We start from the raw sequence: 72,089 nt of genomic DNA, 5'->3' as shown, positions 1-72,089 counted from the left end.
GACTTATACCCAATAATATCTATATTTATACATATGTTTTAGCTGACAATTTTCATTATTTTTTATTTTGTAGGCATTAAGAAATAAAAATGCAAACAAACGTAATGAAAAGAAGGCTCAAAGTCTATTGTGTGTACTGAAAAGTCCAAGTATCCCAAATATAGACATGATACTCTTACAGGTTAGCCATCTTGGATTAGTTCTCCTCGTTTCTACTGTGTATTGTGTGTACGATTTATTTATTTATTTTTGAGTTTAATGGATTTTTCCTCTTTTGGAATCAGCCAAAGAAAACAAGAATTACAAAGCTGAGATCTTTGAGATTAACACTTGCACTATGAGTTTCTCTCATGAAATCAAACATATATATATAAATATATATATATACATTCACATACATATATTTGTAAGTTTATTTATGGAAAGTATATGTAGAATTGAATTAGTATCAACAGAGAAATTTTACTAATTATGTATGTTGCTTGCAATACTTGCATGTTTCTTTTCTACACATGTGTATATATATGTGCCTATATAAATATATATATATATATATATCTCATTCTAATTTAATCTGGTTTCTTGCTTTTTCTATCTCTAATTTAATATCTAAGTATATGATGCAGAGACATGAAATCTTGGTACATGGGGAATTGATGTACCTAATGACTTGGCCCTTGACCATAAAAGACTCTGAAGCTCTTAAGAAGGTAAAAATCTAGGCTTATCATATTCATCACTTTTGTATCTTGTTCTTTTATTTATATATATATATAAAAAAATGAAATAGAAAAGAAACTTTTATTTTATATCAAAATTTCAACCGTTTTTGTTGTATCCAACATTAGAGAAGAATTCTGACTGTGTATGTTCATTCTCTTTTTTCAACATATAATAAGTTTATACATGCATGCTTTTTAATTGATGAACAAAGATCACTTAATAATTTTTGTGTATATCTCATAAGAGACATCAATAACTCTATAGTAGTTGAGGCTATTCAAAGTAATGGACATCTTGCTCGGGGTTTAAGAACTAATTTATGTGAGAGTCATGCTTCCTACTGTCGGCTTTGCTTGTAAGTTTACGTTATTGTAGCTAAAATGAATATTGATTATTCTCTTCCCTAAAAATCAAAATGAACATTAGTTTTACCAAAGATATTCTCTTCCCTAAAGCTTTTTAAATAATATAAAAGCTACTTATTTGGTAAACTAATAAACAAGATCTTGTTAAACAATTTATTCTATCAAGAATAGTCATTATGTTTTGTTTATTAGTGTTGTACTTTTCAGGTGGAGTAAGTGTCCCTCTGAATTTATATATTAGCTCTCTATTAGCTTAACCTTTTTTTTTTTTTTTGTATTCTTTCAATGTGCTTGTAGTTTGTGCTTCATATAATTATTAAGTTTTTAGACTATATTTACTGGTTATTTATTTTTCTTAGTCTCTTTGTGTGCTACTTGTAACCAGTACCCACCACCGCGTGCATCATTGGTTCTCCTCTGCTTTGCAGCTGGATTATATTGTCGAGGGAGAGAATAAAATCTAGCTGCAAAATTACATATTTATAATGTTACATATTTTAACTTTTCAGCGTTTTAAGATTTGTTTTTTAAGTCATATATATATAATGTTATATATCTTTTTTTTTTTATTTATTTGATATTTAGTAAAGTATTGTAGATAGTTTTTCTTGATCTTTCTAATAACAAAATGTCACTTTTAGTTTACATAAGATGCTTTAGCTGAACCATTGATTTAAAGAATTTGAGAAGCTTTAGTCTAACTTTTTTATGGTGTTATATATCATTGTGAGTGAAGCAAGTTTTGTCTTATCAAAAATAGAGGTATAGTTCTTCTCTTATCACTTTACTCCTTTTTATATAAATAAACTTTAATTACTTTTACTTTTATTAGTGCCTAAGTGTGGTCCACATTGAAGCAAGTTTTGCTAATGCCATATGGTGGATAGAAACATCCTCATTCTTATTATGTTGGTGATCTACCAAAAGTAAAGAACTATTTTGGATATGTAAAGGTTTGTTATTGTTAATGAGACTAAATTTTTATTTGAGTGAATTTCCTCTATATTTTCTCCTACAACCTGTTTTGTTTGTGGGTTTGTTAGGGTGTTGGGATATAGAATCACTATTGTGTTGGTAGTAGATAACCTATTTTCACAACTTACTTATATATACTTCAAAGCATCTGTTATCGTGACCAAGGTCATTTTCTACTTCTCTGGCATAGTGACCTCACATTAATAATATTTATTCTTTTCACACTGTATTAATTTAGGCGTGTCAAATATAATAATTGCAATTCTTATGTGAGTTATAATATCAATTAGATTCTATATGTTGATTATATTTGTGGTGCCAAGCCCTTGATTTCCTAAAAACAATGGAACACAGTGGCCAATAAAAAACTAGAGGATCAATAACCTTGAATCTCTAACAAATAAGTTATCACAGTGGCCAATCCTTAATAGTTGTTTGCTTATGGTAGTTTGATTTTGTAATGGATTTTATTTCAAATTTGGAAAATATACTACTGATTACTGTGTCATTTTGTAAACTTGCCATTACAGATGGTATATAGACATGTTGATAATGCTCAAATGTATGGGATGATCATATTCCTCTTTTGTAGACTGCTCAATTCTGTCCACTGTATTCTTTAAGAGCAAAGGAAGTCTCAATCTGAAAGTTACAAAACTGAGACTCGGAATTCATGCAACAAGACTGTAAGGCGTATTTGTGTTGAATGGAGGGCGTTTGTTAAACAAAAAACTAGTAAAGAACATATGGTAAGATTTGAAATAAGTGATTGAATATTTAAGTAGAGATCAAAATATTTTTTTCTAATGTTGGTTTCTTTTATGTTTTATTTACCAGATTTAACAAGTGAAGTGCAAAAGAAAATCTGATTTGGAAGGCTTTGGTGTGCTGACAATTGGAAGATCATGAATTCCTACCTTTACTTTTGAATATACAATTGTTTAAGACTATTTTGTTAACTATTGTGAGAATGTTTTGTTTATGTTAATTAGGCAGTGTTGAATATCTTAAAACTTTTGGATTGTTTTTTAGATAATATTGAATGTATTTTGACACAATTATTTAGTTATATGTGTTATAAATCATATAATTGGTACTCAAAAATATATTTGTACAATGTTAAGGAGTATATTAAATGAAGCGGGTTTGAATTAAAGCAATAAAAAATAATTATAATGTACAAGTTTATATAACAATAATTCAAGCTTATCCAAATATTAGAATAATACAAAAAATGTGTTATTGTATCTTTTACAATAACACTGGTTTATAAGCATAAAATTATGTTATGCAAACTATTTTCTATAATGCAGAAAGTGTGTTATTATAAAGTGTATCATAACACTGCTTTATAAGTACAAAAAAGTGTTATATAATCTATTTATAAATAGCATAATGAAATACTTATCTAACTATTAAAATAACACAACAAAAGTGTTATCGTAGGCTATACCATAACACATGTCAATAACTATGGAAAAGTGTTATGCAAAGTGCTCCAACCTATGATAACACCGCTTTCCTTAACACATCAAAAAGTGTTATGGTATATATTTGATAATACTTTTTCGGTCTTATTGAAAGTATTTTTTCTTGTAGTGTTATTACAATAATATTACACCAAACATTTCATGCTCATAATTAAATAAGACAAACGAACCTAAAGCCCAATACATGCCATAGCCGAAATCCTAAACCACCATAACAAAACCATGAACCACAAATCCCACATAGCTAATCATCATAAACCAAACTCATACCCTAGCATGCTTCCTAATGACAAATATACAACATAACCATCATAGATATCATGCTCAAAATTTACACAATATACTCAAATCAATAAGCTTGTTTATCAAAATTCAAAAGAAACAAATTAAAACCCTAAAACATGCACTATGTTGAAACACACATCAAAACACATTCTTGTTTCCATTATTCAATTAAAACCCAACATGCTTCTATTGAAAATATCATACCAACACATATATTCATCGTAGCAACATTATAATATATATATATATACTAGAGCATATACACATGTGTTTCCCTAAATATTAGCATGATGACATGCCACATTAAAAAGACATGTGAACAGCACGTGACTGATCATTAGCAAAGGGCTGGTTGACCTACGACTAGGTTTTCACAAGAAACTATGTTGCTCGATAGACGCAAGGAGTATGCTAAGTAGTAGGAAAAGAAGATGGAAGACAACATGCGACTAGAGCTGCTCGTTTGACCGAGACAAACGCTCAAATGCAATTATAAGTTAGATATTTCAGGGATATTTGTTAATTTAAATGTAAACAGTATTATTTAAATTATTATTTATGCTTGCAACACAAATTAAGGACAGCCAATGGCTCATATGTACATCCATGAGCCTATAAATAAGACTCACGTGATTTATTTATTTGATACGCTATAATTTGTACTCATAGAGAACTAAGGCGTTTATATGCACGGTCTTTGTATCCATCTTAGGAGCTTGTGAGACTCAGTGAACCCTAGTTCGCTGATCTCAGGTTTTGGAGTCTTTGCATTAATAAAAACACTAAGTGGACATAGGTCATTACCAATCATCGGGGCCGAACCACTATAAAATTTTGGTGTCGTTTGTTTTATTTTGGTTCAACTCATACTTTTCACATCGTTTTTGTGACTCCATGTCATTGGCCAAATTGAGGGTCAACATTCTGGTGCTTTCATTGAGAGCTGAACTCAAGGATATAAAAAATGGCTAAGAACACTGGAGGACGGGTCAAGCTGGACAGACTGCAAAAAATCTACAAAATCCACCTCCTCCACCTGAGGTGACAGAGGAGGAGATGGATGCCGGAACCCTGCGAACAGCCTTGGGAATGTTGCAGGATGAGTTAGCCACCTTAAAATCTAACCAAGAGAACATGGCTAAGACAATGGTGATGCAACATATGGAGCTCGACCGGCAGCGGCAAGAATTAAACAAAAGACAGGTGGACATGGATCGTCGACAAAGAGACATGACAGTGGCCTTAGAAACGGCCATTCAGTTGGCTCGAGGACTGCCACCTACACAAAACCCCCAGCAAGACTTACCGCTGAATTCTCATCCTCCTTAAAACCCACGATCAGAGCATCACCAATATCCTCCGACCCGACAAAACCCGAGAAATCCACAGCAGCCAGAACAACACCAAGTTTCCCAGTAGGAAAGACAGCCTAAGAATCCTAGTAGAAATAACGAGCAGCATCAACCCTCTCATGTTGGTTGAGGTAGCATACATCAACATAGATAGAATAGGGACAAACAGCATCCCAGAAGCCCTAAACCTCTTGCAACAGACGAGCAAGTCTTACCTGGCAGGGGACAAATTCCCTCAGGAAACAGGAGGCAGTCAGACTTAGGCTCTGCGGTCCGTGATCCCCCATGATAGAACAATGTCTCGGGACCAAACAGCCAGCGCAGGCCTCCTCCTGTTTACCACGATGAGTTATGGAGAAGAGAGGGGAACAGTGCATATAGCAGGTCGCGTGTACCCATAGGTCACAGTTCAGAGACGGCCGTAATTATAATGTAGGGGACTCCGCTTATCATAGAAGAAATGTTGGTCGGCACAAGAGCAAAGGTTTGGACAACAAAACCCTCCTCCAATGGACAATCGACCAGCAAGCCAAAATGCAGGGGGCAGTCCAGGCAACCTAACATCTTTGACCGACTAGGAGCAAGCGAGCAAAGACAGAGAGACGAAGATTTAAGGGATATACTCAATTACCGAAGAGAAAGACACGATGAGCATGTCCCACCTGCTGCGGTTGCTCTTGCCCCTGCTATACCAGTTGTTGGTCAGGCTTAAATAGACGCTCTGGACCAAATAGTACAACAACTAGTCTGGAATAAAACTTCTCATATATATTACGATCGGAGAAAGGGTACCCCATTCATCAATAGAATCGCCATGGCCGAAATCCAAAGCAAGTTCAAAATGTCAATGCTGCCCAGCTATACTGGAAAAGAAGACTTGGTATCACATGTGAACAAATTTGAAATACAGATGGATATCCAGAAGGTGTTCGAAGATGCTCGATGCAGGATCTTTTATGCTACTTTGTCTGATGCTGCTCAAGAGTGGTTCTTTAAATTTCCACCGACCAGCATAGTTTCATAGGAAATGTTCATAAAGGAATTTTACGAACAATTTTATGCTGGTCGGATACATCCAACAAAGGCCAACCAACTGGTCGATATAAGGAAAAAATAAGGAGAACCCCTTAAAGAGTACATCCAAAGGTTCATGCGAGCAGCTGCTCGAGCCAAATCAGTTGGAGATGAGGGAAAGATGATGGCCATTACCGCAGGGGTGTAGCATCAATCTCCACTCTAGAGCAACCTAAGAAAAAATGGAGTCAAAAGTACTCAAGAATTCTTAGTTCGAGCAGACATATACATAAAGTTGGAGGAGGCTATCGCCAATGAAGGAAAGTCTCAAAAGGTCGACCAGGGAAAAAAGGAAGAGTCGACCAAGGCTCTTAATAGGTCTAGCAAACCCAACAATAATAATCGCAAAAATAATAACAAAGAACGGTGGAAAAAAGGCAAACACTAAGCGGAATAGGCACGAGCCGAGGTTTACCAACTACACAACCCTGGTCGATAGCCGAGCAGAATTGTATCAGGCCACCCATAACACTGTCCCTTTTAGGCGACTAGCCCCAATCAAGAAGGACATTTTCAAACGAGACACAACAAAGTTTTCTCGCTTCCACAACGATTACGGCCATGATACAAATGAATGTAACCAGCTAAAAGACGAGATTGAGTTCCTTATACGACAAGGACAGGGGGGGGGGGGGAATCCCCAGCAAGGGGCTAACGGAGGCAACGAGCAGGAACACGCGCTCGTCTCCTCTGCAACCAGCCCCGGTCGCTGGTACTTTGCTCACTATCTGTGGGGGACCACACTTAGCTAGTGACAGTTGTAAGGCAAGAGAAAGATATGCCCAAACCCTACATCACAAGCAGGACATTGAAATGCTAAACGTTGAGGAGCGAACTCCCAAAAAAACTCGAACAGAGGAAGAGAGTATAACCTTCTCTGAGCTGGACGCACAGCATGTCCAATTCCCCCATTTAGATCCCTTGGTCGTGGATGTTCAAATTGCCGACAAGATGGTAAAACGAGGGTTGGTAGATACTAAAATCTCAGTAAACATTCTCTATAAATTGTCGTTAAAAAGAATGAAACTATCAATACAAGATTTAGAACCATGAAACTAAACCATCTATGGTTTTTCTGGTGAAGGACTCACACCAACAGGGTCGATCAGACTCTCAGTCACCGCAGGATCAGCACCTACGAACAGGACATTATTCACTACTTTTATAGTAGTTGATTGTCTGTGTGCATATAATGTCATGATTGGAAGACCTATCCTGGTAGAGCTACGAGCAGTAACTTTAATATGGCATCTAGCTATGAAGTTTCCAAGAGATGCAGAAGTCGGGTGCATGTTGGGAAACTAACAAGAAGTTATGGAATTCTATAACTCCTCGATTACCAAAGCAAGAAAGGGTGGATCAATGAGCAGATTAATTTCTTCGAGCAGTTCTAGTGGAGCAGAAAAAAGGTTCTAGTAATAAATAAGTCCCATGCCCAATTAGGTGAACGAGTCACCAAATAGGGTGCTGCCCAAAGTGAGAATGAAGACATAGATCCTCGCTTTGAGAATTTTGAAGAAGATATAGGACCCGTGGAGGGTATCGAGGAGATCCAGTTAGAAGAAAAGAACCGACTAGAGTTGTGAAAGTCGGTAAAAACTTAGAAGCAACAATCAAAGAAAAGTTGGTAGAGATTTTGAAGAAAAACCAGGAAGTCTTTGTCTGGTTGCATAGAGACATGGTGGGGATTGACCCAGGAGTTATCATCCATGTTCTTAACATAGACAAAAACCACCCACCGGTTCAACAAAAAAGAAGGTTGCTCGACAAAGACAGATCTAAAGCCTTAAAAGAAGAGGTTGAGAAGCTAAAGGAAAATTGATTCATCAAGGTAGCATTTTATCTGTCCCAGGTCTCTAATCCCGTAATGGTCCCTAAACCAAATGGTAAATGGAGGACTTGCATGGATTTCACAGACCTTAATAAAGTCTGCCCGAAAGATTGTTTCCCACCTCCAAGGATCGACCAGATGGTCGATGCTACATCACGGCATGAAATTCTATCATTCATGGATGCGTACTCCAACTATAACCAAATTAGTATGCATCTACCTGATGAGAAACATACCAGCTTCCAAACAGATACGGGGCTTTACTGTTACAAGGTAATTCCTTTCGGTTTGAAAAACGCTGGTGCGACTTACCAACGACTAGTAAATCACATGTTCAAAGACTGGATCAATAATAACATGGAGTTTTATGTTGATGACATGTTGTTCAAGTCAAAAAAATTTGGTGAGCATGTCAAGGACCTTCAGGAATGCTTCAACATCTTGACAAAATATCATATGAAGCTTAATCCTCTCAAGTGTTCCTTCGGAGTCGGATCAATAAAAAATTTGGGATTCATAGTAAACTCGCAAGGAATTGAAGCCAATCCCAAAAAAATATGAGCGTTGATTGAGATGCAATCACCAGCTAAAATTCAAGATGCATAAAGCCTAACAGGAAGAATTGCTGCTCTGAGCAAATTTATATCCAAATATACGGACAAGTGTGTCCTGTTTTTTAATCTACTTAGAAGAAACAAAAAATTCAAATGGACAGAAGAGTGTGAACAGGCTTTCCAAGCACTTAAGGACCACATGTCGTGACCATTCATTCTGTCTAAGCCGGTCGAAGGAGAAACTTTGTACATCTACCTAGCCATAATAGAGTATGTTGCCAGTGTTGTTTTAATCAGGGAAGAAAATGTAATGACCCAACTACTCTAGACTTTTGGACCATTAACAAAACTATACATACAAATCCTTAATAAATCTTACATTGCGAAAATACCATAATTTTATTAGAGAACTTGTAAAAATAAGAGTTACTTACAAAAATATCAAGAAGGATATGGGATCCCATTTTCTTAAAAACAAAAAATAATTTAAAATAAAGGAGTTACATAGAAAGTGCGGAAAAATTACACATAAACCCATAAATAAAAGACTACATCCTCGAAATTGAACTCTCGACTCCTTGAATCCATTCACCATCGATACACAATCTCCAAGCATCCACGAACCTTACCGCCACTAATAGCTATTTTCCTGCACATATAAACAAAAAGGAATGAGCCTAATGCCCAGCAAGGAAAATCTAACACATACTTCATATACATAAGTTTGATAAGAAACATAAAGACATAACATAACACTTTATCATACACATACTTTAATGGCCATTATTACTTGGGGTCCCATAGACTAAACAAGTCATATGCCCATGAGATTAATGGGGTCCTACTAGCTAAGTAGGTCATATGCCCATAATCTATTTGGGGTCTTGTTAGTCATATGGGTCATATGCCCAAGCCTACAACATACATATCATAACACATATCATAACATAAGAAACATAAGATAACATATAAGACATATAACATATGCATTTCTATCCTATTTTCCTTACCAAAGTTACCGGGATAAGAGGACAGCGTTGGGACTTTTGGAACACTCCTAAAACCATGTATAACAGGGTGAGTAGATTGAAGAAAAAGTAATGAAAAGAATGGAAGGAATGGAATGACTAAACCTTTGAGAAACATACTTACCAAAAACTTATGAGCAAGTTCTTAGATTTCCTAACCAAAATAAGAATGAGGTTAGAAGACTATGAGAAAAAATAACATAAAACCAATGAACTAGAGTGTGCAAATACCTTGAAGACTTGTAGACCAATCTAAACCTCGAACCGAAATACTATAGAACCTTACTTCCCAAAGTGTTTGATAAGCTTATGATTTCCCCAACCCAGGTGTTTACACTCTCATACTCACTTAGCACTTGCAGCCTCTGAACTTAGAGTAAAAGGTGAATAATGGCTGGGTACTAGGTCCTATTTATAGAGTTTAGGAATGAAAGGATCTTAATTTTACTTGAATAAAAATAATAGCTTTTTAGGTGAAAATAACTTGAATAATCGTTCAGCAGAGGCTGAAGACTCGTTCAAAAAGGTGTTGGACTTATCAAGAGGTTGAATGGCTGAAAGGAAAAAGAATTCAAAAACTTTTGAAATATATTGAAGGAGGTGATATATCGCCCCCTGTAGACGATATATCGCCTGGGCCAGTATGCCCGAGGCTGTCGTGCATCGTCTCGTGTTTTCCGTATCTACGTGCTGCAATATATCGCCCCCTATAGGTGCGATATATCGGCACACGCTGATTAATTAAACACGAAATTACACATTTTTAGCTAAGTTTGAATGGAGTAAACAACCTTGACTAAGCCCTCAACGTCTTCAAAGCTGCTGACTGACCTTATAGCATTCAAACTTTTACCCTTATTAAATTAAATCCTCAAAATACTTAATCCTTAATCATCCATACATAACATGTGCTTAAAATCCTATTGGTCCTTATCTAAACCTTATAGTATAATAAATATTATCCTTAATATCAGTCATATAATCAAACCTTAGGTTAAAATTAATATTCTTAAACTATAGGTTAAACTTAGAAAATCTATAAGTACTACTATGAGTGTCCAAATAATTCCCGGTCTGAACCAAAAATCCACAGTTACAAAGATAATGCTATAAATACTATAATACTACTATCTAACTAGCTAAGTAAAGTTCTTGGACTCTACAGAAAACAACATCCAAAAGGCAGTATACTATATAAGTAAAAGGCTAGTGGGAGCAGAATTACGTTATCTAGCTATAGAGAAATTGGCTTACTGCTTGATACTGGTGTTGAGAAAGTTGCGACCCTACTTCCAAGCCCACCCCATAATAGTTTTTACTAATCAGCCACTACGGCAAGTCTTGCAAAAACCAGAAGTCGCTGGTCGACTATTAAAATGGGCAGTTGAGTTAGGGCAGTTCGAAATTTATTATTCACCGTGAGCAACAATAAAGGGACAAGCCTTAGCATACTTTTTAGCCGAATTCATTGGACTCCCAACCGTCGAGCAGATTGTAGAGCCTGAAGCCCAAGATAAAACTCCGACCTGGAAACTGTTCGTAGACGGGTCCTTAAATGAGCATAACTCAGGGGCAGGATTAATTCTTATAACTCCTTAGGGACATTGGTTTCACTGTGCAATAATATTAATTTTAATGCCTCCAATAATGAATCCGAATATAAAGCATCTCTCACAGGTTTGAGACTAGCCAGAGATGTGAACGTGAAGTCACCGGAAATATACAGTGACTCCCAACTAGTTGTTAATCAAATCATCGGAGAATATCAAGCCAGGGGTCTGAGAATGATCGCGTATCTAAACAAGGCAAAGGACTTGCTAGCGCAGTTTGAAAAGTATACTTAAAAGCATGTACCTCACGACCAAAACTCCAATGTTGATGCCTTAGCCAAATTAGCAAGCGCCAAGGACACCGAAATGATGAGTATGGTGCCGGTCAAACACTTATCAGCTCCTAGCATTCAAGTAGAAGAAACCTCCCTAGTAATACAAGTAGCTGACACTTGGATGGTCCCCATCATTCAACATCTCGAACATGGATTGTTACCAACAGACAGAAATAAGTCGAGAATACTACAAAGGCAATCGGCTCGATTTATCCTGGTTGATGGAATTCTGTATCAATGAGGGTACTATATGCCCTTATTGAGATGTATTTCCAAGGAAATGATGCGAGAAGTACATGAAGGGTTATGTGGAGATCATGCTGGGGGGCAAAGCTTAGCAAAGAAAATTCTACGACAAGGGTATTTTTGGCCTACTATGACCGAGGATTCCATGGAGTTTGTTAAAAAATGTGATAAATGTCAAAGATTCTCCAAAATACCTCAAGCATCCCCAAATGAGCTTAAACAAATGCAAAGCCCATGGCCATTTTTTAGTTTGGGGAATAAACCTAATTGGATATTTCCCTACAAGAAAAGGAAATGTCAAATGTGCAGTAGTCGTTGTTGACTACTTTACTAAGTGGGTGAAAGTTGAACCGCTCGCGACAATCACGACCAAGAAAGTGTTTGATTTCGTTGTCAAAAACATTGTATGCCGATACGGATTTCCAAAAAAGATCATATCAGATAAGGGCACGCAATTTGACAACAATCTATTCACTGATTTCTGCGAACGACATGGTATAACAAAAATCTTTTTATCAGTAGCCCATCCACAAGCGAACAGACAAGTTGAAGCTGTACATAAAACGCTAAAAGACACTGAAGAAAAGATTCGAGGAGGCAAAAGGATCATGGCTAGAAGAACTACCCGAGGTACTCTGGTCGTATAGAACAACACATCGAACATCGATAGGCCATACACCATTTTCTTTGGCATATAGGTATGAAGCCATGTTACCAGTCGAGTTAGATCCACCCTCTCATACAAGGCTAACTTGTGACCAGAGGACAAACAATCAATTACTGATGGAATCTTTAGACTTAACAGATGAAAGGCACGAGCAGGCCCAATTACAAGTTACAGCTTACCAGTAAAAGGTCGCTCGATATTTTAACTCTAAAGTACGCGAAAGAAAGTTTGACGTATGAGATTTGGTACTTCGAAGAGTTTTTCTCAATACTCGCAACCAGGCTGCAGGAGTACTCGGACCAAACTGGGAAGGTCCATATCAAATTGAAGAAATTCTTCAACCAAGCACATACAAACCTGCTCGCTTAAACAGAGATCTCATTCCTCGCTATTGGAATGGAGAACACATGTGCAAGTATTATCAATGAACATTTCTTTTTAAAGATTTGGCTTGTATTTAGTTTTACTATTTACAAGATTTTGAACAAGGGCTGGCCAGTTAGATGGCTGGTCGCTTAAAAGTGTAAGAACAAATTTTGATCACTCGAACAGACACGAATTTTTTTCCATTTTTAACGAGAAATAAAAGGAATTGTGTGGAGCCAGTTATTCTTGCCAATTATTGTATTTACTACAAGTATTTTCTCTTTACGTGTGTTGTTTTGCTATATTATCATTGTTGTTTATAAGTATGCAAGTATTAATGTTCGAACAAGTATTAGTCAATGGAAAGTGACTGAGCACCTTAAACTCCTTGATCACTTAGGGGCATATAAGATACTAAGCGAGCAGAGCATATTATAAACATATGTAAACACACGAGAAAAATAAGGGAAAGCATACTACGACACTTAGAGTATTTTTCAAAAAAATTAATAGACTCTGTGAAATAATAAAGTGTTATACTAGGTTCATTCATACGAGCAAATGTTATAATAACAAATGTATTATCAAAACGAAATATCTTTACACCATGAGTAATTGCTGCTTAGATGTAATTAAAACTATTATAAATCTGTCTTAGGCAACGAATTGTCTTAACACCAGAAAAAGGTTGAGTCGATGTTTGGCCACTTTTTGCAGCTTGTCTATGGTGGAGCAAGAGGCGTTGGCCAGCATCTCGTTCACAGCAGGATCTCCCACTTACTTGATGGAACATTCAGGTTGAGAGGAGGGAGAAGGAGTTGTTGACCTGGTAGGAATAGGAGTCTCGATTGATCGAGGCTTCTTGCTCGGGGGTGCCCCGCTGGCACCACCGGCTTCTCTCTTGCTCAACTTCTTCGAACTGGTGGTTTTGCCTCCTGAGGTGTAGATGTCGAAAGCATTGTTCGCCTGCATGACTGAGAAAGCGGTGAACAAAATTAGTTAAAGTGTCTCAAGAATTTATAAAGATCGACGAGGAAAAACTCTAAGCATTATACCCAAACTAAAGATATTGGTCGCTACTTTATCTAAGTTATTACTACTACACACATTATCCTCCTCGAAGAAATCTGGGTTAAAGCTACTCGTTGGAAAATAAAGTTGCCATTCCTGTCGAACGTGGTAATAGGAATGGGCAACATATATAAAAGAGTTGAAAAATCCATACCATTTTCTTCCTCGGACGAGTCATATACCCGACCAGAGTGATCGGGTAGTTTTTGTTTTCCCTTCCCATGGGAGGGAAGAATGGATTCTGATCGAGGAGTGGAGACTGGTTCCTTGATAGTGACCCCTATCATCGGTCAACACCTAGGAAGTTAAGAAACATCCTGTGGTTGGGAGGCATCATCAGCACCTTCTCCTGTGGCACTCCCAGCAATTGTTTCCTTCACCTCTTGGTGGGGCTCCAAAAGGCCGACCAGCCTTAGATTGTTTTCAGTGACCAGCTCCTTGACACTCTTTTCTATAGAGTTCATGCTGGAGAGGGAAACGACCCTCTCTACCATGCCTTGAGTAGGCTCTAGTCGGAACTGTGGGCCTATATTCAACAGAGTAAACTAAGACAAAAAAAAAAAAAATGACCAGAAGTTTGAACAAATTCGAGAAGAAAAATTACCTCCCCAAGTAAAGGACAGGTTGTCCACTACAAGATCGGTTGTGAGGAAATACTCTTGGAAGTATTTGCCCACATTAGATTTTTAGGTTATGTCGATCAGGAATGTGCAGGAAGACTTTTGATGGCAAAAATGAAAAAACCCTTTGTTATTTTGGTTAGGGTTGGATTTTAAATCGAACAAGAAATTGATTTCGTGGGGAGTGGATACAGGCTTTTTTTGTGGTGGTAAAGAATATAGAGTGTCGATAACACTATACCCATTCGGCGTAATTTGGAATAAAGAAATGTCAAAATAATTCACCACTCCTTGGAAAAAAATCGTGTAGAGGCAAAGTAGGCCCTGCCTCAATGTGATACCTCGACCAGACACTATAAGCGCCTTTGGGCACGTTTTCCCTCTGGTCAGGGGTTGGCTTGAATAATGTAATCCGAGGGAGGCTGTATTTCTTGGGATATTTGTCCACCATCCTTCTCGATATACTAGGAGGGGCGACGTACCAGGGTATGTCCTTTTTTGCGAGCTCTTTTACAAGGGTGCGAGAAATGAGATTCTTGCGAGGTTGCTTAATTGTTGCATGTCGTTTAGTAGTGGAAGGACCCTCAGTATTAGTCGCATGCTGGACAATGTGAGGATCAAGGATCTTTTTTCTCCATTGAGCAACGTGTTTCACTCATGCCATGGAGGGGTTTGAAATGGGATGGTTGGTTGATGGTATTAGTTGTGTTGTATTTTGTGGAATAGGCAAACTAAGCGATTCAAAGTCTTCGAACAGCAAGTTTAGAAGCTCTTCATCTATTGGCCTCTCACCTCCCCAGGGATCGTGCATTAATATCTGAGAAGAATAAGAAGTGAGAATCTACAACCAATAGAGAAAGAAAAACAAAAAGGAAAGGATAACACTACTCATGGATAAAAGTTAGGCTTTTATCCGACCAGCAGTGCAGCGTCCCAAATTTGCTAATAAGGCTTAGGGCCTAGATTAGCATGATGGGAGGGCAATAATTGATTTAATTATGCTAATATGTGAATTTAATGATTATATGATTAGCAATGCATGTGTAGGTAAATTAAATATGCATGTGGGCACATTTGATTTTAAGGGCACATCTGTAATTTTAGCCCGTTGAGGGCATAAATGTGATATATGTGTGTATTGTGATTAATACCATGAAGGTGTGGTGATATATTTGTGATGTACGATCCGAGACGGTCCTAGAAAGAAGTTTAGCTAAATAGTCACAACGGAGTTGAATACCCAACTCAAGAGAAGCCTAGGGATATTTTGGGAATACAATATATGTTTGGGAATTACCGGGTAACAGATAGTAATTTAGCAATTATTTGGGCATGCCGGGATTAAAATGGGGATTAATAGGAACACTCAAGGATTTAGCGGTATGTGACAATTGACGGAATTTCCCTTGGTGGCACAATAGGTTTAAGATTGACTTAAGGGTATTTTGGACTTTTTGGCTAAGGGATAGACTTAAGAATTTGGGCAGCTAGAACTCTAGAATCACTTGGAAGAAAACAGGAATTTTCAGCCCTCTCACTCTCACATTCGGCTCTCTCTCCCTCTCTATGATGCTTGGAGATTTTTTATGGAACTTGGAGGATTCTAGACTAAGAAATTGGAGGATTTGACTTGCTAAGCTTAAGGATTAGCTCAAGGTTGAGGATATCTCTAAGGTAAGGGTTTAATTTGAGTTGTTTTCTGCTTAATTCTGCTGAGAATTGGAAGTTGCATGTGAGCTAAAATTTGGTTTGATTTTGACTATTTGGAAAGGTTATGAGGTTGTTTATGGGATGGTTAGGATGCTTAGGTTGTATAGATAGGAGATATAGAATCAATTCTGGGTTTAAAGGATGTTTTGGGTGTGAATTGTTGATTTAGGCTCAGGGGAAAACATGAGAAAATGGTGGATTTCTGGGTTTCTGGGGCCCGAGCCGCGGCCCTGTTCTTCAGGTGTCGCGGCCCATGTGTTCGAAGAGGCTGGAGGAGCCTCTGGGTTTGCCTAGGCATCGCGGCGTAGGCGAGGCGCGCCGCGGCCCGCGTCCTTCTGCAGAGAGAGCTCTGCTCTCTAACCTGTAGGTGCGCCACGACCCTAGAGGGCATACCGCGACCCAAAATGAAAAAAAATATGCAAAATGGAGGTTTTTAGCTCGGGAACGCGAATGTTAAGGCTCGGGAAGGATTCTACTACCCGGTTTAGTAGAATCCAAGGTCTTGGAGGCTAGATAAATATTCCGAAGTTATTTATTGGTTTAGGACATGATGGATGGTTATTATGAATGCGTTGTGACTAGGTTTTCAACAAGGCTCGGATTAGGGGACTGTGCTCAGGATCGCATTGGCTTATCAGCTTGGGACACAGGTAAGAAAATTGTTGTACCAATAGAGCAAGGCATAACCCTATTTTTTGGGTTTCAGGGCGCGACCCTATTGTTTATGCTTAATATATGTGTGGATACCTGTGATTATTATGCTATGTTATGCATGTTTGTGAGCGAACGGCGAAGGCCAGGGTTATTTTGGGAAATGCACTGTAATGAAATGCTTTGTCACTTAGGTCGACCGTAATTATATTTTTGAGTGGTAATATATTTTCTAAATCGTATTTTGGGATCCCAACTGTATAACTTTTTATGATTTCAATGAATGTCCAAATCTGTATAATTAATGTGGTTAAACGAGTTTTATTTCAATTTAGTCACACGTTTAACCTAAAACCTCGATTAGCAAGCTAATGGCACATTTTTAACACACATAGTAACGACTCTAAGGAAGTAGGGCATTGCAAGCAGCATCTAAGTAAAAACACAAAAACCCTGCGAGCATGTTGGAAAAAACAGATCAAAAAGTGAAAATGAAGAAAAACTTTTCAACTTCAAAAATAGAGGAAAGTTTTTTCCAAAATACTAAAATCAAAATTTCACTTCGATTTTGGACCCAAAACTCGTGCTAATAAACCCAAATACCTCTCTTAAACATAGTTATATGCAATAAAACTACCTAAAATGCCTATTTCATCCTAGAATTCCTGTGTATTTTTTGCCTAAACCTAATCATATTCAAGAACCCACCAAGAACATCAAAAAACAGTTACAAAAACAGAAGAATCACAACCAAAAATGTAGGGAAATTGCTACAAAATCCAAATGACTTGTTCGAATACTTATTTGAAGTGAAGATTTTTGAAGAAATCGCAAGAAGATTGCTAGAAATTGCTCATAAAGCTTCAGATTACACTGAGAAACGCTTGAAGGTTTTTGGGAGATTTTTTAGAGTTCTTGAAGAGAGAGAAAATTTGGGTAAAATGAAAAGCAGTGAGGAGACCTTTATTTATACTAATCGAGGTATTACTGACAAGTAATGATGAAAGTAGGGTTTTGAGGTATGGGAAACTGCAATAACCGTCAAATCATTCTTAAAAAATCGAAACTGTCATAATTACTTACCTTTTCGATAGCTTGAAGGTTTTTGGGAGATTTTTTAGAGTCTTGAAGAGAGAGAAAATTTGGGTAAAATGAAAAGCAGTGAGGACCCCTTTATTTATACTAATCGGGGTATTATTGACAAGTAATTATGAAAGTAGGGTTTTGAGGTATGGGAAACTACAATAACCGTCAAATCATTCTTAGAAAATCAAAAATGTCATAATTACTTACCTTTTCGAGAAAATAAGTACTGTTGGATGTGATAGGTCAGCAGATTACTGATCGAGTAAGTTTATTAAATGATGTTCGCATAAAAATAAACTTGGGGGGAAAATGTTTCCCTAAATATTAGCATGATGATGTGGCACATTAAAAATGCATGTGAACAGCATGTGACCGATCATTAGCAAAGGGCTGGACGACCTACGACCAAGTTATCACAAGAAACTCTGTTGCTCGATAGACATAAGGAATATGTTGAGTATCAGGAAAAGAATATGGACGACAACATGCGACCAGAGATGCTCGTTTAACCGAGACAAACACTCAAATGCAGTTATAAGTTAGATATTTCAAGGATATTTGCTAATTAAATGTAAATAGTATTATTTAAATTATTATTTATGCTTGTAACGCAAGTTAAGGACGACCATAGCCCATATGTACATCCATGAGCCTATAAATAGGACTCATAGGATTTATTTATTTGATACGCTATCATTTGTACTCAGAGAGAACTAAGGTGTTTATATACACAATTTTTGTATCCATCTTCGGAGCTTGTGAGACTCAGTGAACCCTAGTTCGCTGATAGTAGGTTTTGGAGTCTTTGCATTAATAAAAACACTAAGTGGACGTAGGTCATTACCAATCATCAGGGTCGAACCACTATAAAATCTTGGTGTCATTTGTCTTATTTTGGTTCTACTCATACTTTTCACATCGTTTTCGTAACTCCGTGTCGTTGACCAAATCGAGGGTCAACAACATGCTTAGCCGAAATCTAGCATCAATATAAGCCCATCAAGACTACAAATATTAATACACAAACATACACCATAGACATGCCTTCTCTAAACAACAGACAACATTTCAAAACCATAAACAAGAATAACAATAAATCAACATCATAATAGCAAAATGGCTAGGACTCTCCATTACCTACTTGGTAGTGTTCAAGAACACACTAGCTATGGTCAATCCTTTTTTATACCTAGCATTTTCGAAACCCAAAACACAACCTCTTAGAAAAATAAGAAGAGAAGACATAGGCTAAATGATTCAAAGCACAATACAATACACTTACTTAGGGTTTTTTTGAAACCTTCTCCATTTATCTTCTTCCTTTCTTTTTTTTTTCTCTTTCTTTCCTCTAGGTTTTTGGCAGCCACCATTGGGAGCTCTCAAGCTCTATTTTTTTTCTTTATAAAAGCCCTAGTGGTCGACCCCTATGCTAATGGGATAAAGGGAAAGTCCAAATTTTGAATTCCCTTGATTTTTGTCTTGAAATTAAATTGGGATAATAGTGACAAATCAAAGGGATATGTCTTCTACTCTCCCACACGCCTCCCTTCTCTTCTCTCTCTCTCTTACCTTATTTTATTCACAGAATGGGCTTATGAAATCCCAAGTTAAATATTAGATTATAATAATAATAATAATAATAATAAGAGGAAAATAGAAAAAATTACTTTAAATATAGTATGAAACTGTATACATAGTTATATCTATTTATTCATAGATAATAAAAGCAAATCAGCTTATTTCTATTTGTATTTGTGTGCAAATACACTCCAAACTTGTATTAAAATAAGAAAGCAAAGAAAAAAATTACCAATCTAAAAATTGTAACTAATGTGACATGTTAATTTGTAACCGATTATCACCCTACAAAACTGTAACCAATTAGTGTCATATTTGTAACTGGTTACCCATTTAAAAAAATTGTAAAATATTAATCGATTGAGATAAAAATATTTATGTAAAATCCTATCTTTGTAACCAGTTACCACTTCCTCAGATTTACATCGGTAACCACTTACAATATTTCTCATTTTGAGAATAGTAACCAGTTACAAGTATGGAAAAGGAAAAAAAATCACAAACTTGGAACCAGTGACAACATTTCTCAGTTTGAGAATGGTAACTAGTTACAAGTCTAGAACCAAATGGAAAAGAAAAATATCACGGACATAGAACTAGTTACAACTCTCAATCATGAAATAGTTGTAACCAGTTTCAAACATGGCACAATCACTTATTGTAGTTTTTAGAGATATTTTGTTACTATTTACAATTTTTAGAGTTGTAACCCGTTACAAATATGGCACAATAATTGGTTACAATTTTTAGATTGCCTTTGGTACTTATAACAATTTTAGAGTTGTAACCAGTTACAATCATGGCATAACTAGTTCTAGTTTTTAGAGTGGCTTTGTAATTGAATATAATTTTTAGAGTCGTAACCGGTTACAAACATAACATAGTAACCGGTTCCAATGTTTAGAGTGCGTTTGTAACTGATTACAATTTCTAGAGTCGTAACCAAATACAAACATAACATAGTAATTGGTTCCAATGATTAGAGTGGTTTTGTAACTGATTACAATATTAAGAGTTGTAACTAGTTACAACATTTCCAAGTTTAACCTGTTACAAATTGCAACCAATAGAAGAAAAAAAAGTTTTCATAGACTTGTAATAGGTTACATCTCTCAAACAAATAAAGTTATACTACTATTTTTATTGAAACTGGTTACTGTGACAGGATTTTGAAATTTCAAAAGAAAAAAAATTCAAATCAAACTCAATCCAAAAATTAATTATTAGTCTCAATTATTTTATTGGAAATGTATATTGAGTAATACAAATGTTGGATAGCATAAAATAAATCAAATTTGTAAATGACTTATGAACCCTACTCTATCAGAAATTTTCTCTTGAAAATATACTTTATATATAAAAGCATTGCGGTGACCTTGAAATTTTTAGATTGCCTTTGTATCTTATTATAATTTTTAGAGTTGTAACCAATTACAAACATGGCATAGTAACTGGTTCTAATTTTTAGAATGTCTTTGTAATTTATTACAATTTTTAGAGTTGTAACTAGTCACAAACATAACATAATAACTGGTTCCAATGTTTAGAGTGAGTTTGTAACTGATTACAATTTCTAGAGACGTAACCAGTTACAAACATAACATAGTAATTGGTTCCAATGATTAGAGTGGTTTTGTAACTGATTACAATATTAAGTGTTGTAACCAGTTACAACATTTCCAAATTTAACTAGTTTCAAACTGCAACGTAGAAAACAAAAAAAATTCATAGACTTGTAACAGGTTACATCTCTATAATTAAAAAAAAAAAAATTGTACGACTATTTTTATTGTGAGAAGATTTCGAAATTTCAAAAAGAAAAAAAAAATCAAATCAAATTCAACCCAAAATTTAATTATTAGTCCCAATTATTTTATTAGTAATGTAGATTGAGTAGTACTAATGTTGGGTAACATAAAATATATCAAAATTGTAAATAACCTATGAACCCTACTCAATAAGAAACTTTCTCATGAAAATATACTTTTGGAAATTTCTTTGGTAGGACCTTCAAAAAGAGCCCTACCGGTAGGGCTCTTTTGTGTTCTCAACTTGTGAACAGTTTTCGGCGCGATTTTTTTTTATGGCTGTGTATATTGTAATTATTTAGAGCATCCTGCAAATTTTCAGAAAATTCCAAATAATTTATAGTGCCGAAAACTAAGTTCAAACGTGTTATTTTCCACGCGCATAGAAAAAATTAGTTACGCGTGCAACAACCTATTTTTATACTAGTTTTCGGCATTGTAAATTATTCGAAATTTTCTAAAAATTTGCAGGATGCTCTAAATAACTACAATATACATGGTCATAAAAAAAATCGCACCAAAAACTATTCACGGATTGATAACACAAAAGAGCCCTACCGGTAGGGCTCTTTTTGAAGTCCCTACCATAGAATTATCCCTTTACTTTAAATATAAAATCATTGTGGTGACCTTGCTCATAAATATATATTTGTTACTTTTTTTATTTCTCTCTAAAATCTTCTCGGCTGCTTTATCTTTTGACTTGTTTGAAAAAAAATTGGTAAAAAAATACAGTTCCTTCATCCAGATAATTCTTAGCTAAATAGCTTCCAAAATTTAAACATTTGACACATTAATTTCTTTTAAATATACATTAATAGTCTTACATTTAACAAGAGTGAAAAAAGAATATTTTTCCTTTTTACCTGCCTCCATATTTTATTTTCTTGAGTAAAGAAGTTGTTTGGACTATATTTTGCTTCACTTTATGTGGATATGGATATGCTTAAAGTAAAAAAAAAATATTAATGTGACTAAATTATATTATTATTTTAAATTATGAGTGCTCTCATTTATTTATGGACATAATAAAAAAAATATAAAAATCTATGTAGATTTATATATATATCGTGTATAGTTATATATGGGTGTATGCATAAAGAAAAAAAAAGTTACTTATATAAGAAAAAAAAAATTGTAGAGTCTACTTTTATAAATATATATATATATATATTTAAATGAGTCATGTCATTTTTTAACTATTCAGGTTTAATATTTTTTGTTTTTAAATTTATAGTTGATACATATGAGAATATAGATTTTTCTAAACCTTATTTGTGAAAAAAAGTCATAAAGTATGTTTTTTTTAAAATAATTCAAGTAAAAGTTAGACATATCATAATGTCATATTTTTATATATAACTATTAAATTCCCATATTTTTAAAAAGATCCCAAAAAGAAAATAGTTCCTTTGGACTGGACAATTTTATCAAGTTTTATGTGTTAATACAGGGCACCAAACATACCCATTACAAACTTAATTGTCTATAATGATAAAAATTGAACTAAGTGTATGATCTCAAACCCAAAAATGATAATTTAATTTACCAATTCATTATTATCAACAGATGATATGTATTTTTATATTAAAAGTGTAATAAACTCTAAAAATGTACTACATTATGTAAATTAATTTCCTTTATAAATGTTTTGTTATTATATAGTTTACAAATTTGGTGCACATAACAAATGATAACACTAAGGTTCGAGATTTTAAATTTACACCTCACCCTAGAGGATTTTTCGTGAAAGTTTCAAGAGAAATGCTAAGAGGCACTAGTGGAGTCCAACACCACAAGGAGATTGCGTATCGTTATTGGTGTAATTCAATATCGAATCTCACATATTTAAATTTAATAAGTATTATGGAATATCGCTAATCAATTATGAAGTATCACCTAGTGTGTTGTTGGGCACCTTAAGGTATCAAATAGCAACACTTAAGTTTTAATGAAAAATCATATAGACAAAGGAATAATAATAATAATTAATTAAGCATGCATAATTAAGTAATTATTAAACAATAAAACATAATTTAATGATCTTACATCCTCTCATACATATATAGATCTCCTTGCTTATTGATTACTCCATAACATGTATAACATAAAGACAAATTAATTATTGCATAGATTTAAAACACACATGCAATCACTCACTAGTATTCAAATAAAGATTATTTTGAATAATAGTGTGCTTTATTTTATATATATTACATGATAAATAATATCTCTTAGGTAGTGAGAGAAAAATTAATTAATATTAATAAATATATTTCAAGGGCACTTGAGCTTGTTTCCATGGGTTCGGAGGCGAGCATAGCATGGACAGACATCCTTATGGCCGTAAGTGCCCGGAGGAACGCAGTGGCATCTCACGCAACAAGCTTTGCAAGCTCTCTTGCATCTCTTCTTCTTTGACGCCTTCTTGCATCTCTTCGAGCATGCAAGATTGCAATCTCCAATCCATAAACAAAGACAGATCGACTCAGAATTTTTTTTTTTTTAATAATTAATAACCATATATCATACATTTGTATTGCTCTTTTTGAAATTTGGAGAGATTGCCCTTTTCTTTTTCATCTTTCTTTTGGAAAAAAAAAAAGATATTTCTACATTTCAATATATAAATAAATATATTGTAGTCACTTTAAAGTTGGGAGGTAATTAAAACTACTACTAATTTATATTTACATTTATATATATTCACACACGTATAAATCAAAGCCTTTATATTTATATATTCACACACAAGGACGTACGGCATAACAACATACTGATTTTTGGAATATGTTTTTTGTGGATAGCTACCACAGTACTACTTCCTTCATCAACCTGAAACCAATGAGATGCATATCCAATAAAAAAAAAAGATATATATATATACATATAAGTGAGAGTGTCCATATGGATATGGTTAATTAATTTATCACTTTCAGTCTCAATTAATTAAAGTTGATGTATAAATTTATATTTATATTATTACAAAAAGAAAAAAATTGGACTAAGGTAAACTTGTAGAATTGGTGGGACATACTTGAGAAAAAAGTACTTATTGTTTAATTGTTTATATATTTTAAACTGTATATATGTTCTTAATTAATAATTTAGATAGAAACTTACAGTACGGCTAAGAGAATTTCCAGCATTGATATTGATCGACGAAGCCTCTGCCAAAGCCTGTCAAAAAAAACGTTCATTTCAAAGTGAACACATATATATATATATATATAGCTTCATATCTATCTAATTAGTGTGTAGATATATATATATGTGTGTGTGTGGAATATATAAATACATATATTTATATAATGTGCTTAGTACTTACGGTACCTGAGTCAAAAGAAGAGTGGCTAGAATGAAAACCAAGAAGAGCTTCATAATATGTTGTACTTGATAATACTTCTAGGGATAAGGCTGTAGTAGTTCTGGTTGCAATATATTGAGGCCAAAGATATGGCTCTTATATATTCTCATTTTTTTTACTGTGCGATCATGACACGTACTCACATTTAACCATATAATAATTAGCCTTTATTTTTTTTCTTATCTTTTGTCACATGCATGCAATTGCAAAGGATGAGAGTGAGAGAGAGGGTGAGATTGTTCACATGCAAAGAGAGATCGATTGAGATTTGATTTGAGCACAGGCATAGAGTTGAATGCTCTGCTCTATTGTAAGGAAAAAGTTAGGAGCAAATTGGCAAAGAGGACAAGCTCATTTTTGGAAGCTTCTTAATTATATATAAATATATTTTTATTAATTATTATCTTTACAGATTTCACTCGTGCATGGGAAACTAATTACAGCTGTGCATTCTTTGGCTTCTTTGAAAAGTATTAAGAGAGTTATGGTCCCAAACCAAACCCTGACTGTCTCATCACTCATGAAATGTTATTGTCTTTTGGCCTGCGTATGAGGAAACAAATAGTTGACTCTGATGAGTGTTTAACTGGTCCACAGCTCAGCTTGGTTGGTTGGCATATTCATTTATTGTGTGCTACTACATTATATATCCAAACTCCTAACCTCCTTTTTATTGGTAACTGATTGTTACGTGTATCCGATTTGCAACATTAATACACTCAATAAGTGAAAAATTACATATACTCAAGTATAGAAATTAGGATAGGATTTGGATTAGAATTGAATAACTTTTATAATGTGATTTTGTTTTTGAAATGGGAAAGGACATTGAAGAAAAACTAATCTAACAACATATAATCAATCCACCTAAGATGGAATAACTATTTATTCTAAGTGAAAATTTTGCATCCCATCACGACAGAAAACAAGGCTTATTGCATTGACATATGCTATCGCAATAAGTGTGGGGTGCATTTAGCCGAGTGATCCACAAGACGAAAATATCTCTTTTGCTTATCTCTATTCTAATGAGCCGAAACCAAAGTTTTTATCTTCTGCTGATTAATAGTATGCAAATAAACTATATTTTGTGAAAGTTATTGCGAAGACATGGTATTACTATAGAGTTAACAGTCATTTTTTAACAATAGGCCTCTATTGCGACGATACTTGATGTTGTCGCAATAAATACTTAGCTATTGCAACAACAATAACATTGCAATAAATCATTTTGTTATTACAAAAAAATTGAATTTATCTTTCTAAAGCACGCCAATATTTTCAAAACTTATTGTTGCTATAGGTGCAAACTATCGTCCCAATAAATACGGAACTATTGCGATGACAAATCACTAAAGTCGTAAAAATTATTCAGTTCGTCTTTTTAGCACCTGTGGCGACAACATTTTCAAAATTTGTCATTTTAAAGCACCTTCCAAGTCATTTTTAAATTTTAAAAAATAATAATATATTCCAAGTAAAATACATAAAATTGCTCTATTAATTAAAAAGTAATAATCACCTAAATTAGTTGGATTATCATCTTCCCCGCAAGAAATATCTTCTTTAGGTTGTGGCATGGCTCACGGCTGTGGGTGTGGTTGTAGTTGTGGCTTGAACATCTATATCTAATCAAAATCAACATTGAAAGTCACTTGAGGAAAATCAAGCAGAAGTATGTCTGGTGGTACATAGTCTTGAATTATCTGGATGGATTACTGCTGAGACTTCATGGCTGTAATCAAATTTTCTACCATTAACTGGAGTTCATCCATCAAAATCATCTCCGATAGCGACGCAGTTGAAGCAAAAGTGAACTGAGAATGACGACTATTTAAAGTCCTTTTCAATTCGAGTCTTAAACACCTCGCCCATGGCCTCGTCTTGTCGTTCACCAACTATTTTTCTTGTAATAGGTCTTTGGACTTTGATCGACCAAGACAAAGGCAAAAGATCTTCATTCAACTTATTCTGCTAAAGTTTGAAAGCAAACAATTAAGTTATAAAATTCAACATTACATAATAATAAAAAGAAAAATCACATTAATATCTACTTAGTCAGCTTTAGCTATCTCGTTCACAAACCCTTTATCTTTTCTATAGGGAATGAAAATTGCACCACGACTCGAACACTCTTTGATTTCATAGTTAGCCTTAAAAGCCTACGAAATCTTAAAAATAATATAATTAAATTAATAATAATGAATTTATTTTAAAGTTTTGAACTTACTCTACTGTGTCTCGCCACTACACCTTGAAGGCTTGTATACTTTGCCTTATTTCTTCGTTTAACATTTGTTGCGCCACCCTATATAGCCTTCGGATCAACCCAGAGTTCAATATATTTCTTTTGGTATGTAAGCGCTATTGAATATATAGTACACAATCTAAGAACAACAGATACTTTGCAAAAAAATATATATATATATCCAGAGCACCCAGATATTTCAAACAAATATTAATTATCAAACTGAAGTCAACTTAGGTCATAAACCAACAACAACACACCCACGTATTAGTTATTAAAACTAAAATAACCTAAAATATGACATAAATTTTTTATTAAACTAAAATTCACCAAAGTCCTAAAATAGCAAAATAAATACTTAAATATTTATGATTCTTTTAAAAATAATCTTAAATCCTAAATAACAAAATACATACTCAAATATATAATATTATCCTAAAAAAATCCTAACCCTAAAATAACAAAAAGCATATACTCAAATATTTTTATTATCCTAGAATAAACCTAAATTCTAAATTAACAAAATATATACTAAAATATTCAGTATTATCCTAAAATATACTTAAGTTCGAAAATGACAAAATATAAACTAAAATATTCAATATTATTCTAAAATTATTTTAAATCCTACAAAACAAAAACATTTCTTAATTAAAAAAAATATCCAAAATAAAATAAAAGCTTACAAAGATAGTAAGAGCACTTACATTGGATGAGTTAAAATGTGTTATTCTTTATAATATAGAGAAAAAATAGTTAAGTAGCCTTCCATTGGATGATGTAAAGTTATATTTTTTTACCTAAATGAATAGTATTTCTTTATATGTAGTGAAATACTATTCATCAAGCTATAAATATTTTATTATTTTTTTATAAACTTTTGTATATATATATGAGTGTGATACTATTATGTTTAATTATTTTATTTCTTAAAATGAATAAAATATTTTTAAAAATATAATATATAAATAATGTAAATAAGCAGATGTATGGTATAATGTAAGAGTTTTAAGGTAAATTATAAAAATGTATGTTTTTGTGATATATTTGATAATACACTTTCTTTATAATATTTAGCTAAAACTCATAAAAGCATCTTCCATCAGCTCATTTATACATATATTTATAATAGCTATGCACAAACTCCAATTAATCTATCTTTATATTTACATAACATTTACATATCTTTTATATAATATTTTAATATTATTATTTTTCTTTATAAGCTTTCTCTCTCCATTTAGTATATATTTATTATTTCTTTTTTATTTTTCAATTGTTTTATTTTACTTTAAGTAATAAAATATGTTTAAAAATATAATATTTAAATGATGTAGAGAAATATATAGAGAAACTGATGTATGGTATAATGTAAAATTTAGAGGTAAAATAGAAAAATGTGTGTTTTGATGAGGTATTTTAAAGGATGGAGTAAAGCACTCAATAGGAGTGCTCTAAGAGAGAGGAGGAGGAGGAGGAGCGACAACCGGCCAAAGCTGAAAGTAAGGATGTTCTCCAAAAAAATAAAACAAAACCTTGCCAAAGAGATGAGGAGAGGAGAATTTAAATTCTAATTTACTAATTAAAAAGTAAAATAGATTGATAAATTAAAACACCCTATCATATATTCTAACATAATTTTGATTTAATGGATAAAGTTTTCTTTCTTTGAGGATTCTCAACAAACAATTTAAGTTGATCATTAACTTTTTTTTCCCTTAAACAGCTAAGTCCTAAAACTCAAAAGACAACCAAACTCAAAATCAATCTTCACTCGAATTTCAAAAAGTATAGAGCACAGAGCACCCTACTAAAAAATACATTGCAAAATTTGAACACAGCAACAAATGATATAAGAAAACACCAATTCAAAAATAACTCCCCCCCCCCCCCACAAAAAAAAAAAAGAGTAAAGTGCTTACACCGGAGTATACTTGGAGACCACTGAAATTCTCTGGCAGGAATGGACTTGTAGGCAACTGAAAGAAAAAACAAAACAAAACAAAAAAACAGAGAGGCAAATGTATGGAATGATTCGCTAAAAAGTGCATATACGTCATTCTTATATTCCACCAAATATTATCTTTTATATCCCTAAAAATCTTAACACACATTAATCATCTATTTTAAATTTGCACACGAAGGAAAGTCAGTTTTGAGGAGTTTACAAAGACCATTTCACAATGCTCAGCAAACATGGTAATGAAAAATATTGCAAACTGCCAACAATATTTTTTTAGCATTAAATTGTTTCATTGACAATTACAAAGAAATTTAAGTTGTATGATGGTCGAACAATTAAAATACATTGTGGAATCCAATAAATCCATATAAATACATTAATCCATAACAGCTCAGTAGGATTTGAACATGGGAATCACTTACATAAATATACAAGTGTTGATGCTTTTATTGGTTGCAAAAACTTTCCTCAACAGAAGAGATTTAGAATTAGCTTAAAAACGAGCCCAGCATCGTGTGCATTGCGCCGCACAATCTCCCTTGCAGTCAATGTTGTAACCCAATAGTCTTGGATTTCGAAGAAGAAGGTTTCGAAGAGTTTTTCCTTTGATTTCCCATTCCTTCTCCAAAATCTGCACGTTGGCTTTTATCTCATTTTCAAGATCACATCCAAGAACCTCGGGAAATTTCTTAAGCACCTTTGCCAGATCATCGTCTGATAGGTTCAAACTTCTTAAATAGTCCAATATTTCATTCACAATTTCAAGTTTTGGAACAACCTTTCTGCGTTCTTCACCCCAGTAAGGTGAGTGTACCTGGCCAAAAGCTTTTCCAAGAATTTTATCTGCCTCCTCACTGCTGAATTTATAGCTAGACAGAGCTTCCCTGCATGCTTCCCACCTCTTTTTATCTTCTTCGGTTACGATCGTATTCTCAATCTGTGCAGTTGAGTGCAATACCCATTTCTTTGAAGAAGAAGAAGAACACGATGTCCAAGAGACTTTCATTCCATTCTGACAACGACTATTTACATTGAGCAATGCAATATTTCCGGTGGCTGTGCCTGTTACAACATCAAGCTGCAAAAAGATCTTAAAAACAATGCCAGATTTCACCAAGATACAGAATAATCTTTAAAATATCACGAATACTGCAACCATGAATGGTTGAAGCAGATTAGGAGAATTAGATCAAGCTGGAAGTTCATGCAATAAACGTAAGAGTCATTGAAGATACTAAGTGCTAACTAGCAGCATTAGAATTTCGCCAGAGTATGCTTCTAGACTACATATATAGTTTCAAAGTCTTCTGCTTGATTATTCCATTTATTTATTCATCTTTTGGGGTGGGTTTCAAAATATTTTACGTTTGTAATCTTTGACATATTTGATTGTGAGCTCACCACGTATTTCAATAAGATATGTCAGTAATACATTGTAGGAAGGAGGAAGAAGACACCTTTAATTAGTGAAGATTTTCAATGTTGGGAATTTCTAAAGAATGTGAGAGTTTCAGAGTGTAAGTGACTCTAAATCCAAAATCAAGAATCCTAATCAATACTCCCCTTACTGCAATGCTAGAATTAAGATGAAAATGAAATAATAGACGGGAAACACATATCCTTGAGGAAAGATGGGTAATTTCTGAATCCAACGGAGAAATGAGTAATGACATGGAGTATGTACTCACATACTTTAGTTCTTAGAACACTACAAATAAATACATGTTCACTAGGCTAGATAACAAACAACTTGATAGAAATAAAATAGTACGAAGTGCCAGGGTCAAACTCTTTTTACTTCTTTATTTGATTATACACATCGACAAAAAGTCCATAAATCTGTTAAGCTATAGCACCCCTAGTCCTGAGCAAACCGAGAAAAAAATCAAACAGTTGAAAACAATTCATACAAATATTGCCCAGACCATCAAAAATCTGCAATATACCTTTTTCTCTTCCATTCAATTTGAATGTGTTCAACCTTGACCTCTTCATTTGACTATTAACTATATCTTCCACTTTTGATTTCATCAGATTACAGTGTAGAATTCTTTAAATTCACCCTATGGTCTCTAGCAACTTTCTGTCGATTTATTCTTGAAAATGATGAGCTCTAACACCTTTGTTCCTTTATATCATAAGATTATTACAATTTAATCCTTATCTTTCCAAAAATTCAATTAAGAACTTGTGTGAATAAGGTTACAGAGTTGAATTTGTATTAGAGCTTAGACTGTCCTGCTATCTTTCTAGTTGTTTCCCCAACTAATATCACACCCTAATAATATTCCTTAATAACAGTACTTGATAGTTTTTTAGAACAGAGAAACAAGATGGAAAACATAAAAGAAATCTGGTTCTGCACCATGTTTACTTTCAGAAAAACATAGATTTCCATTTCAAAAAGGTGCCAACACCTGGATGTGTTTTTGCTGTAAGAAGGCCATCTGTATCATTTGTCTCATTTTTTATTGTATCCAAGATATCTGGTGTAATATTTAAGGCTTCCTTGAATAGTTGAACTTTTGAAATACAAAATCAAGAAGAACTCGAGTAACTAATACTGAATGCCATTTTAATGTTCAACAGTTAGTCCATCAAAAATAATTTTCTCCCTATCTCAAACTTTAGATTGGGAAGATAAGCATTTAAAATTACTCATGTTAGTCATTTTTTTTTTTCAAATAATATCTCAATCTTATTCTGATATAAAACTCTCCCGTTATCCCACTTCTTCCAACAATGCAGTTAGAATCATTGTTTAAACTCTTTCCGAACTTCTTAATAATAAGCAATTCACAGCAAAAGAAAAGTAACAGTTATCATCATAAGCATAAGTTCTTATAGTTTTGAAAATCACTAACAAATTCGAAAATCTCATGTTTGATACAATGACCATATAATGTACAGACTAAAAAAGTGGTACTTACTGTCGAAAAGAATGTACGTGGTGCATAATTGTAGGTCAGTAAAGGAGAAGCAAATGATTTTCCTAGCATCCCTGCACTGCTATAGTATATGTTAAAAATACTCATGAATCAATAAGATGGCAGTGATATGAAAACAATGGCATAGTTCAAGAAAGAATCTATATAAATTGAGAAAAAAAAATCGAACTAGAAAACAAAATGTGCACACAGGTCAATTGTTTATTGTCACTATAAGGAAATTGAACTCAGAAGACTGGTATGTTAATAGTAGTGATTAGTTTCAGAATTAAACTGGAATTCAGAATGTTGAATTCCTCTACTGCTTTTTCATTGAAATACCCAGAATTCGAGAGCTGGGATTCTCTCCAATACAAGATAGTCTTACTACTCTCCAAACACACACAATACACATATTCCTCTCCCTTTATACTAAGGCTCAACTATTCTATCATGTTCCCCCATACACGGTACCCCAACCCCTCTAACTACCTGCTGACCTGTCATTCCTTTTGCCTCTCCTAGCGTACACATAGGTCAAGGGTGGCCTATCATTACCCCCGGCCCAAAGACGCACCTTGTCCTCAAGGTGGAAATCTGGAAATTGCTGCTGAATGGTTCCCAAATCCTCCCAAGTGCCCTCAAACTCTGGTAGATGTAGCCACTTTATCAACACTTGTGGCTGCTGAAACTGAGTTCCCGGCCGCAAATCTAGCATCGCTTCAGGTTCAAGAAGCCACTCCAGCTCTTCAGTCAAATTGGAGGGTAAAGGAATGGCTGTTTGGTGCGGACCTAAAGCCGGTCTCAGCATGGAAACATGGAAAACTGGGTGAATCTTCGCTTGAGATGGCAGTAACAATTTATAGGCTGTCGAACCCACTCTAGCCAGTATCGGAAATGGTCCAAAAAAGAGTGGTCCCAGCTTCTGATTCTTTCTTTTTGCCAAAGTCTGCTGTCTATATGGTTTAAGCTTCACATAGACGTTGTCTCCCACTGCAAAGTGAACATCCCTCCTCTTTTTATCAGCTTGAAATTTCATCTTCTGTTGGGCACGCTGTAAATTCATCTTTAACAGCTCTAAAATGTCATCACGGTCCTGTAAGTTCTTCTCCACAGCGGAGACAATAGTCTGGTTGCCTTCAATCCGTATTACTGGTGGAGGGTCTCGGTGGTATAGAGCCTTAAAAGGTGTCATTCCTGCTGCTGAATGGTATGATGTATTGTACCAATATTCCGCCCAAGCCAACCATTTGACCCATTGTGATGGCCGAGAGCTCACAAAACATCTTAAGTATGTCTCCAAACATCTATTAAGTACCTCGGTTTGGCCATCCGTCTGTGGATGATAAGCTGAACTGTATTTCAGTGTTGTCCCTTGCAATTTAAAGAGCTCCTTCCAGAAAAGGCTGAGAAAGACTTTGTCCCTGTCGGAAACAATTGACTTTGGAATACCATGTAATTTAACGATCTCTTTAACAAATATGGCAGCGACTGAAGCGGCTGTATAAGGATGCCGAAGTGGAACAAAGTGGCCATATTTAGACAAACGATCCACCACCACTAGGATAGAATCAAACCCATTGGAGTACGGTAAGCCTTCTATGAAATCCATCGATATATCGTCCCAAACTTGGTCCGGAATCGGAAGTGGCTGTAACAATCCAGCTGGAGATTGCGCTAAATACTTGCTTTGCTGACATGTATGGCATTCAGCAACGAACTTTTGTATATCACGCCTCATTCCCTGCCAATAAAAATCAGCGGCTACCCGCTGAAATGTGCGGAATGCCCCCGCGTGACCCCCCATATTGCTGCAGTGATATTCTTGTAAAATGAATGGTATAAATGGTGACGAAGATGGGACAACCAGCCGCCCTTTGAACTTCAAACAGCCCTTCGAATAAGAGTATCCCAGCCCCCCATTTCCTTGCTGAAGTTGCTGGATAACTTTGGAGAGATGCGGGTCTGTAGCTACATGATTTTTTAAATCGGAAATGGAAATCATATTGGGAATGGACAAGGCATTACAGTCCCCAATCTGTGGTACCCTCGAGAGAGCATCCGCTGCCTTATTTTGAAGGCCCGGTCTGTATTGAACTTGAAAATCGTACCCCAGCAATTTTGTGAGCCACTTTTGATGCTCCGTTGCCACCATTCGTTGCTCAAGTAAATATCTTAAACTCCGCTGGTCCGTTCGAACAATAAACTGGCGGCCCAATAGATAAGGACGCCACTTTTGTATAGCTAAAACCATGGCCATAAGCTCTCGTTCATACACCGATTTGCAGCGAGCTCTAGGCGATAGTGCCTTGCTGAAATAAGCCACTGGCCGTTGTTCCTGCATCAACACCGCCCCAAGACCCGTTCCCGAAGCGTCCGTCTCTACTACAAATGGTGCTGCAAAATTCGGTAAGGCCAAAACAGGTACTGTGCACATTGATTTCTTAAGTGCTAAAAATGCTTCTTGAGCCTCTTCATTCCAGCCAAACGAATCCTTCTTTAGTTGGTCCGTTAACGGTCTTGCCAAATGCCCATAGCCTCTTACAAACTTTCTATAGTATCCTGTGAGTCCCAAGAATCCTCTTAACTCCTTTAGACTTTTGGGTACTGGCCATTGCTCCATTGCTGCCAGTTTTAGTGGGTCTGCTGAAACTCCTTCTGCTGAAACAATGTGACCCAAGTATTCAAGTTGTGACTGCCCAAATAAACACTTCTTTTTATTCGCGTAAAGCTGATGCTGGCTGAGGCGAGATAAAACCAAGTCTAAGTGCTGCAAATGAAGCTCCAAAGATGCGCTGTACACAAGTATATCATCAAAGAAAACTAGGACAAATTTTCTCAAAAACTCACGAAAAACATCGTTCATCAAGGCTTGAAAAGTGGCTGGAGCATTGGTTAGGCCGAATGGCATAACCAAAAATTCATAGTGTCCTTCATGGGTACGGAAAGCCGTTTTCTCGACGTCTTTTGCTGCCACACGTATTTGGTGATAACCAGATTTGAGGTCCAACTTAGAAAATACCCTTGCCCCATGGAGTTCATCCAAAAGCTCATCAATGACTGGAATGGGGAATTTATCAGCAACTGTCTCGCGGTTTAAAGCTCTGTAATCTACACAAAATCTCCAACTCCCATCCTTCTTTTTTACTAGTAGTACGGGGCTCGAAAAAGGGCTTGTGCTTGGTTGAACTATCCCCGCCTGTAGCATCTCAGTCAACAACTTCTCTATCTCATCTTTTTGTATCTGCGCGTAGCGATATGGTCGAACTGAAATGGGACCCGACCCCTCCCTCATGGTGATGTGATGCTCGTGGGAACGGTGTGGTGGCAGCCCTTTCGGCATGTCGAAAACAGCTTCATGTTTCTGCAGCAATTCTTGCATTTCAGCCTCATTTTCCGTCACAATACCCTCGGTATTCGCTGTAAGCGCACCACACTGAATCCAGTAACCTTGTCCCTCATGTTGAACTGAGTGAATCAAAGCCTTCAAAGAGATCTGTGACTTGCATAAACTTGGGTCCCCTTGCAATGTAACCCAAGCGCCTCCTATTTCGAATTTCATGACCATTGTGCGCCAATTCACCTGCATATTCCCCAATGTACTCAGCCACTGTATGCCCAAAATTGCATCAGCCCCGCCCAGTTCTAAGGGCAAAAAATCCGTAACCACCCTTAGTGACCCCAAGTCTAGCTCCACGTTCTTGCAAAGTCCTTCTGTTCTCACTCGGCCTCCTGTACCCAGCAATACCCCATAGGCTGTTGTCTCCGTGACTGGTAATTTAACTGCTCGAACCAGGTCCTTAGACACAAAATTGTGTGTTGCTCCACTGTCGATGAGCACAGTAACTGGGTGTTCGGCTATGGAACCCAGTATCTTCATTGTATGAGCTGAAGATATTCCCACTAATGAGTTAAGGGAGAGCACCGCGAGTTGCTCCTCCTGCAGTGTTTCCTCACCTGATTCTGGGCTGGATGGTGCTGACTCTTGGCTCTCCGACCCTTCAATATCATCTGCAATCAACATCACGTGCAATGATTTTTGTTCACAGACGTGCCCCCTATGGAACTTCTTATCGCAGCGAAAACAGACCCCGCGACGTTTCTTGTCCTGATACTCCAGCTCCGTCATTCGTCGCAGAGGTGGGGGAGTCGTCTGTGTCGTCGACGGTGGCCCTGTGTTGGCCGGCAACTGGTTCGGGTTACTCGGGAGGAACGGCGGGGACGATCTCGTGCTAGGCTGCTGAGATGAAAATCTGGGCACTGAGATTGGGCCTGTTTGTGCCCTAGGTGGTCCAGTTCGGTGGTGGAGGCCCAACCCAGACAGAAAATGGCCCTCTTCAATCCTTTGGGCTGTCTCCATTATTTGGGCTAGGCCCGAAGGCTGTAAAACGTGTAATGGGCCTCTGATCTCCTCCTTCAGTCCTTTGATGAAACTGCCCTCTAACACATGCTCTGGTACTCCGACTACTCTGGATGCCAACGCCTCCCATTGAAGCCGATATGCCCTGACCGTGGTATCTTGTTTAACCGAAAGCCATTCCTCCGTCGACGTCCCCACAGGTACGGAGCGAAACCGCACCATGAGCAGGTGCTTCAACAAAGCCCAAGACGTGATCTGACGCCTGGAGTTCTCCCACTGGAACCATGTAAGTGCGTCCCCGTCCAATCCGATGATGGCTGCTTCCAACATCTCCGCCTCGGTCAATCGATTCAAGAGAAAGAATCGCTCCACACGGAAAACCCAGCCGTCTGGGTTCTCACCAGCGAACAAGGGCAACTCTATTCGCGGTGGTCTGAAATCGCGAGGCATCTGTGATTCGGGTGGTGCATAAGGAGGCCCCGTCGACGTCGCTGGGGGTGGGTGCATCGCCGAGGGAGTCCCCGTTGGGCGATGAGAGAAGGAGCTGTCGCCGTCGACCGCCTGCTTCTGTCGATCTTCCGTCGCACTGGTACCCGCCATACCCGTTCGATGAGACGACTGGAGCAATTGCGTAATATGGGTAATTAAGTATTCCACCTTCTTTTCCAACTCTGGGATCCGTTGTGTGTCTGCACGCAATGCTTCTAGCTCCTGCGGAAAGTGTTTGATCTGGGTTCGGATTGCTGAAACTTCCTGCCTCAGTTCGGACTGCACCTCTTCGATCTTCTCCTCCACCATCTCAATTTGCAAATTCGGTTTAGGCCCCATTATGGATCTGATGCTCTGATACCACTTGGTATGTTAATAGTAGTGATTAGTTTCAGAATTAAACTGGAATTCAGAATGTTGAATTCCTCTACTGCTTTTTCATTGAAATACCCAGAATTCGAGAGCTGGGATTCTCTCCAATACAAGATAGTCTTACTACTCTCCAAACACACACAATACACATATTCCTCTCCCTTTATACTAAGGCTCAACTATTCTATCATGTTCCCCCATACACGGTACCCCAACCCCTCTAACTACCTGCTGACCTGTCATTCCTTTTGCCTCTCCTAGCGTACACATAGGTCAAGGGTGGCCTATCAAAGACCAACATGGTAGAAGATAGATAATTGACATTCGGCATGTTAGACCATACATAATTGAATATTTAAACCTTGTCTATAAAATGTAATAAGCAACTTATGGATTTCATGTCCATACTTTATCTTTAAGAAAGAACTCTTTGGTGTGCAAGAGAAACAAATTATGTTTTTCATGTTAGATGTGAGAGAGTAATGATTGAGAAAACTGTTGGTTTTGGAAAATGGAAAATGAAAAATGGTAGCTGTTATGTGGATTTGTGTGGTAATAACTGTTGTGTGGGTTATTTGGCTGAAAAGAAATAGTCGAATCTTCAAAGGAAATGAATTGGAAGATGTAAAAATTTTAGCTTCTCTTTGGGCTTCTGTCGCAAGGAATTTAAACATTTACCCCTTTACTTAATTTCTCTAGGATAGAAAAATTACATGTTCCAGATAAAGCTTTGTTTTCGTTCTTTTGATGATTTTGTTATGTTTTCTTTAAGAGGATAAGCTATCCTCCTTTCTCTTATTCCCCTTCTCAATTAATAAAGGTTTTTGTTTCCTATCTTACAAAAAAAAAAGGTTCTTCATTGTCACTATCTTTGTGACATTTTCCTTTTATGGGAGGCAAAGCAAAGTAAACAAACCCACAAGTATATGACAACTCTTATATTGACGTATGCCTTGGAATAAATCCCTTAGCACACTAAACGAACTCATTCCCTTTCACCTTTTTCCTTTATCCCAAAATATTGTCAAATGTAACTCATGGTAAAAATTGTGAAGTTCATGAACAAAATTATGATAACCTTCTTGAAATTCTACCTACTTTTTAATACCCTTCACCCTAAAGTAGGTTCAAGCATAACTCTTTTTTTAGCACGCTAATAATTCCCTCCAGTTTTCCCATTAGACCAAGATTTGGTCAAACCTTCTATGTAGTTCGTAAACAATCAAGTCAAGCAATCTTTAGAGTTTCTCCCACAACCAAAAAACTGAAATTTCAATAAGAACATACAAAAGACATAACAAAAGAGAGAGAACTTCTATCATCTGAACTAAATCATCAATGTTTCAACCTCATTCTGCTCACCATCAACCCGATTTTGGGAGTGAAGTGAGAATCAAACTACCACTTATGCCAGTCATTCATGTGGTGACCCCAAAAATAGCTATCCTATTTCTTAATCACTACTAGTTTGGTTCAGCTAGATTCCTAATCACAATCTTTTGAAGTTTTCCATTTTAAAATAATGGAACTCCATTCTCACTTGTTCATCTCACTTTAGTCCTAAATATAAATCCTCCTTCGTCTTTAAATTAAAAGATGTGAACAATGGAAAGTGTGACCATCAGATTTATTATCACTTTTCCCTCTTTATCTAAGCTTCATTTAAACCTGGGATCACTATAGTTTAAAATTCAAGAACCATACTGTGAAGATTGTAACTTCTTTCCTCAACCAATCAAAAAATTAGTAAAATGATAGCTCATAGTAGTCTGCAGTTTTCAGTTGCATCTACGTTTTCTCCAGTTGCATCTGCGTGTATACCAAAAATTCGTAACAGAATAACAGATTGTTGTTAATTACTGTTAGTTTTCTGTTTGGCTCTTTAGTTTTTGTATCTCGACCCTATATATAGTTTTAGGCCTGATCAACCTAAGAAAATTCAATTTCTGAGAGTTTTGGCTAAGAGTAAGAACTGTATTGTAATACTCAAGTGAGAGAGTGTTTCAAGAGAAGTTGAATGAGTGTTGTTGTAATCTTAAGAGCTTGGAGGGTGTAATCTAGTTTCAGATATAGTGGATTTGACTTGGGCATTGCTGCTTAGCCTTGGATGCAGGATCAACCAAACTGGTTGTATCTAAACCAAGTATTATTGGTGTTCTTTCTTTTGTGTTTTACTTTTGATTACTTTTGGGTTTGTTTAAATTGTCAATTACTTGTTCTTCTTTATTGCTATTTTTTGTGCACTGTATTGGCTGTGTTGTGCAGGTCCTAATCCCCCAACACATACATTGTGTAGCAAATTCTCCAATCATTCATGTATCCAACTGTATTGGTATGACATGGTAAAGAATTCATACTGATCTCGACTGTGAGTACCAGTATTAAATCTTCAAACAGCCTAGTTTCTAAAGTAAGATCCTAGATATCAGCACTTCATCTCTAGAGAAGTTATTAAAAACAAAATGACAATCAGAAATTGCATCTCTTGTGATGATTCCGTTGGCATCATATCATGTATTGACCAAAACGACGATCCACAACGAGGCCAAAAGACAAGAAACCCAACCCCACAAGCATTATAAACACAAGAACTTAAAAGAACTGTCTGAGTAATCCAATCCAGAAACAGAGGTAAACTAGTGGATTTGAACAATCTTAATAATGCTCCTTTCATTTTCAAGAGATCTCTATGCTTAAGCCTGTGAATAACATTCCCAAGAGATGTCCCTGCCATTTTCGATCTTTTAAAAGAATTACCCATCATATTTTTACTTTGTTTGAAGTTTTACAGGATTTTGAACACCTTCGGCCAATTTCCCAACCCCAATTTTCTTCTACTGTAGATGCAAAATGGAAATTTTAATTGTAGATTTTTTGGCTCTAAAAATTACAAGATTTAGAACACCTCAGACATTAAAGAAAATCCCACACGAAAGCACATACTAAAAAAAAAACCCAGTTATCTACCTTTCACAGACAACAACATCCTTATAGCTTGCTTATTCATTCATGCAATAATGGAAAGAAGAAAACCAAAACAACAATATTAAAATCAGTGACCACAGCAATAACAACTGCAGGTGAGGCTACATAGCTAAAGTATTCCTAAAAACAAGTGAAGATGAGTACGAGTACCAAAAAGAGGTGCATAGATCCTGGAAGGAACGAGCTAATTGAGAGAAGAGATTTGAGAATCGAGAGATTTTGGTTGGTGTGGAGCCTCTCTCTCTCCCAGTCTCTCTTCCGATTCCAAATATGCGCGCTAGCAGCGCTACTTGTTCAGTGGTCACAAAAAATTCTAAATTTTATTTATTTTCGGATTATTTGATTTTTAATTATTTATACCTTCTAGGTAAGCAGAGGAATGGAAAGGTGAGTCTTAATTCCTTGTGATGTTTGCTAAGTTTGGAAGAAGATAAATAATAATTTTTTTAATAAAAAATAAGATGATGTATTATATATTATTATTATATTTTATAATATTTAAATTTATATTAATATAAATATTAAATATTAAATATCTAGTATTATATTAAATATTAATATAATAATATTTGAATTCATAGTAAAAAATTAAGATTATATAATATTATCATAATAATATTTTATAACATTTAAAATTATATTAATATAATGATTAAGACTATGTTTGGTTGTAGAGAAAATGAGGGTGGAGAGGGAAATGGAATCTCTTGTAGAGAATAAATGAGAGAAGAGATGGAGGGAGAAGGTCTCCCTCCAAATTGATAAAATTCATTCCCTCCAAAAATGGAGGAATCCAAGAAAAAGATAAAATAAAATATGGAAATGTCATTTTTATCCTTTAAAAAATTATACTTATTTTTGTTAAAAATGATAATTGTTGCTTCCCAAAAATACAAGTTGAATTACTTAGCATGGGGTATAGCTGGCAGACAAGCGTGTGAAGAAAAGCGTACATAGAGTTTCTTGTTAACTCTGGAGTGAGCAGCTCGAGTCAACTTGACAGTCTACGACAACCAGATAGTCTCAAGATCGCCTCTTATGCCAACAACTTAGTTCGACGTACGCATCACCCGAATCGCCTTCATGAAACTCTGAACATGATCTGTGTCAGTTCAGATTAGTCCTACAGTACCTAGCTCGATGAATGTGTTTAGCTCACGGAAGCCTGACCATGACACACAGTGAAAGATCTCAAAAGACTCGAAGATTCTCCATATGCCTCATAAAGGCCCAAATTTTATTATGTATTTATTACCCGATATAACAGATGTAAATTTAATAGGAAATCATATATTTATGTAAATGGGAAGTTACCCAAATTTGTAAGTTACCATATTAATGCACGGTTACCCAAAAATGTCCATGAGAATCTCCTATAAATACAAGGGGAATGGACAAAAAAAGGAATCGACTTTCTGTATGCAAAAACTCTGCTGAAATAGTCATAAAAAATTTCATCAAGAGCCATAAAGAGATCAATAAGAGTGACCCGTAGACTAGGTGGATTTTAATCACTGAACCACGTAAAAACTGTGTGAGCATTTTGTATTCTTGTTTACTGTCATTTCTTTCTATTTGGTTTATTAAAAAGCCTAATCTCTCTATTGTCGGGTTTCTAAATCCCATGTTGCCGAAAAACTGTGTCAACGGATTAGTGCTTTCATTGAGAGAAAATTAGGCCTGAATTATCACACAGATTTCAATCCAACAATCATTATGGTGGTCACCCATTCTATGCGCGACAACGAAACGAAGCAACCCGATGCTCCAGAGAGTCACCATACAGCCATTCCCATCGGAGAAGGTACATTCGCACAACGTCGCCCTGGAAAACAGCATGTGGACCAGAACGATGCTGGGAGTTCGGCCTCACGCCCACCGAATCCCCATCCTGGGTACCTAACAGCCATCGAGATGGAAAATTCCCAGCTAAGGAACCACCTTGCCCAAGCCAATAGGAAAATTGAGGAGATTTTAGCTCGATTACTCCCTCCTGCAACCGATGCTAACGTCGAAAGGAGGAAAAGTGGGTCCCACAGGAATAATCGACCGAATATCAGTTGCTATGTCTTAACTGTGACCCCGAGTTTCATACCTTTTGAACAGATTCCGTGAAATACTCAACTTGCCAATCCTCACAGGAATAATCGATCCAACATCAGTCATTTTGTCTGAACTGCGACCCCGAGTTTCGTACCTTCTTAACAGATTCTGCGAAATACTCAACCTGCCAATCCTTAAAGGAATAATCATTCAACTCACACTCCCAGGAATCATCCTGGCCGAACGAGGCGAGCTGAAGCCGACTCAAGGAGAAGAGACGTTTCAGCAAATCCACTTGAGCCTCGCCTAGCAACTCTAGTACGGAGAAATGAGTCCACATTGCCTCCAACCTTGGAGTAGACCAAAGGTGAGCTGATCTAGTGTGTGTTATATTATTTGTAATATTATATTATATTATAATATAATGTTTTAGATTAAATAAATGTGACAAAGAGTGTCACATATTGTAACATATAATATAGAGTTATAATATTTAGATATATGAGACATATCCAAATAATGTAACATATTTGGTGTTACAAATTTGTAACTTCCAAATATTACCAATTATTGTGTAAATTTGGTGTTACACAATATTGAGATGAATTTCATAAATCCATTTAAGAAATGGATGTTAGAGATATGATTTTAACCCCAATAATGTGTTTTTGAGGTTACAAAATCATTTGGGAGGGTTTGGAACCGTTTGGAAAAACAGCACAAAATTTTGTGCTGAAAATGGTTAGTGGTCGCAGCCTGTGGGACAGAGAGTAGTGGCCGCGGCCACAGGCCAAAAACTGACCAATTTTTCAATTTTTTCAATCTTTTTTGAACGGCTCAAAAAACCCAAATAACTCCCAAATCTCATTTTTAATTCCAATTAATCCAATTAAATATTGGTAACAGCCATGGGGGTTGGTGGAATTTGAAATTCAAAGGGTGTCTCTAAACTCTATAAATAGGAGCCTATAGCTCACTTGAGAGACACAACATTTCTATCTATTAGAGCACTTTGCTAGAAACACCTTGAGGCTTGATAATTCCAGAAAGCATTTCCAATATCTGTGAGAGATCCCTTAGTGCTTGAGTTAGGGGGAAATAAGCTTTTGGACAAAGGTTTCAAGCCTTGTTCAAGTTGGTGATCCCCAACACTATTCACTTTGGTTGTGTGAGTGAGAGTTTATTGTTTTTGTTCTTGTTCTTATTTTCTTCTGTTGCTTTTCTTCTTTTTCTTCTTGTTCTATTTACTAGTACTTTTGTTTAAGAGTTGTAACCATTTTATTTCCTTTGTTCAAACACTTCTAGTTTATTTGTATATTTTGTAATAGAGTTGTACTCTCTATTTCTATCATCTTACATCTCCTTCTCCTTTTATTTGTATTTTCAGTTATAGAGTTGTAACACTCCTTTTAATCAATCATTATTTATTTGTAATATATTGCATAGAGTTGTATTTTCTTACCATTTCCATTGAGGCAATCTATTTTTTCCTACCATTCAAAAACTTATTCCTTTGTTTGTTTCAATGGAAGGTGAGACCATCAAAATCATGAATCAAGACCTAGTGAGGTTGGATAGGTTTGATGGGTCCAATTTCACTAGGTGACAAGACAAAGTGAGATTCCTTTTGACCACTCTCAAAATTTCCTACATCCTATAATCCACTCTAGATCCTCTCCCAACACCATCTGACAAGGACACTCCCGAGGAGGTGGAGAAAAGAAGGAAGAGGGAGGAGGACAATCTCCTTTGTAAGGGTCATATCCTCAATGCCCTATCCGATAGGCTCTATGACCTCTACACCGAGACCAAATCGGCAAAGGAGATATGGGATGCACTTGAGAAAAAGTTCAAGGCAGAAGAGGAAGGTACCAAAAAGATTTTGATATCTCAATACTTCAATTTCAATTTTTTTGGTGATAAACCTATTCTTCCTCAAATTCATGAATTGCAAATAACTTTTAACAAACTAAAAGTTTTAACGATTGAGCTTCCCGAGGCCTTTCAAGTTCGTGCTATAGTGGCTAAATTACCACCAACTTGGAAGAGCTATACGAAAAGAATCCTTCATAAAAATGAGGATTATTCTTTGGAGGAAATCCAAAAGCATATTCGAATCGAAGAGGAATCGATATGTAGAGATAAACTTATGGAGGGGTCTAATGGAGAGACTTCCAAAGAAAATGCGGTGTCCACAACCAAAACATCCCAAAAACAAAGGGAAAAAGGGTAACGAGAAACCTTTGGGTCCAAAAACCAACCCAAACAAGTTTAAGGGCGAGAAAGGTCCTTGCTTTGTGTGTGGGAAAAAGGGTCACTATGCTAGAGAGTGTAGGCATAGAAAAGACCAACAAGGACCTCAGGTGAACGCAACTCAAGAGGAAAACATAGTTGCTACCCTTAGTGAGGTGAATGCGGTCCAAGGCAAGGTGAAAGGGTGGTGGTAAGATACATGTGCCACCGTCCATGTCACCTATGACAGATCATTGTTCAAGACCTTTGAAGAGTCAAAGGGCAACCATGAGATACAAATGGGCAATGAGGGAAAATCCAAGGTACTTGGCAAAGGTACCATTGAAGTCTTTTTCACCTCCAGCAAGAAAGTTACATTAGTGAATGTACTTTATGTTCCCGAAATGAGTAGAAACTTGGTAAGTGGTGATTTGCTTGGCAAGCCCAGCATTAAAGCTGTTTTTGAGTCCAGTAAACTTATACTTACCAAATCAAATGTATTTTTGGGCAAGGGGTACTCTTGTAAGGGCATGGTTAAATTGTGCACCAATGATGTAACTTTCAATGTTATCAATAAAAATGTTAATTCCGCCTATATTGTTGAGTATGATTCTTTATTTTTGTGGCATCTTAGACTATCACATATAGTTTTTTCAACCATAAAAAGAGTAGTTAAATGTGGTATGATTGCATGCAATATTAAAAACTATGGTAAATGTGAAACATGTGTTAAGGCAAAAATGATTAAGAAACCATTTCCTAGTGTAGAAAGATCATCTAATTTACTAGATTTAATCCGTAGTGATCTTTGTGAATTAAATGGTGTTTTAACTAGAGGTGGTAAAAGGTATTTTCTTACTTTTATAGATGATTTTAGTAGATATACCTATGTGTTTCTTTTAAAGCATAAAGATGAAACTTTTGATGCTTTTAAATTGTATAACTTAGAAGTTGAAAATCGACTAAATAAAAAGATTAAGGTGCTAAGAAGTGATAGAGGAGGAGAGTACTTCTCTAATGAATTCAATACATTTTGTGAAGAAAATTGTATAATGCATGAGTGCACTGCACCTTATACACCACAACACAATGGTGTTGCCGAAAGGAAAAATAGGACTTATCTAGAGATGATAAATTCTATGTTGGTGTTTTCTAAGTTGAACTTCAACTTATGGGGTGAAGCACTTTCAACTGCTTGTCACATTCTTAATCGAATACCGATGAAGAAAAATGAGATATCTCCATATGAGTTATGGAAAGGAAGAAAACCCAACATAGGGTACTTCAAAGTGTGGGGGTGTCTTGCATATTGCAAGAAAAACGAACCTAATAGAACAAAGTTAGGTTCAAGAGCCATAAAGTGTGCTTTTGTTAGTTATGCCAACAATAGTAAAGCTTATAGGCTATTAGACTTAGAGTTTAATATTATGATTGAATATAGAGAAGTTGAATTTTTTGAGAATATGTTATGTGACAACAATTCTCAAGCTTCAACATCTCTAAAGGAGAATTTGTTATATGAGAATAATTCCCAAGCTTCTACATCCAAAGTTGATTCTCAAGAGGAGAATTCTCAAAAGGATATAAAGCAACCCTTTGAACCTAGAAGAAGTCAAAGGCTTAAAAATCATAAAAGTCTAGTAGTGGATGAGATAGATTCTCAACGAATTTCATTCTACATGGTAGAAGGAAATAGAGAGGAAGTCATTAGGAAAATTCCTATTGTACTTCTCATTGAGGATGATCCTAAGACTTATAGAGAAGCTATGCAATCGAAAGATAGTGCATTTTGGAAAGAAGTCATCAATGATGAGATGGATTCCATTCTTTCCAATAACACTTGGGAATTGGTAGACCTCCCACTGGGGTCTAAGCCAATTGGGTGTAAGTGGGTATTTAGGAGAAAATACCACACTGACAGCACTATCCAAACCTTTAAAGCTAGATTAGTAGCTAAAGGGTTTAGGCAAAAAGAGGGTATCGATTATTTCGATACTTATGTGCCTGTTGCAAGAACAACTTCTATAAGAATTTTGTTCGCTTTAGCTTCTATACACAACTTGTATGTTCATATGTCAAAACGACATTCCTTAATGGTGACCTCAATGAGGAGGTCTATATGGAACAACCCGAAAGGTTTGTCCTACAAAAATATGAACATAAAGTTTGTAGACTTGTAAAATCCTTATATGGATTGAAACAAGCTCCTAAGCAATGGTATGAGAAATTTGATCAAGCTATCATGTCTAATGTGTTTAGACATAACAATGGAGAAAAGTGTTTATATTCCAAAACTTGTAAGGGATATGTGATCATTGTTTGCTTATATGTGGATGACATGCTTATTCTAAGTAATAGCATGAAAGGGATAGAAGAATTGAAGAGGTTTCTATCATCAACCTTCAAGATGAAAGATCTTGGAGAAGTTGACGCCATACTTGGTATCAAAGTAAAGAAACATAATGGGGGTTTTGCGTTAGGGCAAGCCCACTATGTTGAGAAAGTATTGAACAAATTTAACCATCTCAAGGTTAAAGATGCCAATACTCCATTCGATCATAGTGTAAAACTAGAGAAGAATGAAGGAAGAGCGGTGGCTCAATTGGAGTACGCTAGTGCTATAGGGAGTCTAATGTACGCTGCCCAATGTACTAGACTTGATATAGCATTTGCGGTAAGTAAACTTAGTAGGTTTACAAGTAATCCAAGTGTGGATCACTGGAAGGAAATTGGAAGAGTCCTAGGTTATCTCAAGAAAACCAAAGGATTAAGCCTTCACTACTCCAAATTTCCTTTGATTTTAGAAGGATATACAGATGCAAGTTGGATATCCAATCTTGGAGACAACTTGTCCACAACTGGTTGGGTATTTACACTTGGTGGAGGTGCAATTTCTTGGGGTTCCAAGAAACAAACCTGTATATCTCATTCCATTATGGAAGCAGAGTTCATAGCTCTAGCTGCTACTGGTAAAGAGGCCGAATGGTTAAGGGATCTGTTGATAGAGATTCCCCTAATCAAAGAGAATGTATCTACTATATCGATACATTGTGATAGCCAAGCGACATTGGCTAGAGCATACAACGGAGTGTATAATGGGAAGTCTAGACATATTAGTCTAAGACATGGATATGTAAGAGAATTGATTCAAAGAAGAGTCATCTCAATATCCTATGTGAGAACAAGTGAAAATCTGGCGGATCCTTTCACTAAGCCATTAACGAGGAATTTAGTGGTTGCATCATCTCGAGGGATGGGACTTAATCTCCATAAAGAGATTCACGATTGATGGTAACCTATCTTAACACTAGTTATTCAACTAGTGTTAGGTTCAATAGGTAACAACAGGTTAATCAAGTGAATATTAGTTGTACTCAAAACAAGTCTCATCTGAGATTTTGAGTACTTGTGTGTTACCAAGTTGAGGGTTAAAACCGAAAGGTTTTTTTAATAGAATTCAGTCTTGTAAAGACAAGTATTTTTGGTAACAAAATACTGTAAGAATTCTACCTATATGGACCTAGGGGTGGTGCCGCCTCTCATGAGAATTGGGAGTATTCTCAAGAACGTCCATGAATGGAAAGTGCACATGGCCATTAACGGTGCAAAGCGAGACATAGAGGTCTCAAGTGAACATCGCAAAGGTGTGTGTGTTATCATTGATTTGTTATCATGAAAAGATGGTTCAATGCCTAGTGCAACCAAATTTTTGACAAATTTTGTGATAATTACACTATAGTAAAGTTCAAGTTGAAAAACACTTTGCTTTATGCACTAATGCAATGACTCTTATAAGAGAGAGTTCTTATTTAATCAAGTGGGGGATCTGTTATATTTTAAAATATAATGATTGATTAAATAAGTGTTACAATAGATAACTATTTAATCTAGTGGGAGAATGTTATATTATTTTATAATATAATGTAATATTATATTATTATAATATAATGTTTTAGATTAAATAAATGTGACAAAGAGTGTCACATATTGTAACATATAATAGAGAGTTACAATATTTAGATATGTGAGACATATCCAAATAATGTAACATATTTGGTGTTACAAATTTGTAACTTCCAAATATTACCCTTTATTATGTAAATTTGGTGTTACACAATATTGAGATGAATTTCATAAAGCCATTTGAGAAATGGCTGTTAGAGATATGATTTTAACCCCCAATAATGTGTTTTGGGGGTTACAAAATCATTTGGGAGGGTTTGGAACCGTTTGGAAAAATAGCACAAAATTTTGTGCTGAAAATGGTCAGCGGCCGCAGCCTGTGGGACAGAGAGTAGTGGCCGCGGCCACTAATGTCTCTGGCCGCGACCACAGGCCAAAAACTGACAAATTTTTCAGTTTTTTCAATCTTTGTTGAACGGCTCAAAAAACCCAAATAACTCCCAAATCTGATTTTTAATTCCAATTAATCCAATTAAACATTGGTAACAACCATGGGGGTTGGTGGAATTTGAAATTCAAATGGTGTCTCTAAACTCTATAAATAGGAGCATATAGCTCACTTGAAAGACACAACATTTCTATCCATTAGAGCACTTGGCTAGAAACACCTTGAGGCTTGATAATTCCATAAAGCATTTCCAATATCTGTGAGAGATCCCTTAGTGCTTGAGTTAGGGGGAAATAAGCTTTTGGACAAAGGTTTCAAACTTTGTTCAAGTTGGTGATCCCCAACACTATTCACTTTGGTTGTGTGAGTGAGAGTTTATTGTTTTTGTTCTTGTTCTATTTACTTGTACTTTTGTTTAAGAGTTGTAATCATTTTATTTCCTTTGTTCAAACACTTCTAGTTTATTTGTATCTTTTGTAATAGAGTTGTACTTTCTATTTCTATCATCTTACATCTCCTTCTCCTTTTATTTGTATTTTAAGCTATAGAGTTGTAACACTCATTTTAATTAATCATTATTTATTTGTAATATATTGCATAGAGTTGTATTTTCTTACCATTTCCATTGAGGCAATCTATTTTTTCCTACCAGTGTGTCCCAATGGAACAAGGATAGCTTCACCGATAATGCATTCTCCATCGCCGACATCCGACACAGAGGAACGCTTCAGCCCGAGGGGATACCAGAAGAAATCCTCCCCCCTCAGAAGACGCTATATCCCACGATCTCGAGCTAATAATCCAGTTCCTCGATCCCAGCCATGAGTTGTAAGCTTCACGAATGGGAGCTATAGGACAAAAAGGCAGCGTGGAGGCAGGTCCGAGAATGCTCATAATCTGAATTCCCATATGCACGATAACAATCTAAGGAATCAGTGAAGCTCCGCCCAAAGTCTTCATTCCAACCTGCAATCCGATCTACGAGATCATCTTAATACACAAAAAGGACATCCAAGTTGCCACGATGATTTGAGGTATACTCAGGCCAGGGGAGATCCGTCTATTATACGCCACAATGGGAATATCCCGCCTAACCGAGCTCAATCTTGGAGGGAAAATAACCTATCTAACATGTACAATAGGGTGGGAGCTAGTAACCAGCTCCCAAACGACATAGAGACCAAGGATCCAACCCTCGAGCGGTTGACCTTAATGGAGGAGCAGATGAAAAAAATCATGTCTGGAAAGAACATTGATGATTGTGATTCTGATAAGGAGCTCGAGCCTTTTGCTCCCCATATTGCGCCAACTCCATATCCCTCTGGCTTTAGAAAGTCGACCATGCCCACGTATAATGGAACCACTGATCTGTCCAATCACCTAGGGACCTTCAACACGCTGATGATGGCCCACAATGTAAACATCAACCTAAGGTAGATTATGTTCCCGACAATGTTAACTGTGGTTCAATAAATATAAAAAACATTCAATCACCTCTTGGAAAAAAACTGTCTTCCGAGTTCAAGAGACAGTTTCAGGATGCAAAAGAGACCTGAGTAGAGGCTGATTCAATGGCTAACATCAAGTAGTAGCCCAATGAATCCCTGAAGGCATATCTCAACTGATTCACGAATGCAACACCCCGAGCTAGAGATGATGATAATAGCTCTAAGCTCATGGCCATGAGGATGAGAATTAACATAGGAGGATATTTGTGGAAGGAGCTCTAGAGAAAATGAGTGAAGAGTGTAGATGAATTCTTGGCTCGTGCTCAAGAATGGATAAATTTAGAAGAAGCGGAGTCTGCTATCACAGGAACTAGCCAGACCCCCGTTCATCCCGCTGGAGTGGTAACCGGTGCTGCAGCTGTGGCTCAGCCCACTACCCAAAATAACCAGTCGGGGTGCAATAATCAGAAAGGGATTGGTGAGGGCGACCAGAATTGGTCCAAGAAAAATAAGCACGGGGATAAATATACCTCCATCTACACCGTGTATACTAATTTAACATATACGCGAGGCGTATTTATTTATCTAACTCCACTCGCCATCCATGGAAGAAGCCCGAGCCCATGAAGCATCAAAGGGTGAAGAGAGACCCGGCTAAATTATGCCGGTATCATAATGACATTGGTCACAACACTGACGATTGCTGTCAACTAAAAGATGAGATTGAGACTCTCATCCGGCTGGACCGTTAGCACAATACGCTCGAAGCAAGGTAGCTCCTAATCAACCGGTGGGGCAGAACCCTCAGCCAGCTCAGGCAAGCCAGGCCAACCCTCAACCCACTTAAGGAAATCATATCATCCCTCCTCCTGTCGAAGGGGGAAAATAGCCATTATTATTGGAGGGCCCCATTTGGAAGGAACGAGCAATGGAGCCCAGAAAAGTTATATACAGGAGCTGAAAACACATGATGGCATCAAATTTGTACCGGAACAGAGGTTATCGAAACAATAGTGGTTGGAGAAACAACCAATCATTTTTATGGAATACGACATTAGCCACGTCCAATTCCTGCATAATGACCTACTGGTGATAACCATCCAGCTTGCCAATTGAAAAGTATGAAGGATATTGATCGATAATGGGAGCTACATAAAAGTGTTATTCAGGTCCACCCTTGAAAGGATGGGGCTATTTGTAGCAGATCTTAAGGCGGCCTCATTGACCCTCTATGGATTTTCAGGATAGGGAATGGCAGCCATAGGTACGATTGAGCTCATGGTGACGTTAGGTAATGATGCACAAGTTGTAGCTAAAATGCTCGAATTTTTAGTAATCAACTGCCCGGCCGCCTACAATGCAATTTTGGGGAGACCTACGCTGATGGCATTTGAAACTGTAACTTTAGTTTTCCATCTGGCCATGAAATTTCCATCGTTCTGAGGGATATGCACTGTGAGAGGAGATCAACCCACTGCTAGGGAATGCTATAGCATTTCCATGAAGGGAAAATCACAACTTGGGCAGCAAGCCATGGTAGTAACCGAGGAGAATGAGGAACCTCGGGCAATGGTAGTTGTTGGAGAGGTGGAAGAACCTCAGAAAGTCATAAATAAGGTCACCCAACCTAAAGAAATTGATCTCAAATTAGGCGATGACAAATCTGAGCTCCAGGCTTTATAGGAGCTAGAGGAAATCATCCTTGACCTAGAAGTACCTTCAAAACTGGTAAAGGTTGGGAAAAATCTCAGATTCGAAAGAAAGAAGGAGTTGGTCGAGTTTTTAAGAAGAAATCTTGATGTCTTTGCCTGGTCGCATGAGGACATGGTAGGAATCAGTCCAAGCGTGATGATGCACACATTAAACCTGGACAAAAACGTATTTGTGAGGGCCCAAAAACGAAGGCTGTTGGGAAAAGAGTGAGGAGAAGCTTTAGAGGAAGAGGTAGCTCGCTTATTGAAGTGTGGGTTCATCAGGGAGGCTAAATATCAAATTTGGATAGCCAACCCCGTTTTGGTCCTGAAGCCTAATGGAAAGTGGAGAACCTGCATCGATTTCTCCGTTCTTAATAAAGCATGTCCTAAGGATTGTTTCCCACTACCTAGAATTGATCAACTAGTAGACGCAATGGCTGGTCATGAGCTCATGTCCTTTATGGACGTATATTCTGGATATAACTAGATCCTAAAGAACTCTGTGAACTAAGAGCACACCAGCTTCATGACCGAGCATAACATATATTGTTACAAAGTTATGCCATTTAGGTTGAAGAATGCTGGTGCAACTTACCAAAGGTTGGTCAACAAGATGTTCATTAACCAAATTGAGAAAAACATGGAGGTGTATGTCGATGATATGCTCGTAAAGTCAAAGGTTGCCAATAACCATGTTTCCAACCTGGAAGAATGTTTTGGCGTACTGAGAAAATACAACATGAAGTTGAACCCCCAGAAATGCACCTTCGAGGTCTCATCTGGGAAGATTTTAGGCTTCATAGCCAATGCAAGACGGATCGAGGTAAACCCATAAAAGATCAGGTCTTTGTTGGAAATGCCTTTGTCTAGGTCGCAAAAATAAGTACAGAGACTAACTGGAAAGGTTGTAGCCTTAAACCGCTTCGTTTCAAAATCCACAGACAAGTGCCTCCCCTTCTACAATTTTCTTAAGGGAAATAAATGGTTCGAGTGGACCGAAGAATGCGAGCAAGCATTTCAAGGCCTGAAGACCCACTTGGTTGAGCCCCCTATAAAAACTAGTTGCTAGGGAATGTTTGTTCTTATACTTAGAAATAACAAAGAACATGGTCAGCGACGTATTAGTTCAGGAAGAAAATCGAGCATAGAAACCAGTATATTACGTGAGCAGGAGACTTCTTGGAGCTGAATCCAGATACCCTCTGATCGAAAAGCTCACGTTTTGTTTGACCTGGCTTCGAGAAAGCTAAGGTCGTATTTCCAATCCCACACAATCCACGTCTTAACCGATCAACCTTTAAGGCAGGTCTTGCAAAAGCCTGAAACATCAGGACATCTGTTGAAATGGGCCATCAAACTCGGTCAGTTTGAGATATTATACAAACTGCGGACAGCAATCAAGGGCCAAGTGCTTGCTGATTTTGTGGCAGAATGCACGGGTTACCAGGACAAACCAATGAGGGAACCAGTGCAGGAATTGTGGAAAGTCTTTGTTGGTGAATCATCCAATGAAAACGGACCTGAAGCTAGGATAATCTTAATCTCACCTGAAGGGCGTCAATTCCATACAGCTCCGAGGTTCAGTTTTGATGCATCCAATAATGAAGCGGAGTACGAGGCATTATTGGCAAGATTTAGAGTAGCAAAAGAATTGAAAGCAAAGGCAATTCAGTGCTACGAAGATTCTCAGCTCGTTGTAAATCAAATATTAGGAGAATATAAAGCTCGAGGAATCAAAATGGTGGCTTACCTGGCTAAGGTTAAAGATGAACTGTCTGAATTTGAGTTCTATTCCGTCGAGCAGGTTCCCCGCGAACAAAACAATAATGCTGATGCTCTAGCTCATCTCGCCATCACCAAGGAAGTGGACACATTAAATGTGGTCCCCGTAGAATTCTTGGAACAACCAAGTATCAAGAAAGAGTCGGTGGAAGTCAGAGTAATTTGCACAAAACCGATCTGGATGACTCCTATTGTCGAGTACCTTACGACTGGTAAACTATGAGAAGATCAAAAGAATGCAAGAAAATTATTGTATCAGATCTCGTGGTATGTTATGGTCGAAGGAATTCTCTACAGGTGAGGCCATTCATTGCCCCTGTTGCGATGTGTTCTACCCGAGGAAGCATAAACCATCCTTCGAGAAATACACGAAGGGTTTTGTGGAGACCACGTTGGGGGGAAAACTTGGCTTTGAAGGCATTAAGGCAAGGCTACTTTTGGCCTACACTCAAGAAGGACTCGACCTCGTATGTCTTAAAGTGCAATAAGTGTTAGCGTTTTGCCACTATTTCTCGAGTAACACCCATGGAGCTGACCATGATTTCGTTGCCTTGGCCATTTTCTGTATGGGGGATTGACTTAATCAGCTCATTGCCAACTGAAATGGGAGGAGTTCGTTATGCGGTTGTTTCCATCAACTACTTTACTAAGTGGGTTGAAGCCGAGCCCCTGGCGACTATAACCTCGAAGAGAGTCCTAGATTTTGTCATGGAAAACATAATATGTTGTTTTGGACTCCCAGAAAATATCGTGTCCGACATAAGAACTCAGTTTGATAATTACCTTTTCACAAATTTTTGTGAGAAGTACGGTATAAACAAGAATTTATCTTCAGTGGCATACCCTCAAGCTAATGGACAGGTGGCAATATATTGTCTTAAAAGTTGATTAAACAAACAAATGAGAAAATTAGGAAAAACCCTAATATGTGGGGCGACACACTCACTGAACAGTGAGTGTGTCGCCCCACACAGGGATTCCCTAATCCCTGGGATTTGAATTTTGAATTTCAAATTATTTGTTTAATCATTTATTTAATTATTCCATTTAAATAAGATTTAAATTAAATAATTAAATAGTTATAACAAATCAGTTTGATTTGAATTCTATTTTAATAAAATAAAGATTAATTATCTTTATAAAATCTCATAGAGAAATATTTTCAAGAATAATGTTTTTCATGTGAATAAAAATAGACTCTCTCTCTCTGAGACAGAAGCGATAGTTTTCCAAAACCTAAAAATTGTTCAATTCCTCTTCTCTCAATCAAACATCTCTAGATCTCATGTGTTGAGTACATCTAGAGAGTCATAAATCAACTTTTTGAATCCTACATGCCCACACACGTCCTTGTGTGTTTGAGGATTGGTTAGGAAGATTAAGGTGTGACTCTATAGACATTTATCTAGGGAATAGACCTATCCAGAAGCGTGGTATACGCTTGACCGACCTTATGGTCTCTTGGAAAATAAAGCACCAAGTATGCTTGGCGAGCCCTAAGTCTGGTTATACAGAGAATAAGGCAACGGGCCCCAGCGTGACTTTATAGTCACTTATCTAGGGCAACGGACCCCGAGGTGATTTTACTGTAATGCCCCATGTTATCCAAAAAATTGGCATTGATGACGTGGCAAGTGGTCCCTGGACATGTGGCTGACATTTGGAGGAACTCTGCTAGTGTATTGACCAGAAGGAACATTATAAGTAGGAGGCGACCTAGTCTCACCTACAACCAGTCTGGTCGTAGGTTCCGCATGCAACACAATGTTACAATAAAGATCTTTGTAAATCCAGAAATTAACTCACACAATCTCCTGAGTATCCGATTATTCAGGAGAGAATATCTGTAACAATCTTGTGTAATCCCCCTTGAGCCTATAAATAGAGAAAGATAGCTCAAGGAAGGAACTTTTTGCTTTTGAATTACTTGAGACTAGGATAATTCTATTGAAATATTGTATTGTTCTTTAGAGGTTGGTGAAACTCATTGAACCCTTGTTCTTTGATCACTCCTTTGATTCTCATATCAATAACAGTCTAAGTGGACGTAGGTCATTACCAGATCCTGGGGCCGAACCACTATAAAATATCGTGTTCTTATTACTTTTTGTCATTCGGTTCTTTTCAACGCATTCATTCACATCAAGCAAATTTAGACTCCGTGTCAGTTGACCAAAATCTGGGCCAACATTCTGGTGAGAGCTTGATTTATCATTGTTGAGTAAATCGATGGCGAAAACTGCAAGGAAAACTGGACATGCGATCGCCATTGCACCGATAAACCCGCCACCTCCTCCTCCTCCTGCAAGCGTGGCTGAGGATGAGCCACATTTAGATTTTAAGGAGGAAGAAATGGATGATGCGATGCTGAAGAGTACTCTAGGAGCGCTGCAAGAAGAGCTGGCTAATCTGAGAGCCAGTCAAGAGACAGCTGCCGAGGTTATGGCACGGCAGCAGTAGGAGATTGAACGGCAGTGCGCGGATTTAAGCGAAAGGCAGGCGGAGATGGACCGCCGCCAGAGCGAAGCCATGGCAGCCCTCGAGGCAGCCTTGCAACTGGCTAGGAATCAGGCCGCATCTGTTTCGCAGCCTGACAAACCTGTCGATGGGCCACCCCAGAGGGGTCCTAATCCTAGCCCACCAATCCAGCCCTCGAGTCCACAAAGGCCCGAGCAGCCTCAGGTGCCCCATGACGATGTCCCGATGGACCCTGAGGCATAGCCTCCATCCCAGGCTGGTCACGGCAATCCCCCGCAACAGAGGCAGAATAGGGCCGAGCATCAGCCTCGTAGTACTAGACGCCGTAGGGACGATGAGACAAACCTACCGAACAGAGGTCAGTATCCTCCTGGTAACAGGAGGAACTCAGAGTTCGGCTCTGCGGTCCGAGGTCCCCCACGGCATGATAATGCCCGGGGACGTAACGACCAGCGTAGGCCACCCTCTAACGCTCGGGATGCTTCAGCCAGGGATGGAAATCGAGGGAACAGTCAGTCCCACAATAGCCAATCGAGGTTCAGAGATGGCCATGGATATAATGAGGATGACTCAGGAAAGGGAAACACTGGCCGAAGGAATGAAGAAAGAGGTAGAGGCGGGAGCCAGGTACCTCAAGATGACCAACCCAATAAACGGGATGCTGGGGGGCAGCCCAGGCAAAATAATGTCTTCAACCGGCTTGGGGGTAGCGAGCAACGGAGAAGAGACGAGGATTTGCGAGACGTACTCAACGATCGTCGCGAGCGACATGGCGAGAACATCCCCCCAGCAACAGAGGCCACAGCGATTCCTACCGCTGTACAGGCCCAGATAGATGCCCTCAACCAGGCAGTGCAACAGCTGGTCGGGGGAAGGACATCTTATATCGACCACGATAGGAGGAAAGGCACTCCTTTCGTACAGAGGATAGCTAATGCAGAAACTCCAAGCAAATTCAAAATGCCTACACTTCCAAACTTTGACGAGTACGGAGACCCAGTGTCTCATGTCAATAAGTTTGAAATACAAATGGACATTCAGAAAGTGTCTGAAGACGCTCGGTGCAGGATCTTCCCTGCAACACTTTCTGAGGCCGCGCAGGAGTGGTTTTTTAAGTTCCCACCTGCAAGCATAGTTTCCTGGGAAATGTTCGTAAGGGAGTTTTACGGACAGTTCTATGCAGGTCGTGTGCATCCGACCGAAGCAAACCAGCTGGTTGAAATTCGCCAGCAGGATGGAGAATCAGTGAAGGACTACATCCAGTGCTTTATGCGAGCAGCAGCTAGAGCAAAAATAGTGGGGGACGAAGGCAAAATGATGGCCATAACCGCAGGGGTTAGGCGTCGCTCCCCCCTCTGGAAAAGCCTCCGAAAGGAAGGAGTTAGAACTACCCAAGAGTTCTTGGATCGGGCTGATCGTTACATCAAGCTCGAAGATGCCATTGCCGACAATGGAAAGCCTTCCGGCAAGGATAAGAAGGCTGTCGAGCCTGCCAAAGCTGCCAATGGGTCCAAACCTAATGGCAACGGGAACGGCAACGACAATGGCAAGAATGGTGGAAAACAGCCGCACAATGAGCCTTCCACCTCCGACAATAAACGAGCGACGGGTAACCGTTATGAACCTCGGTTCACTAACTACACTGCCCTCATCGAGTCTCGGGGAGAGGTTTATCAGGCCACAAGTTCTAGTGTGCCATATAAGAAACCTGGCCCCATTCGAAAGGATATTTCGAAGAGAGACACTACCAAGTTCTGTCATTACCATAACGACTACGGACATGACACCAACGAATGCAACCAGCTGAAGGACGAAATCGAGTTCCTTATTAGGCAAGGACACTTGAGAAGATACGTACGGGCCTCGGGAAATTCCCAACGAGAAGCTCCGGGTAGCAACGAGCAGGCGCCCACGCGCCAACGCTCGCCGCCCTTACAGCCTGCACCTCGCGGGAAATAGCGGAAAGGCCAGGGAACGATATGCTCGGACCCTGCGCCACGACCAGGACATCGAGATGATGACTGTGGAGGACCGTGCACCAAAAAAGGCTCGGTCAGACGAAGGCGAAATAACCTTCTCTGATGGCGATGCCCAACACGTCCGGTTCCCACATTCTGATCCGTTGGTCGTGGATATCCAAATGGCCAACATGATGGTAAAGAGAGTGCTGGTCGATACAGGAAGTTCAGTGAATATCCTGTATAAGTCTTCGCTGGAACGCATGAAATTGTCCGTTAAGGACTTGGGGCCTTGCAACCAAACAATATACGGCTTCTCTGGAGAAGGACTCGCCCCCGCAGGATTAATCAGACTACTAGTGACGACAGGTACAGTGCCTGCTACCAGGACATTACTCGCTACTTTTGTGGTGGTCGATTGTCCTTCGACGTACAATGCCCTCATTGGGAGGCCTATACTGGTTGATCTACGGGCCATCATCTCTATGTGGCACTTAGCCATGAAGTTCCCAACGGACGCAAGAGTAGGACGCGTGTTGGGAAACCAGAGGGAAGCCAGGGAGTGCTATAACGCCTCAGTAACAAAGGCGAAAAAAGGAACACCAAAGAGCACTACCTCAGATAGGTTGCAGATGGCGGTTGATACACAAACCCAATCCGGTGATGAAGTCACCAAATAGGGTGTTGCCCAAAGTGAGGATAGAGACTTAGATCCTCGCTTTGGGGATTTTGAAGAAAACGTTGGACCCATCGAGGACCTGGAAGAGGTCCAACTCGACGAAAAAGACCCGACCAGAGTTGTAAAGGTTGGGAAAAACCTAGAGCCCACCACGAAGCACGCACTGGTGGAATTTTTACGAAAGAACCAGGAGGTTTTTGCCTGGTTGCACAAAGACATGGCTGGGATAGATACTGCAGTTATCAGCCATGTCTTAAATATAGACAAGAATTTTCCACCCGTGCAATAAAAGAGAAGGCTGCTCGATAAGGATAGGTCGAGAGCCTTAAAGGAAGAAGTTGAAAGATTAAAGGAGAATGGGTTCATCAGGGTGACATTTTATCCATCGTGGGTCTCCAATCCAGTGTTGGTTCCCAAGCCTAATGGCAAATGGCGAACTTGCGTGGATTTTACAGACCTCAATAAAGCTTGCCCGAAAGATTGCTTCCCACTCCCAAGAATCGACCAGCTGGTCGATGCGACTGCAGGGCACGAGATCCTCTCGTTCATGGATGCATATTCAGGCTACAACCAGATTAGCATGCTCCCCCCCGACGAGGATCACACTAGCTTTCGAACCGATACGGGCTTATACTGTTACAAAGTAATGCCCTTCGAACTGAAAAACGCAGGTGCGACTTACCAACGGCTAGTCAACCACATGTTTAAAGAGCTGATCGGAGTAAACATGGAGGTATACGTGGACGACATGCTGGTAAAGTCTAAAAAGGCAGAAGGACATGTAAAGGATTTACAAGAGTGCTTCGATGTATTGAACAAATACTAGATGAAGTTAAATCCCCTCAAGTGTTCCTTCGAAGTTGGATCAGGGAAGTTTTGGGGTTCATTGTAAATTCAAGGGGAATCTAGGCCAACCCCGACAAGATAAAAGCTCTGATCGACATGAAGTCGCCAGAAAGGATCAAGGATGTACAAAGTTTAACCGGGAGAATCGCATCCCTAAGTAGATTTTTTTCGAAATCAACAGACAAGTGCGTCCCTTTTTTCAATCTACTTAGGGGAAATAAGAAATTTGAATGGACAGGAGACTGGGAGCAAGCATTCCAGGCCTTGAAAGCTCATATGGCATAGCCTCCCATCTTATCAAAGCCAATAGAAGGATAAACTTTGTTTATTTATCTGGCGATTACAGAAGTTGCTGCGAGCGTGGTGCTAGTACGAGAAGAAGAAGGCGTACAGAAAGCGGTCTACTATGTAAGCAAAAGGCTGATCGGAGCAGAACTGAGATATCCACCAATTGAGAGGTTAGCATATTGCTTAATCCTGGCCTCTAGGAAGCTGCGCCCTTACTTCCAAGCCCATCCTATCACGGTTTTAACTGACCAGCCCCTGCGGCAAGTCCTCCAAAAACTAGAGGCGGCTGGGCGATTATTAAAATGGGCAGTCGAACTAGGGCAGTTCGATATAACTTATTCACCGTGAGCGACAGTAAAGGGACAAGTATTGGCTGATCTTCTCGCGGAGTTCATAGAACTTCCAGACAGCGAGCAATGCGAATCGCCTAGTGCGCCTGAGCCTCAAGAGAAAGCTCCTTCGTGGAAGTTATTCACGAATGGGTCATCCAACGAATCTCACGCAGGAGTGGGAGTGATATTGATAACGCCTGAAGGGCATCGATTTCACTGCGCCATCAAGTTCGACTTCACCGCGTCAAATAATGAAGCTGAATACGAAGTGCTCCTCGCTGGATTGAGAATGGTGAAAGGTATGAGCATAATAGCGCTTGATATTTATAGTGACTCACAGCTGGTCGTGAACCAGGTTCTAGGAGAATATCAAGCGCGAGGCTTTAAAATGGTGGCCTACTTGAATAAAACAAAGGACCTGCTAGCCCAGTTCACAGAGTACACCCTCCAGCAAATAACGCGGGATCAAAATTCAAACGCAGACGCCTTAGCCAAACTTGCGAGCACAAAAGATGCTGACACTTTGAACATTGTGCCAGTGGAAGACTGAGTAAACCAAGCATACAAACGGCTGAGACCAATATGGAGATTCGAATGGAGGATACATGGATGGCACCTTACTTGGAATATCTGACAAACAGTGTGCTACCGGTAAATAGAAACAAAGCCAGAACTTTACAAAGGCGAGCCGCTAGGTACATAATGGTCGATGGTGTTATGTACCGAAGAGGATATTCAATGCCACTACTCAGATGTGTTACACCAGAAAAAGCTAAGGAACTCATGAAAGAGGTGCATGAAGGCTTCTGCGGGGATCACGCTGGGGGGCAGAGTTTGGCAAAGAAAATTCTAAGGCAAGGTTACTTCTGGCCAACTATGAACGAGGATTCGATGGAGTTTGTACAAAGATGTGATAAATGTCAAAGGTTTTCCAAGATTCCACGAGCAGCTCCAAATGATTTGAAACAAATGCAAAGTCCGTGGCCTTTTGCGATGTGGGGAATAGATTTGATTGGGTCCCCACCAACGGGAAAAGGCGGAGTAAAGTACACAGTCGTGGCAATCGACTACTTCACTAAATGGGCTGAAGCTGAACCACTCGCCACCATAACGACCAAAAAAGTTCTTGACATTGTCATCAAGAACATTGTTTGCCGCTATGGTTTGCCCCGAAAGATAGTTTCAGACAAGGGAACCCAGTTTGACAGCGACTTATTCACCGACTTCTGCGAAAGGCATGGAATTATTAAAAGCTTTTCTTCAGTTGCGCATCCCCAAGCAAACGGGCAGGTCGAATCCGTAAATAAAACTCTTAAAGATACCCTGAAGAAGAGGCTTGAAGATGCTAAAGGAGCATGGCCTGAGCAGCTGCCTGAAGTCCCCTGGTCGTATAGAACATCTCACCGAACAGCGACAGGACATACCCCATTTTCCTTAGCTTACGGATATGAGGCTATGTTACCTGTCGAGTTAGATCCCCCCTCACATCGACGTATAACATACGACCAGGACCAGAACAGCCAACTAATGATGGAGTCCCTAGACTCAATTGACGAGATACGGGAGAAGGCCCAGCTCCGAGTTACTGCGTACCAGCGAAAATTCGCCCGGTACTTTAACTCCAAAGTTAAAGAAAGGAAATTCAACGTCGGTGACTTGGTGCTGCGACGAGTTTTCTTAAATACCTGCGACCCCACTACTGGAGTACTCGGACCTAATTGGGAAGGACCTTACCAGATTGAAGAAGTCCTTCATCCGGGCACCTACAAACTTGCACGCTTAAACGGAGATCTCGTTCCACGATATTGGAATGGAGAACACCTGCGCAAGTATTATAAGTGAACAGTCCTTTTTAAAGAACTGGCTTGTATTAAATTTTACTTTTTTACAAGTTTTGCAAAGAGGGTTAGCCACGTTGTATGGCTAATCGCTCGTATATGTAAGATTCTATTTTGGAATCACTCGTAAAGACATGTTTAGTCCATTTTTAATACGAGATTATAAGGGACTGTGCGCAGCCAGTCATTCTTGCCAACCTTTGTGAATTTATATTTACAAGTATTTGTTCATTACATGTGTTGTTTTGCTGTATTACAAGTATTACTTTTTCACCCAAGCAAAAATGTTCGAACAGGTCATGGTCAAGGCAAGTGACCAAGGACCTAAAGCTCCTCAATCACTTGGGGGGCATATAAGGCACATCAATAGCAAAGCGTACCATGAGGTATGTAAACACATGAACAAAATGAGTGAAAGCATGCTAAGGTACTTAGAGTATTTTTCAAAATTTATATTTTGTTAAATCAAGCCAAAGTACTATGCTAAGTTCGGTCATACGGAAAAATGTTATAATAAATGAAAATGTTATAGCATCATGATGCAATCTTTTACACCGCAAGCATCACTGCTTGGATGTAACTGTTCAAATAAAAGGAAAGTTTGCTGCCCATGCAGCAAATTCAAAAAAGGTATTGTCTTTACATCACGACCCGTGGGTCGTGTAATCAAAAGAAAGAAAATAATAATAATAAAAGCTCAAGAGGCATTAGGAGCAGGAAGGTCTTTATCAGCGTTCTGGTCGGCAGCATCCTCGGCAACTCCTTCTTCCTCTGCACCAGCAATGCTTGGAGAAGCAGGGATCCTTGCTCTTGCCTCCTCTTCAGCCAGTTGAGCAGTGCAGCAAGCCAACTCAGCAGTCCTAACATCTTCTGAAAGATAGCCGAAGTTGGCACCCTGATTGTTTTTCCAGAAGTTGTAAAAACACCGGAGCGTCGCGTTCTTATACCTTTCCAGATTCTTGGAGTTGTCAACCTTCAGCTGCTCCACTTGGCTCTCAAGGGTGGCGATGGCCTCATTCTTGGACTTGAGCTCTTCGCCCAGTCTTCTGCATTCTCTAAATTGGACTCGGCTGGACTCCTGATACTCCTCCCTCTGCTTCCTTATAGTTGCCTTCGAAGCTTCAGCCACTGATAGCTTCGTCGCCGCGACATCCCTCTGCTGAACGATCGCCTCCAACTCCTTTGCATGCCTGGCCTATGCAGCTGAAATTTCCTCGGCCGCTTTCACCTGGTACCTCTCGATAGCCTTTGCCCGAGTCTGTTCGATGGTGGCCTGGGTGCGGGTATGAGCAGCAGTTGCAGACAGCGAAGCCTGAGGACAGAAGATAAAGTTAGAACCTGTTGCAAAGAATAAAAGACTAAGGCCAAAGAGATAAGAAACACTTACGCTGGCTATTTCGTTCAGGGTCCTGTTTAGAATTTGGTCGACCCCCATACTCTCTGCCTCAACCATTGCATCCTTGATGCAGTCATTCTTCATGATGTGCGCAAGTCGATCTTTGGCTGCTCGTAAGGCGCGGCTCGAGAGTTTGGCCCCAAGAGTTGCTTCCCGCTTGTTTTGTTCCCTGCTGGGCGCAGCCGGAGGGTTCATCGGAGCAGGAGGAGTCTCTTTCTCAGCAAGAGCTGGAGGATGAGCAGCAGTTTGCCCAGATGGCACGTCCTTGGAAGGATCTTCTGTTCGACTCTTTTTGGCAGGTCCCTGGCTTGTTTCGCCGTTGTGTCTCCTTGACGACTTTCGCCGGAGCTGAGGAACTTTCTCTTCCTCCTTAGCCTGGTATAGGTCGAAGACATTAGGAGTGGCCATATCTGCATACAAGTAAACACATGCAAAGGGTAAGATAAAGGCAGATGAAAACTCCTTATCAAACGGAAAAGAAGGTCACAAAGTTAATACCCGAGCTACAACTACTGGTCGCTACACTATTAACTCTATTAGTAATACACTCATTATCTGGCATGAAGAAGTCTGGCCCTAGATTTGGAGTATATGTAAAGTTGCCCTCCCCGTTAAACAAGTGACAGGGAATTGGCAAGCTATTTAAAAGAAAATTTACTATACCATTTTCATCAGAGGATTCCCCCAAGTCCACAATCGGCTCTTTGGCCTTTTGTTTCCCCTTGCCTTGGGGAGCAGAAGGCCCTTCTGCAGAAGGATTGCCCGTGGGTTCCCTGATTGTAACCCCCGTCGGCCTCCTTCGTGGAGGAGACACAGGAGGTTGCTACTCGGGAACCCCCTCGGCAGTGGCATCGGCTACCACGGGTCCTCTTGTTTCATGGCGAGGAGCCAGGAGGCCATCTAGCCTCAGATTATCGTCAGTGACCAGGGACTTGATGCTTTTGTCTGCGTCCGTCATCCTGGCCAGTGCATTGGACCTCAAGACCATGTCTGGTGTTGGGGTCGGACGTAACCATGGGCCTGAAAGACAAAATGCACTTTAAGAAAAATGAAGGGAAATTCGCTGATAAAAAGTACCGACCAGTAAAAGCAGCACTTACCTCCTCGAGCGAAGGCCAAGTTGTTGCTGGTTATGTCCGGCGTAAGGAAGTACTCCTTTCTGTACTGCCCCACGTTAGAGATGTGCGTGGTGGCACTCAGGAACGTCCGGTTTGTCTCCTGGTGACAAAGATGGAAGAAGCCCATCCCATACTGTTGAGGGTTGGACTTGAGATCAAAAAGATAATTGATCTCATGGGGGGTAGGTTCTGGCCATTTTTTAAGTTTGTACAGGATATAGAGTGCGACTAGCATTCTATATCGGTTTGGAGTAATCTGGAAGGGGGCGACATCGAAATAATTAGCCACCCCCTGATAAAAAGGATGTAGCGGGAGCACAACCCCCGCCTCTATGTGGTACCGAGACCAAGCACTGTATACACCTCCGGGGAGGTTAGCCCTTTGGTCTGCAGCAGGAATTTTGAGAGTGATCCCTGTGAGAGGATACTTTCTAAGATAGTTGGCAAGCATCCTGGGAGTTACAAGGCTGGTCGGGGAGAAATACCACTCGACATCAGGCAGATTCTGATGGCGAGGGCGGGCTCTAATTTGGATGTTAGGGTCAGGAGCAGGATTGTTTCGGCCACTGGTCGAAGGAACCCCAGCCTGTGAAGCAGGCTGGGCAGAAGGGTTTGGATTATCGTCGGATTCAGGTCTTTTCTTGCCTAAAGATTTGGAATGAGCCATATGAGGAGGAGAAGGACGAGGTCTAGAGGAAGATTGTGAAAAGGGAATCTCGTGAATTCGGTCGGCCGGTTGTTCTTCGCCTTCGAGCAGCTGGGCAGGAAGATCGTCGTCGATGGGCCATTCACCTCCCCACAAATCTGGCATCAAAGTCTGCAAACAGAAGAATGGGGAGGTGAGGATAGAGAATTCTTAAAGGCTTTTTAGAATGGCGCTGGTCGAGTATAAAAGTCAAGCTTTTATACAACAGTATTCTAACAAAAAGTTAAATCTTTCTACACGAACAGTTTGAGAAACGGATCAAAGGTTGAAAGTAAAAAGTTTTTCAAAAAAGCTTTTTCAACTCCCCTTAGGGCGGGAAAAACCTATTTTCCAACTAGCCTAAAGATCGAATTTTTACTTCGGTCTTACGTCCTAAAAGTATGATCCCAACTATTAAACTAACTCGTAACTCTTTTTACCCACAAGACATTCTACTCACAAGCAACTCAAACCAGAAGCAGATGAACTCAAACAGTCAACGTACAGGCGCATGCATTATGAAAATTTGAAGCATAAGGATTCAAAAACTTACCAGAAAGATGGTCGTGGAGATTAGTAAAGAGTCTTCGGAAAATCAAGGAGCTCTAGGGCTGAGTCTTGAAAATGCAGAAGAACGGTCTCCGGAGAAGATTGAAGCTTTGGTTTTTAGGGTTTCTTGAGAGGGCCATGGCGTGCGTAAAAAGAAAAAAGGGAAGTTTGGAGATGTTATATAAGTTTGTCTGTGGCATAAAAAAGGTGTAATCATCAGTTTCCCTTTTTCAAAGTATGGGGAAGCGGAATAGCCGTCGAATTATTACTGGGGAACCGAAAAGTCATGATTAGATAGGAGTAGGTTGCTTTTTCCAAGAACACACGAAGGGTTCTGACACATATGGTGGGGTTACCGAAGAGTCGTTCGCTCAAAAGTTTATTTATTGCTCGTAATAAATATACTTGGGGGGCAAATGTTATCCAAAAAATTGGCATTGATGACGTGGCAAGTGGTCCCTGGACACGTGGCTGACATCTGGAGGAACTCTGCTAGTGTATCGACCAGAAGGTACATTATAAGCAGGAGGCGGCCCAGTCTCACCTACGACCAGTCTGGTCGTAGGTTCCGCATGCAACACAATGTTACAATAAAGATCTTTGTAAATCCCGAAATTAACTCACACAATCTCCTGAGTTTCCAATTATTCAGGAGAGAATATCTGTAAAAATCTTGTGTAATCCCCCTTGAGCCTATAAATAGAGAAAGATAGCTCAAGGAAGGGACTTTTTGCTTTTGAATTACTTGAGACTAGGATAATTCTATTGAAATATTGTATTGTTCTTCAGAGGTTGGTGAAAATCATTGAACCCTTGTTCTTTGATCACTACTTTGATTCTCATATCAATAACAATCTAAGTGGACGTAGGCCATTACCAGATCCTGGGGCCGAACCACTATAAAATATCGTGTTCTTATTACTTTTTGTCATTCGGTTCTTTTCAACGCATTCATTCACATCAAGCAAATTTAGACTCTGTGTCAGTTGACCAAAATCCGGGTCAACACCCCAAAATCCCTAATGAGATTTAATGGTTGGATTAGTGTAATGCCCCAAATTTCCTAATGAGGTTTAGGACCTTGATTAGGAGGCCGGGAGGGATAATTGATTCATTATAGTATTTAATGATTATATGCATGTTTACGTGAGTTATATTATTACATGATGGTGAATGCATGCATATGGGCTCATATGTTAATTATGAGGGTATTTTGGTAATTTGGCCACTGTGGGCGTAATTGTATATTTTGGGTGCATGGTTGTGAATAATTAATATAGCCACATTATAAGGTGGATTGGTTCGAGCTAATCGACATGAGACGATCATGTGATGTAAGTGTTCGGTCTAGTCATAACGGGTTTAAGTTCGAGGCTCGGGGTGAGACTCGAGGTGGAATTGATGATTAGAGCATCACCGGGAATTAAAGGGTAATGGGATATGATTTATTGGTATTTGGGAATATTGAGAATAGCGGGAATTGGAGAGCGTTAATTATAATTAACGAGATAGGCGAGAAAGGACGGTTTTACCCTCGGAAGCTTTTAGAGGGGTTTATTTGGCCTAAGGGCATTATGGTCTTTTGACCTTAAGGATTTATATCACCCTAAGGATATATATGACTTAAAGGCTGTAGAAAATACAGAACAAAAACAGGGGTTGTCTTCTCCCTTCCCGTACATCATTCTTCCCTTCATCCTTCTTTGGTGTTCTTGAGGCCATCATGAGGTTTTGAGCTAGGAAATCAAAGGTGGAAGCTAGGGGACTTGTTTCAATCATTATAGGGGATTCAAAACCGTGTTTGAGGTAAGTTCCAACCACTAGGTTCATGGTATACTCTGTTTTGGGTTTGAACTTTCAGCTTTTGATTTTATGGTGAATAGTTGGAATTAATGGAAGTTTAATTGATGTTTTACTTGGGTTTTGACGTGGGTGAGTTGTTGATGATGTTTAGTGGTTAAATTGGGTGTTAGGTTGAGGTTTGGGACTGGTTTGAAGGCTTGGTTCCAAGGGAAAACACAGGGGAGAGTTGGCTGGTGCGTGTTGGTTTCTTGGCTGATATGCGAAATGAGCCGCGGCCTGTCTATGGCGTGCCGCGGCCTGTGTTGGCTCTAAAGGTGAAAATGGCTCTGTCAGGAGGATGAGCCGCGGCATGGCTCTAGTGAGCCGTGGCCCATCAGGGCAGATTTGACCAAATTTGTGTTTTTAGCCTAGGGATGTCTACCATAGGCCTCGGGGTTGGTCCTAGTACCCGATTAAGTGGGGAATGTTGTCCCGGAGGCTAGATATTGATTTGGGAACTTAAGTTGATCATTTTTATTAATGATACCTTATATTTGGTTATGACTAGGTGACCGCTAAAGGACTAAAAGTTGATCGTTCTCAAGGGTTGTTCTTTTAATCGTTCTAGCTCGACATTGAGGTAAGAAAACTGCACCCTGTGTATATGTGACATGCATGGCTATTATGGTGCATGTTGGTTGATTAATGAGTATGAGACATGCATGGCTATTCTTGATGCATGTTGGTTGACTATTAAACGTGACATGCATGGCTGTTATTGGTGCATGTTGGATTGTTGGATTTATTACATATGATGCATGAGAAACATGTGTTTGGGACATGCTTTATATACTGAGTATGATACTGTTCAGATCTTGAGCCTCTGTGTTTATGCATGGCCCTAATAACACTACTATATGTTTGGTAAGCATGCTAAATGCCTCGTTTATGGATGTGGAACATGTGATATGTGATTGGTGGCATGTCTTACTAGTGAAAGACACTGACTAGTCAGGGACCGACTCTAGAGTCGAGAATCATGCATTGAATGACTCATATGGGGTATTAATGCTAGACCGACCCAAAGGGTCGAAGAACTTATAAGCGCTTGCCTGGTCTACGACCAGATGACTATAGCCAAGGTATTGACCCCGGTGACCGTTTGTCACATGGCTAAGGGACGTTGTCCATAGCTTCGACTCTAGAGTCGTGAGGAAGGTTATGTTGGTGACTAATCACCTTGCACCTGTCCTAATCAAGCTTAAGTCGAGAATCATGCATTGAATGACTCATATGGGGTATTAATGCTAGACCGACCCAATGGGTCGAAGAACTTATAAGCGCTTGCCTGGTCTACGACCAGATGACTATAGCCAAGGTATTGACCCCGGTGACCGTTTGTCACATGGCTAAGGGACGTTGTCCATAGCTTCGACTCTAGAGTCGTGAGGAAGGTTATGTTGGTGACTAATCACCTTGCACCTGTCCTAATCAAACTTATGGAAGGATCATGTATCAGTTAAGCCCTGGTGACCCTATCGTCACATGGCTTGAAGGAGCGATGCTCATTATTGTGACTTTTGGCTATTGTCACCTATTTGCTTGGACTGATAGTCCTGAATGGTTATTATGATCGTTGCTGATATTATATCATGCTTTATTGTGTTTTCTTGCTGGGCTTCGGCTCACGGGTTCTACGTGGTGCAGGTAAAGGCAAAAGGAAGCTGGACCATCCTTGAGTTAGAGAGCTTAGGTGATGATGTGTACATATGCAGCTGCTCGTCCGCCACGGCCGAGGTCTAAAGTGGAACTAGGGTTGAACCCTGTTCTGCCGCTTAGAACGGCCTGTTGTAAATATTTTCTGTAATAGACTCTGAAATTATATTTTCGGGATCCCAACGTATATATTAAACGTTCTAGTGAAACGTTACATCTTAACCAAAAATGTTTAGACCCTAAACCGCTAATCATACTTAGTTACACGTTTTGGCCAAATGACTCGATTAGCGAGTTTAGCACTGTTTACAAGGCACACCGTAACGGTCCCTGGAGTTTGGGGTGTTACAATTAGTAGGCCGGGAGGGCCATAATTGATTTACTATGACATTAAATTATTATGTGAGTTATATTATTATATGATGTTAAATGCATGCATGTGGGTCCACATTTAATCATAAGGGCATTTTAGTAATTTGGCCCGTTGAGGGCATATTTGTATATTTTGGTGCATGTTTGTGATTTATGGATGAGATTCCATTATTATGTGGATATGTTCAAGCTATTCAGCATGAGACGGTCTTAGGATGCAAGTTAGCAGTTTTGTCATAACGGGGTCAATTATTGGGATATTGGATAATGAGAATGATTACTTGATGATTTATTGGGAGTTTGTGAGATCAGGAGGAAATTCTGGGAGTTTTGACTATTTTTCCCCCGGGGACGTTTTTGGAACCCCGAGCATTAGGATTTATTTGAGGTTACTTAAGTTTGAAGTAACCTGTCAGAAGGAAAACTACATTCAAACACCTTTTCTCTTTTTCCCGTTATTCCTTTTGACCGTTCGTCGCAATTTCGAAGGAAACTTGAGTTTTAAGATTCAGAATCAAGCGAGGATCGAGGCATAGCGATTCTAGGAAAGATTAGAAACTTTTTAACCGAAGGATTTAGCGAGAAACAACATAATCAAAGGTAATCCAAGCTTTAAGTTTTGAGTTTTTGAGTTTCTAAGCTCTGATTTGGATTTTATGTGTTGATGAGTTTTTGATTTGTTTGAGCCTCGGAATTTGATTATTTTGGATCATTGGGATGTTTGGGAACTTTGATTTTTGGATTTGAAGATGTTTGAGTAGGTTTTTGGAAGGAATTAAAAGTGGAAAAACGAGGTTATGGCTGAGTTTTCAGGTGGGGATGCGGCCCTGTCCTTAGGCACTGTGACTCGAGCTTGGTGTAGGTGAGTGGTGGTGCTGAAGGGCCTGGGGGCCGCGGTGCTTGGGGAGGCGGGCCGTGGCGCTTGGGGCAGGTGCTTGAGGCTGGTGCCTCTGTCATGGCTAGGGGCCGCGGCGCTTGAGGAGGAGGGTCGCAGCGCTTGAGGGAATTTGTGGCCAAAGTAGTGTTTTGATCATGGGAACTCAAACCTTAGGCCTCAGGATCGTTCCTACTACCTGGTTTATTAGAATTCAATGTCCTGGAGGCTAGGTCTTGGCCCGGGAACCTTTTATTACTCAATTTATTGATGAAATTCCATGCTTGGTTATGACTAGGTAATCGCTAAGGGATCAAAGAACTGATCGTTCTCAAGGGTCATTCTTTTATTATTCACGCTTGAATTAGAGGTAAGAAAACTGCACCCCATATGTGACATGTGTGGTTATTCATGAGGCATGTTGAGTGTTTAAATGTGGACATTGATTGCATATCAAATTCTTAGCAAATCTTGCCTACTTATGAATGGCACTGACTTATTAGTCACAATCGGCAGTGGTGTCAGTAGTAACTGTGAAGCTGTGACTTACTAGTCAAGTTCGGCAGTAGTACTGAGCACTGGTCGTATGGCATTGGCTTAAGAGTCAAGAATGGTTATAGTGTGTTTAACGCAAGCTGACAAAGATTAGATCTAATCGACATCAACATTAAATGACTCATCATGAGCATTAATGCCGAACCGACCCCAAGTTTGATGAAAACTAAAAGCGCTTGTCTAGTTCCATGACTAGTCACCCAGAGCCAGGGCTAGAAGGCCCAAGTGACTGCACTGTCATATGGCTAAGGGTACGGAACCCACACTAGTGACTCCATGGTCACTCATCTGATTTACATTAGTGACTTGCTCATCAGTCACTCATCTAGTTTAAGTTAGTGACTCCCTGGTCACTCATTTACTAAGGGTGCAGAACTCTCATTAGTGACTTACACATCTGTCACTCATCTGTTTAGGGCTATAAGTCCTGGATGATTATCATGATCATCGTTTGATAATATATACATGCAGTAATGAGTTTTCTTGCTGAGCCCTGGCTCACAGGTGCTATGTGGTGCAGGTAAAGGGAAAGAAAAGCTCATCCAGCCATGAGTGGAGAGCTTAGGTGGTGATGTGTACATATGTGGTTGCTTGACCACCACGGCCAAGGAGTTTCTCAGAGGAACTAGGGGGTTAACCATATTTTTGTCGCTTAAGTCAGCGGGTTGTAATTTTTACACTATAATGACCGTTTTGGATTGTAAATAACTTGTAAATGCTTTTATGGGCCCATGAAAAATTTTATGTTTTAAATAAAATATATCATTTCCTTTTTAGTTAGTTTTTTTTTTCACATTAACCTATTAATAACACCTAGATGCACGTTTATAACCAAAGAACTAGATTAGCGAGTTAAGCACGGTTCAAAGCTCACAGTAACGGTCTTGGAGTAACCAGGGCGTTACATTTACAGTCACTTATCTAGGGCAATGGGCCCTGGTGTGACTATATAGTCACTTATTTGGATTGAATGCATGCACGAGTGTGGTTATTACTG

General features: G+C 38.6%; 2 protein-coding genes across 5 annotated transcripts; both read right to left on the bottom strand.

Moving 5' to 3' along the window:
• Nucleotides 1-23,379: 23,379 nt before the first annotated feature.
• On the bottom strand, nucleotides 23,380-24,847 carry LOC133804329 (cypmaclein). The gene is made up of 4 exons (XM_062242498.1): nucleotides 24,699-24,847; nucleotides 24,489-24,545; nucleotides 24,143-24,200; nucleotides 23,380-23,824 (listed from the first exon to the last, which is right to left on the bottom strand). The coding sequence occupies exons 1-4, from the start codon at nucleotides 24,744-24,746 to the stop codon at nucleotides 23,643-23,645; spliced, it is 345 nt and encodes a 114-aa protein (XP_062098482.1). The 5' UTR covers nucleotides 24,747-24,847; the 3' UTR covers nucleotides 23,380-23,642.
• Nucleotides 24,848-29,192: 4,345 nt separating this feature from the next.
• LOC133804734 (uncharacterized) lies at nucleotides 29,193-40,412 on the bottom strand. 4 transcript variants are annotated; one of them, XM_062242874.1, is made up of 3 exons: nucleotides 40,227-40,412; nucleotides 31,874-31,952; nucleotides 29,193-30,021 (listed from the first exon to the last, which is right to left on the bottom strand). In XM_062242874.1, the coding sequence occupies exons 2-3, from the start codon at nucleotides 31,940-31,942 to the stop codon at nucleotides 29,437-29,439; spliced, it is 654 nt and encodes a 217-aa protein (XP_062098858.1). In that variant the 5' UTR covers nucleotides 31,943-31,952; nucleotides 40,227-40,412; the 3' UTR covers nucleotides 29,193-29,436. The 4 variants fall into 4 exon arrangements, with proteins under 4 accessions (XP_062098858.1, XP_062098857.1, XP_062098859.1 ...); XM_062242873.1 differs by having other exon boundaries at nucleotides 31,874-31,949; XM_062242875.1 differs by having other exon boundaries at nucleotides 31,874-31,944.
• Nucleotides 40,413-72,089: the final 31,677 nt, after the last annotated feature.

This window comes from Humulus lupulus, chromosome X, assembly GCF_963169125.1.
Source record: "Humulus lupulus chromosome X, drHumLupu1.1, whole genome shotgun sequence".
Taxonomy (NCBI): Eukaryota; Viridiplantae; Streptophyta; class Magnoliopsida; order Rosales; family Cannabaceae; genus Humulus; species Humulus lupulus.
Note: the sequence above shows the minus strand (reverse complement) of the source record. Positions and strands in the feature narration are given on the sequence as shown.

Bases quoted from the DNA above. Each gene is read 5' to 3' on its own strand.
- LOC133804329 (XM_062242498.1), bottom strand. From the start codon at position 24,746: ATGAAGCTCTTCTTGGTTTTCATTCTAGCCACTCTTCTTTTGACTCAG. The intron at 24,546-24,698 runs GTACCGTAAGTA...TTTTTTTGACAG, and splicing joins CCACTCTTCTTTTGACTCAG to GCTTTGGCAGAGGCTTCGTC. The intron at 23,825-24,142 runs GTATGTTGTTAT...TATGGATTGGAG, and splicing joins AAAACATATTCCAAAAATCA to ATTGCAATCTTGCATGCTCG.
- LOC133804734 (XM_062242874.1), bottom strand. From the start codon at position 31,942: ATGCTAGGAAAATCATTTGCTTCTCCTTTACTGACCTACAATTATGCA. The intron at 30,022-31,873 runs GTAAGTACCACT...ATCTTTTTGCAG, and splicing joins CACGTACATTCTTTTCGACA to CTTGATGTTGTAACAGGCAC.